Source organism: Myxocyprinus asiaticus, chromosome 45 (genome assembly GCF_019703515.2).
Source record: "Myxocyprinus asiaticus isolate MX2 ecotype Aquarium Trade chromosome 45, UBuf_Myxa_2, whole genome shotgun sequence".
Lineage (NCBI taxonomy): Eukaryota > Metazoa > Chordata > Actinopteri > Cypriniformes > Catostomidae > Myxocyprinus > Myxocyprinus asiaticus.
The window spans coordinates 22,111,219-22,183,307 of NC_059388.1; the positions used below are offsets into that span (position 1 = coordinate 22,111,219).

A 72,089-nucleotide genomic window follows, 5' to 3' on the forward strand; every position below is an offset into this window, starting at 1 on the left:
AATAACTGTACTGATATTATCAGCAATCTCTCTCTTCCGATATGTATATGTGCACTTTGTTTGTGCATATTTGAGCTCACAGGAGGGAAAAAAAGAAGACCTCTGGAAATTATGGTTGCATGTCATCATCTAATTTAAAGCTATTGTATGCAGCAGTAAACATGCTTGTAATAAGTCATTTGTGTCCTCACCCCATATACATGCTTGGCTCCTGCCTTAGCAGCAAACATTGAGAGGATTCCGGTTCCGCTTCCCACATCTAGAACAATCTTATCCTTAAAGATGTGTTTATTGTGGTACATGGAGTTTCTATAGGTCAGTGTCCTCACCTCATCCTTTAGCATCTCCTATTAATGGGAGCAGAACACAAATATTTAATAAGATAGAAGCTACATTTTTGACAGTCAAATAAGTTTGGATCTTAACTGCAGTGTGGATAGTGTGGGATGTAAACTGGTATTGTGCCATTTCAAATGTGCACAATTACATAACAGCTGTAGGCAAATTATACAGTGTGTATAAATATTATATATAACAAACTGCTATTTATTTAAAAGAAATGGGTCTACAAACTGGATCAGAAAAGTGAAGTTTGTTGTGAGAAAAGCTCTTGAAAAATTTGTTTGCAGATGCCAATCGGTTTGACTTTTGTTATCTGATGCAATGACATCCATGCAGTTTTAAAAGTGGCTTAAGTGTCCAAATATGTTTTTAGGCCACTGTATATCATTATTTGACTGTCAAATAAATCTGCTCTACATGTTTTATTAGTGCGTGTGAAACGTCCTGAGAGTTCTTGGGATACTATGGCTTTCGTCCCTTATTTCCTCTCATCTGGACCTTTTCCTTGGACTGTGCTATGGAGGACATTATATAGGACACAAAGCGCAATGGCTCCAGGATTCTTTTTATAGAGACAGGTCTCCATTTAGCCTGCTGGGATTAACTGATACACATCTTTCCAACTACCCCCTTCACTCTAATTCACTCTCTTCTTTACATTCTTTTTTCCTCCATCTCTCTATTTTACTCTTGTCCTTCTTTTTTATGTTATCGAGAACAGTTCTTTTATCTGCGGACAGATCCAATTTGATCCTCATGCTCAAAATGTGCCAGTATAAAAGGTGTCATATTCTCAGTTCATCTTCTTCAATGAGGTTAGAAGATGTAGGAATGGTGACAGTGACACAGTCTGAAGTGTGTTTTTATGGCTGTCAACACATAGATAAGATTCAATATTTTACATTATCTAAAGGTGAGACAGAGAGATTAAGAATTGTATTACCTACTTATCTTAGACTAGCCTATTTTTAACAATTCCCATGTTAAAACCATCTAATCTTAAATCATTCATTCAGAAGCAGCCTCTGGTGTAACTCGCACAATTATGTTTTAAATTGGACCCTTGATTACCTCATGAATTCCAAAGTGGGCATAGGAGTCAAAGTAGTAGTCCCGTGATGTCATCTCCTCTGGGTTGAGCAACTTGGCCATCTTGCCTCGACCGGGACATGTGGACAGTGCAGAGACATGTGGAGTATGTGGGGGGAGTGGAACATGGTGAACAGAGGTCACTGGCTTTGGTAGTGGAGATGGTTGCAAAGACTGGGACGAGGGCACACTGGAAATGCGTTGCTCCTGTTGCTTCGGCTGGTGGTGCTGGTAAAAGGGATAGTTCACCCAAAAATGAACATTATCTCATAATTTACTCACCCTTGTGCCATCCCAAATGTCTATGACTTTCTTTCTTCTGCAGAACACAAACAAAGATTTTTAAAAGAATATTTCAGCCCTGTAGGTCCATACAATGCAAGTGAATGGTGACCAGACCTTTGAAACTCCAAAAATCACATAAAGGCAGCATAAAAGTAATCTATAAGACTCTAGTGGTTAAATCCATATCTTCTGAAGTGATATAATAGGTGTGGGTGAGAAACAGATCAATATTTATGTCTCTTTTTACTATAAATATCACATTCAGAAAGTTAAACTGAAGGTGGAGATACTGTATATAGTAAAAATGATTGAAATATTGATCTGTTTCTCACCCAAAGTGACTGCATCGCTTCAGAAGATATACACTGATGAGCCAAAACATTATGACCACTCACAGGTGAAGCGAATAATGTTGATCATCTAACAAGGCCACATGTCAAGCTCTGGGTAGATTAGATAGTAAACGGTCAGTTTTCGTAGTCAACATGTTGAATGCAGGAGAAATGGGCAGGAGTAAAGACAAGGGCCAAATTGTTATGGCCAGACGACTGGGTCAGAACATCTCTGAAATGGCAAGGCTTGTGGGGTGCTCCTGGTCAGCAGTGGTGAGTACCTACCGACAGTGGTCCGAGGAGGGACAAACCACAAACCGGCGACAGTGTTGGGCGCCCAAGGCTCATCGATGTACGAGGGCAATGAAGGCTATCCAGTCTGGTCCAAACCGACAGAAGGTCTACTGTGGCACAAGTCACAGAAAATTTTAATGATGGTTACGAGAGGAATGTGTCACAACACACAGTGCATCGCACCCTGCTGCGTCGGAGTGCCCATGATGACCCCTGTCCACTGTCAAAAGCACCTATAATGGGCACGCGAGTGTCATAACTGGACCTTGGAGCAATGGAAGAAGGTCACCTGGTCCGATGAGTCCCGTTTTCTTTTACATCATGTGGGCGGCCGTGCACATGTGTGCCATTTATCTGGGGAAGTGATGGCACCAAGATGCACTGTGGGAAAACAACAAACCATTCATGGCAATAGTATTCCCTGATGGCAGTAGCCTCTTTCAGCAGGACAATGTGCCTTGCCACACTGCACATATTGTTCGGGAATGGTTTGAGGAACATGACAAATAGTTCAAGGTGTTGCCATGGCCTCCAAATTCCCCAGATCTCAAAGCCGATTGAGCATCTGTGGGATGTGCTGGACCAACAAGTCTGATCCATGGTGGCTCCACCTCGCAGTTTACAGGACTTGAAGGATCTGCTGCTAGTGTCTTTGTGCCAGATACCACAGGACACTTTCAGGGGTCTTGTAGAGTCCATGCCTTGGCGGGTCGGCACTGTTTTGGTGGCATGCGGAGGACCAACAGCAAATTAGGCAGCTGGTCATAATGTTTTGGCTCATCAGTGTAATGGATTACTTTTATGCTGCTTTTATGTGATTTTTTGGAGCTTCAAAGTTCTGGCCACCATTTACTTGCATTGTATAGACCTACAGAGCTGAAATATTCTTCTAAAAATCTTTGTGTCCATCAGAAGAAATAAAGTCATACACAACTGAGATGACATGAGGGTGAGTAAATGATGAGAGAATTTTCATTTTTGGGTGAACTATTTCTTTAAGACAGTAATAACATCATCTGCACTGGTACACTCTCAAACACAAATACTGATTGGATTCAATAAGTACTACTATAGTGATAATCATAAGCAGCTTCACCAAGTAAATGTCAGTCTGAATTTGAAGCTATTTTGTACACTTATTAACACAACCTCAATATTAAAATCAGGTATGCAAAGGTGAATATGCTAATTAGTTCCGGAGGGGTTTGAGGGGAGGGGGGCGCAAAAAATACTGCAGCACCAAGGACAGCGCTCAGGCGCTCAACCCAATAGATGTCGGCAACTGGGGTGTTTAACTTTGTGCTCTACAACAGTAACTATATTGCAGCATTTAACACGTTAAAATGATATTCAATGTTTCTAATCGCGATTTTGCGTCGGATGTCTGGATAACCCTGTGCAACACGAAATCCAGCACATATCGTATTTTAATATCATAATATTAGCCACTATGCATTACGGTGTGGTGTGATCTTTATTATTTAAACAAGATGTGCCCTGCTGAGGCCGAACCATCATTTAGCATGCATGGCTATACACATCACCGGGCACGGATTTCTCTGACCTCCAAACCTGTACTTCATTAAAAGCGATCATGGGGAAATGGCACGTTTACGCGGCTAGATTTAATCAGTGCCAGTTTTAATTTGTATATTTGAGTAATTTAATGTAACTGGACGAGCGCTGTTTTTAATAAACATGACTTAAGGAATCTTTGACTTACCTCCGAGCTCTCCGCCTCCGCCATCTTTCTCCGCAGGAGCAGGCACCGCGATGAGTGCCTCAGTCCCATACGAGCCAACGGGATCCGGATTAACTCGATAAAGGCAAAACTGTCTCAGTGTTTTCACTCAATCTCCTACCAAAGTTTTAGGATTTACTGCAATACGCAATACTCGGTGTGGACTTTAAAAAAGACCCATTTGTTTATTTGCTCAGGTCTATTTCATTAACAAGTAGTGGCTAAATAAAAATTATTGGGGGAATTGTCAAAATGACTTTTTAAATAATCCCATAACTTTATGCTTTCGATTCAGAAGGTGACTTCTGTTGAACGATAAAACAGTCCGGTCGCCCATCGTGCAAAAAACGCTACTTGGAGACAAGTTGAGCCACGGCGCGTCAGCATCCACATCACCATCACCTGCCGCTGCTCATCGCTGCATTACCTTGAGTCCGTCAGATGAGACCAGACCACATTTTAATTTACCCACTTATCTTCTATTATCCTACTTAAATCAGTTAAACAATATAATCTATTATTTTTCAGTCCGTTGCATGCAATTGCATGCACGATGTCCACCTGCAACTGGTCAGTCAAGGTGCGTCTGGAACACGCCGAAAGTTGCACTTCTCCTCGAGTTGAGATAGAGGTGGCTGACGGAACACGAGCGCAGCGCGTGCACAACTAGAAGGATATCAGTAGCCTACGTTGAGACCTACAGTAAGCTCTAAATTAGTGCCTCCCACAAGTATTGCACCTCCACTTTCTCACCGATCTCAGAAGGACAAGACTGTTTCAAGGCTAAGCTTTTCAGACTTGGTTGAGACTCATTTTGCAATTCATTTGCCTGAAGCAAGTTAATGCTGTTTTAGCAACAAGCTTTTCACAAGCCCCTAATATGGTATTTATTTTACATTAATTCTACAGTTTTATATTCTAAAATTGTAACACTTTACAATAAACTAGTATTCATTTCATCAGTTAACTACATTAACATGAACTGACAATGAACAGCTTAATTTTTCAGCACTTATTAATATTGGTTAAAGTTGTTTCCATCATATCCTAATACATTTTTAATATTCATAGTTGTATACAGTAGTTTATGCATTAACAATGACAGATTTTTAAATGAGCATTAACCATGATTAATTAATGCTGTAAAAATGTATTGTTCATTTTTAGTGCATATACGTAATGCAATAAGTAATGTTAACAAATAGATCCTTATTTTAAAGTGTTACCTCTAAAATCTATACAACTACTCTTGGAACTTGGTTGTGCGATACAGATATTGTTGGATTTTCTATGTTAAATTGCTTGCTATTTTCCTCACTTAAGTTGTTTTAGATAAAAGTGCCTGCTAAATGACTAAATATTCTAAAAAGGGAAAACAAATAGTTATTTTTAAATGACTATTTGAATTTTAAAATAATTTATTCTTTACATGTACTGTATTTACGGGACTTAAAGGGATAGTTCAACCAAACATAAAAATTCTCATCATTTGCTCACCCTCTTGCTATCCAATATGTGTATGGCTTTCTTCTGCTGAACACAAACAACATGTTTTAGAAGAATATCTCAGCTCTGTAAGTCCATACAATGCAAGTGAATGGTGGCTAGTCTTTTGAAACTCCAAAAATCACATAAAGTCAGCATAAAATTAATCCATACAAGTCAAGTGGTTTAATCTATATATTAAGAAGCGATGTGATAGGTTTGGGTGAGAAACAGATCAATATTTAAGTCCTTTTTTACTATAAATTCTCCTCCTTGCCCAATACAAATAATACAAATAGCAAAAAACAAAAGAATGTGAAAGTGGAGATTTAAAGTAAAAAGGACTTATATCCACACATATCATATTGTCACGGTTTGTCGGTGAAGGACCCAAATGTAGAAGGCAAGTGTAGGGCTTTATTAAAAGAACAAAGCACACAAATCCTTCATGAGGGAGAAAACCACAAACTAAAACAAAATCAATACAGGACTGACAGGATAACTGGAACAAAACAAGGAAACTCACCAGCAGTACATACTCAATAGTACAAAATCTGACAGAGACATAAGGGAAGAAGGAACATATATTAGCAGCAAGACACATGAGGAGCAGGTGAAACTAATTAACAATAACAAGGACTAAACGAGGGAGAGTGATGAGTAGCAGGATCATGTCACATATCGCTTCTGAACACATGGATTTAACCACTGGAGTGGTATGGATTACTTTTATGCTGCCTTTATATGCGTTTTGGATCTTCAAAGTTCTGGACACCATTCACTTGCATTTTATGGACCTACAGAGCTGAGATAATCTTCTAAAAAATTGTGTTTGTGTTCTGCAGAAGAAAGAAAGTCTTACACATCTGGGATGCCATGAGGGTGAGTAAATGATGAGAATTTTCATTTTTGGTAAACTAGCATTTTAAAGGCATTGTTCACACCAAAAATGTTAAATTCTATCATCATTTTACTTATCCTTATGTTGTTCCAGACTTGTATGACTTTCTTCTATGGAACAGTAAAAGTGATATTGAGTAGAATGTTAGCCTCTGTCAAAGAATGAATACTGAAGCTGTCATTCTACCTAACATCTCCTCCTGTGTGCCACAAAAGTAAGAAAGTCATATGGGTTTGGAACAACATATGGTGAGTAAATGATGAAAGAATTTTTACTTTTGCACAAACTATACCTAACTTTTGGATATGCAAATCTGAGCCCACTGTCTCAAGTGAGTTTACATGTGTCTATATACAGAGCGAGGTGTGGGATTCTAAATTGGAGTCGAATAGCGGCCCCCTCATTGTTTTTACGTGCCACCCACTCATCTGCTTGTGTAATCCCTGAAGCAAATGTGGGAGGCAGTCCTGGCCGGAGGATACTCTGTCTCTCTTTCTCTCTTTCTCTCTCTCTCTCTCTCTCTCTCTCTCTCTCTCCCTCCTTCACACACACACACTGGAAAACACACACACTTTCACATACTTAATGAGTTTAAGATCAATATGCTCTCCATCCTTCTAGATATTCTAAGATTGTTTTTGGATTGGAGAAGTCGGTGTTTGAGTGTAAAAATAGCAATGTAATAAACGGATTGATATGGTTAAAATTCAATCAATGTTTATTTTAGCACACCCACAGAAATGGGGATTATGGTGTGATCTACTAGACCAAAATAAAGCTAGGCTCTATTAGTTATCCTGCTGAAAGGACTACCAGCACATGTACTGCCCATGTAAAACACTGAAGGACAACCCACACATGCTGAGTAATACCACACACTTGCACACAGCTCCACAACACACTGTCAATCACACAAAAGCACACACACATACCTAAAAACATATTCAGTAGAAATTGTGGGCAGTGGACAGCAAAACCCATTCTTTGCATTCAAGAAACCCAGTGCTCTCTTTCTTGTCATTGATAGACTGTTTCTTTTTTTATCAAGGAAATATCCTTGAATCTCAACAATTTTGTTTTCTCTCTCTGCAAGCATTTTCAAAAATCACCACACAGAAACTCTTTTTATTATTTAACTATATTTCATTTTGTATTATGTCTTTATCTGTATGTCGATACAGTTGTGAAACTTCTCTTCGGTTCCTGTAACTCAACTGGTAGCAATTGGTGAAAGCAACGCCATGATCATGGGTTTGATTCCCATGGAACACACAAACTGATAAAATGTATATCTTGAAGGCTCTGTAAGTTGCTTTTGATAAAAGAGTATGCCAAAAGCATAAATGAAACAGCAGGAATGTCCTTGGGTCAGTGGGTTTCTTTTGTCCTTCTCTTGGTCCATTTGACTCACTGTGGACACACACACTTTCCATCTACCATAAAGGTGCAATTCTAATAGCTTAAAACTGAGGGCACCAAAGAAGAGAAAACAATAAATGAACAAGGGTGTGGCACAGAGAACCAAGCCAGAATCACAATGAGTCAAATCCAAGTTCAATAGGCTGAGTTCCTTTTCAAACGTCATGCATAGTTCATGTTATCCTTTCTTCCTGTTGTTTGTGCGTTTGTTGTCCCTGAAGTCACCCCTTGTGCTTGATTTCTGTCTAATTTGGGTCAGATATAAAGCTACTTTGCAGACCCTTGTCTACGAACACATCTGGGGAAAACAGAAGATGCTGAATTGTAATCTCTGTCAGAGTTTTTGTTTGTGTTCTTCCTGTGTCAATATTGCAAGATCCATTAGAAATCTTAACAGAGCCAGAATACAAATTAGTGATGACATTTCTCCGTTTAATTGGCTTCATTGCTCTCCCTGTAGACTCCCTCCATTAGTTTAGACATGATGGATAGCATTCTCTTTTCTAATGCTGTTTCAGCAGAAATAACTGTCACAAGCAGGTGACTGCAGCTCATATCCTCTGCCAATGGCAGTGTGTGTTCTCCAAATGGGGTTTTGCCTTTATTAGATTACTGGGTTTGAGGTTTTGAAAGAGAGAGGGACACAGAGGAACTTCTGTCATTCTGTGTGTGAAAGGGATTGGTAGATAGCACGTCTGAGGCTTGCGTTTGAATTCAGCTTCAACAGAAAGTTGTGCATAAGATTAGGATTTCCACCAATGCACAAACATCAGGCAATGAGAAACCTAATATTGTCAATAGTGTTACTTACTTTGAGTCCCTTTGTAAATGTGGATTATCGAGGTCCATTGGGTAGTGTATTTGACATTGTCCTTGCTTTCCTCACAATTAGGAAAGAAAGAAATGGACAGGTGTAGGTACTTAAAGTAATTAGATGAACCTTTATGACAAATCCATAGAGTACTCTCCCTCTAAGCAGCTATGTTTACATGCATAGATGTCCATCATTCTGCAATCAATACAATCTGATTGCAGATTTTGAATGTACACTGTAAAAAAAAAAACAAATCAGTTAATTTTACAGCAAATATCGGCAGCTGTGGTTGCCAGAAATTTACCGTAAATATACAGTGACCATGATTCAGGCTTTACAGATGTAATTTTTATGCCTGTATATTTTACGGTTCACTACCATTTATATCAATAAATGATATGAACTTGATTTACTAACCTTCTGGAACTACAAAAGTCTGCTTTTCATTTTAAAATGTATTGTTATTCACCACAGTAACTACAAAAGACCACATACTGACTTAAAGTTAATCAAGAGTGACCCTTCCAGGAACAAAAATTAATACACATATAGAGACAGCACACAGTGTTACTCACACAAAAACAAAACACTATCAGGGTCAGTGGAGCCTGCAGCTGTACGGCAGTACGCACTGTATGTACTATGAGCGCTCCGACTGACCTGAGAAATATTTACTCTCAGAATATTTCACCAATCATGAAATGTGTCCCATATTTCTGTTGGCTGTTTAAAAGAACAAGCAATGCCCAGTTTGTGAATGAATAATTCTTTTGAGTCGGTTCTTTTCAGTGAATTGGCCAAACGGGCTTGCAAAACAGTCTGAATCGATTCGTGATTCAGTACAATTCGTTCGAACCGCTCTCTCACTGAATCATTTGGAGCAGTTTCTCACACAGCAAAACAGTATCGGGATATTTACGAATACAGCGCTGGATACAGTGTAAATTTACATACAGTTACTGAAACAAAAGTCTGCCTTTTTAAGAGGTAACTTTGAGAAACTTCAGCTATAGTGCTGTGTCATGTGAACAAGGGGCTGTTCAAACTGAACTTGTTTTTGCATCTGCTCGCGCTGTTTTTCAATCATTTTCCATGTAAACATTCACTAGATAGATGTCTTTTGACAACTGCATCGTGTTTAACTGTGTTTTTAGCATCTCTCACGGGAGCGCTGCATTTTTAGATGCTGTGTCAAGTTAAAAGAATTACTTCAACAGATAAAAACACGTCTCGAGACACTTGCGTTCTGCTCTATTTGTTGTGGTGCATTTGGCTTTTTTAGCATGAAAACATGTCTGTCTGAACGGTTTGCCTGAAACTGTCTGAAATGCTTTAGCCAGTAGTTACATGAATGCTACTCATACTTGAGAAAATAAAACAAATGCTTATCTTGAAGTCACCAGAATTAAATGCTTTGGTGTTGATTTTTGCCCAAAAAAAAAAAAAAAAAAAAAAAAAAAATCAAAACTCCCGGGGGCCCCAGACCCCCCTAGATATAAAGTTTTTTAGGCAGATTTCTGTGCGTACCCCCAGATTAAATCCTGCAGGCGCCCATGATCAGGTTAACACATGTGACACTAAAATGATGTAATAAACATGAACTAAACTACATAAAATATAACACAGAATAATCCCAATGTACATAACTGATATGAAAAATAAGAAGAAACATAACTATTCCCATAAAATATAATGGCATGTGATGAGTCATGCAGGAACTACTGGGAACCCCGATTATTGTTTTTTTACCGTAATTTTAACAATAGTTAACTGTTAAAAGTTCATGTATTCTCTTGTTAAACATAATATATATTTTTACCATTATTTATATGATAAAATATTACTTTTACATCTAAAAAATTACATGTTTTTTGTTAAAAATATATTATAATTTTTTTTACTGTAAATGTTACGGTAAATACCTGTACACCAATTAACATTTTTATTTATTTATTTATTTATTTTTTACTGTAACATTTTTATATTCTTCTACCTTTAAAATGACAGACATTGTTTACAGTATAATGTTTATATGTACTCTAAAGTCTGCAATACGATTAAACTATTCAGTTACTTACAATATGTATTTGTTTTGTGATTGTTCCCCTCTGACTGGTGTCTTCTCTATTGAAAGTTTTAAGATCATCTCAAACATGCTACTAGCCATTTTACACATATAATATTGCATTAGTCCTTCCAGAATTCATTCCAACTGCTGAAAAGACAGCCATGGCCTATCTATTCAACAGTCTTGTTTTTACAGACAATAAAGTCAATTAAAGAAAATAAAGGATTTTATTTATTTTTTTATTTATTCTTACTCATAATAGGACAAGGCAACTTACTTAGATATACGCATAATAGTAATATAGCCATGAGCAGCTTTAACAGATTAATAGCTCGCTGTATTTAATCTCATGAAGCGAAGGGGCGGGCTGTTTTTGCATTTCCTCCCCACATCCTGCGTTGACCCTCCGCTACTACCCCCGCGAACTGGACACACGCTTGCGGAGCAACAAGCCTCACTGTGGGGAAAATACCTTTATTTGCGTTTCGGATCTTGCGGAGGCGCTGCCTTTTTAAGGTAAGTTTAAGTATGTTTTTTATAAACGATATACGGATTGTGACTTTCATGGCTGTCCCATACACGGTATAAGATCAGGTGAATTTAGGAAGAAAAAAAAGTGTGACATCATACGATTCTGTTTCGATTTTACGCTCATTAATTCGGAAAGTGTGGAAAGATTGCAGCAACTGTGAGTGCGAGACGCTGATTACGTTTTGCGTAACGCAAACAGCAAGGCCAATGTCTGTGGGAGGAAAGAGAATCAGCTACATTGAATTCACGATGTTTATTTATTTATTTATTTTTTCTTGATGAAGCCACCATGGCTCTCTTTACATGTTGGGGGATTGGAGGGAAGAGAAAGAGAAAAACATCGCGGATTTTAATGATTTAAGTACTTAGAAGAGTTATTGCTCATGGTGTTTAGTAACATCACTTAGAGGTGACAAGCATCCGTGGCTTTTGAATCAATTGACCTCTCTCGGTCGTTGGCGAGGAAACCGCAACAAACTCCCCCGCGAATACAGCGGTAGGCGATAGACCGAAAGTGAAACGCAGGATAAATAGACCACAGAAAGGTCTTTTAAACGAACTTCTCTTAAGTTCACATACCTGATACTATCTGATCTGTATTGTTCTGGCAATTTTTATGTCGTTACAGGAATAGTTTATGACTTTCTTACATCTGCTGAATACAAACGAAGATTTTCAGAAGAATATCTCAGCTCTGTAGGTCCATATAATGCAAGTAAATGGTGACCAAAACTTTGAAACTCCAGAAAGCACATAAAGGCCACGTAAAAGTGATCCATAAGACTCCATGGTTAAATCCATATCTTGGGAAGTGATCCAATTAAATTTGGGCGAGAACAGACCAAAAAACTAAACAAAAAACAAACAAACTCATTTTTCCCTGTGTATCTTGCCATTGCAGTCTCTAGGCATGGTCATGATTTCAAGCTCGATTATTCCTAGAGCTTGACGCATTCGAAGATCGCCTTGGAGACTGCTGATTTCAAGATTTATAGCGATACATTTGTTACATTTTGGTCTTTTCTCACCCAAAAATGATTGGATTGTTTCACAAGACATGGATTAAACAACTGGGGTAGTATGGATTACTTTTATGCTGCCTTTAAGTGCTTTTTAGACCTTCAAGATTTTGGTCACCATTCACTTGCATTGTATGGACCTTCAGAGCTGAGATATTCTTCTAAAAATCTTTGTTTGTGTTCTGCAGAAGAAAGAAAGTCTTACACATCTGGAATGGCATGAGAGTGAGTAAATGATGAGAGAATTTACATTTTTGGGTGAACTATCCCTTCAGTGTAAATTACGTCTTTTTGGTCTAAAAGAGCTCAAACCTTTTAAACGAATATAGTGTTGAGTAGTTGAGAAGAACAGACTTCCCTAAAATTCTTGAAACTCTTTGAATACTTTCTTTGAATGCTTGAGGTAACCCATAACAACAGCCAAAGCCACTGGTCTGTCACGGAGTAGACAGCCGGATGAATGGTTTCTCTTTATCGGGCAGACTTTCCCAAAGAGATGAATGAATGCAAATGTATTTAATTCAGAATTTAGGTATAAAAAATATTTTGCTTCACATAGATACACATGGAAAGTTAAATTGATCAAAATCATAATATCAAACTAGTACCTACGTCTGCGTTCGGAATCCATCGTCATTATGAATGAACTATATTTACAGTTCAGTGAGGGTAGATAATCCTTTAGACAAAAAGCACTCTAAGTGATTACTTCTAACACACAGGAAGGACTTTCTCCATACATTTACAACACTTGATCAGAAAATCAATAAGTCCCCCAGTCATTCTATCCAATTTCTTTGTGTGCCTTAGCATGGCTTGGTCTAAGTGGGGGATAGTCACCCCCCGCCCCCCCATCTAATGGCGAAGGGGAACCTCCTCACCCACCCCACCAAAGATCTTATCCTAGTACCGGCCCTGTGCCTTAGCATCCAAAAGGTCTTGCATAGGTCTTTGCCACTTTTATAAACAAGACAGTAGGCTTTAGAGGGAGGGCGGAATCAGCAAGTGACTCAAGCTGGACTCAAACTTGGGTCGCCCACACAAGTGTCACTGTACAATATATCAGAGCATGTGCATATCCATTAGGCCATGTCTCTGGCAGATATATTTATAAACCAATGAATAAAGTCTAATTCTGTTTTTTGGAACAGAATGTGTCAGTCACCTTTCTAATCTGGTGCTGCTTTCGAGATACCTGAGATTTTTTAAACTAGCTGTGTGGGTTTGGTTGTGCTTTCAACCATTTCAAGCCAAACACCCTCATTTTAACAGCCGTACATGGCTGCTTTGACACGAGACGCCTCCACACTAGGCCCTGAGACGTAGCATGTCGGTTGTCTGCTGCAGAAACCCAGGAACCACATCTGTTAATTAACATGTCACAGAAAAGAACAGTGTTTGACTGCCATCTTTCTGAGAGCCTGTTTATGCCCTTGCCCACCTCTTCTTCCTCTTCATTTTTTTTTAGCTACATTAATACTCAAAAGAGTATTCTTTTTCTCATCCTCTCTCTTCTCACCTAACAGGAAAGATGAGCAGCATGTATAAGGACGAGCAGGATGATTGGATAACAGTCTGTCTCAAGTACCTCCTTTTCATTTTCAACTTCCTGTTTTGGGTGAGTCTGAAATTCACAAACTGTTGAGTTTAAAGACCCCATGAAATCAGAAATAGAATTATGTGGTTTTTAGTCAATGGGTGTTTGTTTTGAGGTTATCTGTATGCCAGTGTTCTCCTAAACATTGATAAAAATACTTTTGCAGATTTGCACATATAAAATTCACAGACTTTCTCTTCCATGCAAACTGATTAAAAGTATTGATAACTCATGTTGCACTATACAGATTTTTGTCCAATCAGTTTCTCTCTAGAATGAGAACGAACCTCCAACTGTGACTAACCAGCAAGTAGCAAGTAAAAATTAATAGATTCGTATGGTAGTATTTGTTGTGCTGACTTAATGCTGATTTTATTTTATTTTTAATCTGTGCATGTAAAAAAGAAAGTGCATTATGGTAATGTCAATAACGTGCTTAATCGTCATGAAAATAATGTCACAATGCAGAATATTGTAATGATGAGGAGGCGGAAGCCGAGGAAGAATCCATATGCGGATGTTTATTCAAACAGTCCATCAAAATCCAAACACAGTGTCAGAAAAACAGGCAGTGAGGCCAAAAACACAGTAAAGCAGTCCAACCAGGCAAACAGGCAAAAGGGGAGATCCAAAAGAGAAGTCAAAACAAACAGGTCAAAACACTAGGCAATAAGGCAATGATATAAACGCTTGGTAAGGCAGATGATCTGGCAGTACTTCGCAATATGGGAATGAGCATGCATGGCTTATATACTAGGCAAACAGGAAATGACATTACAGGAACAGATGTGGCAGGAAACAGGAAGTGACAGTTCAGAATTCAGGTGAGGACTCCCTCTGGTGGGCAGGAGGCCGCTCAGATGTTACAGACCCCCCCCCCCCAGGAGCGACTCCTGGCACTCGGCGTGGACGTCCCCGTGGTCGTGGCGCTGGGCGGTCTGGCCTGGGTCGATGAAATTCCTCTGAGTGAGGGGTCCAGAATATCAGAAGCAGGTATCCATGATCTATCCACAGGCCTGTATCCCTCCCAGTCCACCAGGTATTGGAACCGACCCCCTCTACGCCTCGAGTCCAGCAGCATGTTCACCCTATAAGCTGGCGATCCGTCAATGTCTAGCGGAGGCGGTGGTTCTTGAGACTCAGCGTTGGGATCAGCATTCAGGTGGACCGGTTTGAGGAGCAAGACATGAAATGATGGAGAGATGCGGTAGTTAGCAGGAAGCTCAAGCTGATATGTAACCTCATTTACCTGTTTTACGATTTTGAATGGGCCAGCATACCTTGGGCTGAGCTTCCTGCTCGGCAGACGTAACTTGATGTCCCTCGTAGAGAGCCAGACCCTCTGTCCCGGTTGGTAGCGAGGATGTGGGCGCCGTCTTCAGTTAGCCTGGAGTTCTTGCCTTCGTACGGCTCTTTGAAGATGGACATGAGCACTATCCCATACCCTCTCGCTACGACGTATCCAGTCGTTGACCGCAGGAACGAAGGAAGGTTTGCCAGACCACGGAAACAAAGGAGGTTGATATCCTAGCACGCATTGGAATTGGGTTAGTCCTGTAGAGGCATGGGTTAATGAATTCTGTGCATATTCTGCCCATGGCAAGAACTCTACCCACCGATTCTGTTCCTCGGCTACAGTATGTTCTCAGATATCTAACGATTTCTTGATTCAGTCTCTCGACTTGACCATTTGACTGGGGGTGATATCCTGATGTCAGACTCACATTGATGTCTAATTGTCGGCAGAAGGCTTTCCACACCTGAGATGTGAATTGAGTCCCCCGATCAGAGACGATGTCTTCAGGTAAACCATAGATGCGGAAAACCTGGTGAAACAGGGCTTGAGCTGTTTCCATGGCGGTTGGCAGACCCTTGAGGGGAATAAGACGGCAAGACTTGGAGAATCTATCAATGATGACAAGAATTGTTGTGAAATTTTTGGATGGAGGGAGATCAGTAACAAAGTCTACTGACAGGTGAGACCATGGATGTTGCGGGATGGGTAGTGGTTGCAGAAGACCAGATGGCAGTTCCTTGGGGGTCTTTGATTGTGCACAAACTTGGCAGGCTTTCACGTAATCAGTTACATCTCTGTTCATCGTTGACCACCAGAAAGCGTTGTGGATTAATTTGATTGTGCGTGAGATACCTGGATGACCTGAGGTGATGGAGGTATGAACCCATTGCATGACCCGTTGTCGTAGTTCCTGGGGAACATATTGTTTGTTCGGGGGGCACATAGCAGGCGGAGGATTTGCCTGCGTGGCTCTTTGGATCTCCTCCATGATGTCCCAGTTCACAGGAGCGATAATTACAGAAGAAGGGAGAATGGGTTCAGGAGAATGAACTTGGAGAGGAGGGTCATGGCGTCTGGAAAGGGCGTCTACCTTGCTATTCTTACTTCCTGGGCGATATGTCACAGTAAATTGGAATCTTGAAAAGAACAGTGACCATCTGGCCTGACGTGAGTTGAGTCTCTTGGCACTCTTTACATACTCAAGATTTTTGTGATCGGTGATAACCTGGAACGGGTGAATGGCTCCCTCCAACCAGTGTCTCCACTCCTCTATCGCAGCTTTCATGGACAGTAACTTATTTCCAACATCATAGTTTCTTTCGGCAGAAGTGAGTTTTCTTGAAAAAAATGCACACGGGTACAACTTAGCTGGTTGACCCTGACGCTGTGACAGTACTGCTCCAATTCCGCAGTCAGATGCATCCATCTCCACTACAAATGGGAGGTTAGGGCCAGGGTGTTTCAGGATAGGTGCCGAAGTAAAACTTGACTTGAGTTTTGTGAAGGTGATGGTGGCTTCGTTTGTCCACTTTAACTTGGATGGTTTCCCTCTCATAAGAGACGTCAAAGGAGAGGCGATCATGCTGTAATTCCTGATGAAATGCCGTTAGAAGTTGGCAGAACCTAGAAATCTTTGAAGTTCCTTGATTGTGGATGGTTGGGGCCATTCTGTGACTGCCTGGATCTTGGTAGTGTCCATCTCCACTCCCTGATGACTTATGTGATATCCCAAGAACATTGTTTTCTGAACATGGAACTCACATTTCTCAACTTTTACATAGAGTTGATGCTTAAGAAGATGAGAGAGGATGTTTTGGACATGTTCAATGTGTTCAGCTTCCGACTTTGAGTAAATCAGGATATCGTCAATGTAGGCAATAACATACTGGTTCAAGATGTCTCTGAAGATATCGTTAATGAATGACTGAAACACAGCTGGCGCATTGGCTAGCCCAAACGGCATCACCAAGTACTCATAGTGACCTCTGGTGGTGAGAAATGCAGTCTTCCACTCATCACCTTCCTTAATCCGGATGAGATTATAAGCGCTTCTTAAGTCTAACTTGGTGTATATCTTTGCTTCACGAAGTTGTTCCAGGGCAGCAGGAACAAGAGGGAGCAGATAGCGGAATTTTACCATCACGTTGTTAAGTCCACGATAATCAATGCATGGTCGTAGACCTTCGTCCTTCTTCTCAATGAAGAAGAAACCTGCTGCTGCTGGTGAGGTTGAAGGTCGAATGAATCCAGAGTTAATAGCCTCTTCGATGTAATCTTCCATGGCTTGAGATTCTTGATGCGATAGTGAGTAGACTTTACTCTTAGGTGGCATGGCATTGGGCAGAAGGTCGATGGTGCAATCCCAGGGGCGGTGTGGTGGTAGCTGTGTAGCTTTGGATTTGCTGAATACCTCTAAGTAGTCATGATAGCAGGCAGGAATTTTGGGACTGGGGGCAGTGAACGGACTCTCAGCACTCGTGGCGAGACATGGTCTTGCCATATTGATGTTCATGCAATGGGTGAGGCAGAATTTGGACCAGTGAGACAGTTCTCCATGATACCATGATAGTACAGGATCGTGAACAGATAACCATGGATGTCCAAGGATGATTTCATACCTGGGTGAGTCAATGATGTAGAGTGATATGTTTTCACTATGGAACAGACCAATCTGTAGCTGTGCAGGTGCAGTTTGTCGGGTGATACCTCCCTCAATGGCTTTATTGTTGACATTAGTGATGCAAATTGTGGGAACACAAGGTAACGTATGTAGACTGTATTTCTTGACAATATCTTTGTTGATCAAATTCAGAGCAGCACCAGAGTCAATCAACACAGTCATGGTAATGGGACCATTTTTTGTAGTCAGCTGAACAGGAATCAACAACGATTTTGAAATCTGAAGAGAGCATTGATTAACACTCCCCCGTCTGGTAGTAGTGGTGGCTCTCCCGACTTTGTGTGGGCACTCGACGTTACGGTGGCCTGCTTCACCGCAGTAAAAAACACAGATCATGGTGGCGGCGTCGAGTTCTCTCTTCATCAGATAGATGTGCATAGCCTGTTTGCATGGGTTCTTGGTTCACGGTTGGTGTAGTGAGGAAGTGTGTGTGAGGCAGATGAGCAGATTTCCTCTTAGGATTGTTTCTCAACAGGTTATCTATCTTGATGGCCATAGTAACAAACTCAGAGAACGTTAAATCCTCACCCTTGCAGGCCAGTTCCGTCTGAAGCTCAAGGTTTAAACTCTGTTTGAAAACAGCCCTTAGAGACACATCATTCCATCCACTTTGAGCGGCAAGGGTTCTAAATTCAATAGCGAAATCTGCAGCGGTACGGTTGCCTTGAGACATGTGTAACAGTTGTGTGGAAATATCCTTTCCCCCCTCGGGATATCAAACACATCTCTGAGTAGTTGTAAGAAGTATGCAAAGGAGGACGAAACTGTGAATCCGTCTACCAAACCGCTGCAGCCCAATCAATCGCCTTACCAGATAACAATGACATCAGAAAAGTGCATTTACTTGCTTCACTTTGAAACTGATCTCTCTGGCTTTCAACATAAATGCGTGCTTGTCTGATAAAACCACGACATTGTCCTGCAGAGCCATCAAACTTGTCTGGCAACGCCAGTCTTACCGTTGGTGGTGTAGCCGAAGGAAGCGATCGAATATAGTGGGTCAAATAATCGTTTGGCGACTGCAGTTTGTTGAGCTGCTCTTGGTAGTTCTTCAGCATTTTGCTCTGATAAGCGAACGCCGCTTGAAGCTGAGAAACTTCCGCTGGATTCATAGTAGGCGAAGTATTCTGTAATGATAAGGAGGCGGAAGCCAAGGAAGAATCCATATGCGGATGTTTATTCAAACAGTCCATCAAAATCCAAACACAGTGTCAGAAAAACAGGCAGTGAGGTCAAAAACACAGTAAAGCAGTCCAACCAGGCAAACAGGCAAAAGGGGAGATCCAAAAGAGAAGTCAAAACAAACAGGTCAAAACACTAGGCAATAAGGCAATGATATAAACACTTGGTAAGGCAGATGATCTGGCAATATGGGAATGAGCATGCATGGCTTATATACTAGGCAAACAGGAAATGACATTACAGGAACTGATATGGCAGGAAACAGGAAGTGACAGTTCAGAATTCAGGTGAGGGCTCCCTCTGGTGGGCAGGAGACCGCTCAGACGTTACAAATATCTTCATTTTGTTTAATGCAAAATATTAATATTTGTTTTGTTTTGATTTTGGGGTGAAATATGACCTACACTTCTTTGTGAGTAAGAGAGTGCAAGGACAAAAGATGGAGACATTCATCCATAACTTTGATCTTAGTCTTAATAATAATTATAATAATAAACTTTATTTTTATATAGGGCCTTTAAAGGTAGCTTCTCAAAGCGTCTTACATTAAAAAGAACAAAATATAAGAATAAAAAGGATAAAGAAAAGACAAATAAAATGAACACAATATAAACATGCATATCAACACTCACTGAGCACTTTATTAGGAACACTATGGTCCTAATAAAGTGCCTGAGATGGTCTTCTGCTGTTGTAGACCATCCGCCTCAAGGTTCAATGTGTTGTGCATTCTGAGATGCTATTCTGCTCACTACAATTGTACAGAGTGGTCATCTGAGTTACCGTAGCCTTTCTGTCAGCTCGAACCAGTCTGGCCATTCTCTTTTTACCTATCTCATCAACAAGGCGTTTCCATCTGCAGAACTGCCTCACACTGGATGCTTTTTGTTTTTGACACCATTCTGAGTAAATTCTAGAGACTGTTGTGTGTGAAAATCCCAGGAGATCAGCAGTTACAGAAGACCAGCCCGTCTGGCTCCAACAATCATGCCACGGTCGAAATCACTGAGATCACATTTATCCCCATTCTGATGGTTGGTGTGATCATTAACTGAAGCTCCTGACCTGTATCTGATGATTTTATGCATTGCACTGCTGTCACATGATTGGCTGTTTAGATAATCACATGAAAATGTAGGTGTACAGGTGTTCCTAATAAAGGGCTTATTGAGTGTACAGTATATAAAGAATACAAAATAAAACGGAAACAAAAATAGATTCATCATTAAAGCTTTCCTGAAATAATATGTTTTAAGATCAGATTTAAATATGCTAAGAGTCTGTCTTGTTCTTCTTCTCTCTCTCTCGCCTCCACATCTCACTTCCTCTCTCTATCTTTTTTCTCTTCCCACCCACCTGTGCCTCAGCTTAGCAAGTACAGCACACTCTAGGGTTGAATTTGCTTTTCAAAAACATTAGTCGTGCTCAATGAGAAGAGAAAAACCTGCTATTTGACTGAAAGCATCTCTCAGTATAACGTATTTGATTGAATTTATCTTTGTGTACTGAATGCTCCTTTTTGATTCTGACTGTCATCTTGTAAATGTTGTGCTACATGTGCTGTAGCATCAGACAGAAATCCTGGGCCTGAGCCCAAAAAAGACCATTCCAGGAGATGATTTAAGAGCCACACCTTCAACCAGAATGCAGAATGCTTTTCAATTGTCCACTCTTTTAAAGCATAAAATCTAAAATATAGTGGGGTCCTAAAGTCTGAGGCACATTAAAAATCTGGGATCTTTTTTTTTAAAATTATTATTATTCATTTTTTACTTGTTTAGGTAAAGTTTTAGGATAAAAAAAAAGATTCTGCATGATTTCTAGTTCACTAACCAAAGATAAACAATTTGACACATGGGCTTTGTAGTCTCCCTTGTACAAATGGTTTAGATTTCCTTGTTTCAATTGAAGCACATTAGATGCTCTTTGGAACATTCTCAAATCATGTTGGATAACATGGATCATCAGGTTTTGCACAAACAAGTGAATCCATGTCAGCTCAAGTGTATGCTGTTATTGAAGAAAAAGGGGAACCAAATACTAGAAATTCTTTTAATGTTCCCTCAAATTGTTATACACATAATATTATTTGTAGTGAAAATGTTGTATTAAATTAGAAAAGAATGCAAAGTAGAAGCATTGTCACTATCAAACTCAGACTTTTCGAGTTTACATTCAGAAACCCTAAGGGTGTGTTCACACTTGGCAGGTTTGGTTAGATTAAAACGAACTCTGGTGCGATTGCTCTGTTAGTGAGGTTCATTTGAACAAGTGTGAACGCTGCCATCCGAACCTTGGTGCGCACCAAACAAGCGGACCGAGACCACCTGAATAGTGGGTCTCGATCCGCTTCCAAATTAACTCTGGTGCGGTTCGATTGATATATGAATGCAACATGGACCAAAGACGTCTAAACGGTCCAAAAACAGGAAGTAATTTGCCTAATACTGACCTCAAGCATACCTGGTTCTTCTCATCATAGGAGCTATGTTGCCCATTACAGTTCGGTACAGGCGTCGGAACCGCCGTCAGCCGTCCTTGCAGCATATCTTCGTTTGTGTGTGCAACTGAGGAATTCCTGGCGCTGTTTTGACTCCTTTACACATTTTATTGACTCTTCATTTGTTCTCAGCTGGTAAAAATACCACCATATATACATATATAAATATAATGAGCGCATTTAGCCCAGCAGTCAGCATTGTTTTTGATGTTCGGAAAGTTCTGTCACAAAAATATGTCATAAAAGCTGTCTAGTCAGGTTGTGAATTTTTCCTGATGCCTTTTGTTTTGTATCGTTAGGTTCGGTGTTAAAAATTCCAGTGTGAATGGTAAGCGAACCAGGACTAAATGTATTATTTTCTTTTTTGGTCCGGACCAAGAGGACCAAGAGAACCGAACTACAAGTGTGAACACACCCTAAAACTCAAAGGGGGGTGCTATATAGCAAACTAATAATAAGGAATATGGGGAATCATTTGAAAGCTTAGATTCTGAATTTTTCATAGAACACCGTCACTTTTGTATTTATGTTACATAAAATAACAAAATAATTGCTTAAAACATCCACGTCCCAAATAGTGCAACCTAGAGGTAATGTGGTAGAAATATTAATATCAATATAAAAATCTTTCACATAGCACTTAAATGGACAAGTCATTAATCAAATGAAAGTTATCATTCTCTGGAATGCGACTTTACAGTTTATTTTGTTGCCCTAATACCACAGTTCAAAAGATTATCAAAAGAATCACAAAGTGAAATATGATTTCAGTAAAACATCAAATACAAACAAATCTTTTATGCGCCAATCACTGCCGCTATAAGGACAAAGTAATCACAAACTTCATATCTGCTGCTCTTACCTCTGGTAATTTTCTAAAAAATTAGCAATTTTTTACTTGTCTGTGAGCTTGCTGGGGTGAATAATCCAATGTTATATCTTAGATGTCCTGAAAAAAATATGCAGTCCAGCAGGATAAGCATGCTAAACAAAGCATCGGAAAAATATGTTATTGTTATATGTGATAAAATGTTTTATATCATCGCAAAGGGGAGGATCTCTGCTTTCTGATGACACAGATTGAGCTTCTAGTCCACTCAGAGGCTGAGATATTCTATGAAACAGTGGGGGTAGTGCATGAACTGAAAAGTAGTCTGAATGTCTATGGACAAGCACATCTGTGAGGGCTGAAATGCGTTAGAGCGCCACCTACATTTCAGATATGCATTTTTTGATGAAAAAAGAATCCTTTTCTAGTACTTGTTACCATTTAGTGGAATGAAATAATACTCTTTGCTGGGAGATAAAGCAAACAAAACCAGAATTACATGCATTCAAGGTTAGAAAAACAACAACAAAAAGTTTTTTTTTTTTTACTTTTAAACTTTCTGTAAGATAGTAATCATTTACAATATTATTTAGGAATAATTGGTTTCTTTTTTTTTTTATTTGTGGGGTTTTCTGAAAATGTTTATTTTTTTTTTGTTTATATTATTCCACAGTATTTGTGAATAGTGAGCTTTTAAATTTCAGTGTGAATAATTGAAGACTTTAGCCCAAAAATGCACCAGAGTTTAAGGGGTTAACTCCTAGTAATTCATTTAATTCTGTACTTTTAGTGAGGACACAATTTCTGCCTTTTAAAATGACCATGAGATCAAACTCAGAGTCCTCTTCATGGGCGACTGGACAGTGTGTGTGGTGTGCAAGCAGCAATGGGAACTGGAGAGGGTCAAAAGGACTCCAGGAAGGCTTTTGTTTGAGTTTGGCAGTGGAAAGTGTCAAAGAAAAGATGGGAGATCTGAAGGGAAGAGCCCATATTGGAATTTCCTCTGATTCAGAATAGGATATATTAGAAAAACAAATATATGTCTGAGTGTGTGTTTGTGTGAATTTAATATTTACTTTGTACAATACTTCTGTGGTGGATGATTAACAGTTCAAGGACGGGCAAGGAGGAGGCGGGAATCGGCTGAACAGTCAACGTATATTTAATCAGAAACTTAACTTAAAACAAACATAAACACAGACACACGTGCAACGTGGCCACGTGTGTCTCTCTCTCTCTCTCTCTCTCTCTCTCTCTCTCTCTCTCTCCTCAAACCGGCTGTGCTCCATCATTGGCCCGGCCACGCCCTCCTCCTCGTCACACTCCTCCCCCACCCGATTCAGGCCGGGGCGCCTGTGAACCTGGGGAAGAGACTAGGGGAGGCATGGGGAGAGGGAAAGGGCGAGCATAGACACACACAGAGAGAGAGAGGAGAGAGAGAAGAAATTGCTCACCGGCTCTCGGATGCACTATTGCCCGGCCCTCAACTGCTCCGCCCTCTGGCGGACACCAGCTCGCTCCTCCCCTGGCAGACGGCAGCGAGTCCTCTGGCCCCTGGCAGATGGAACTGCTCCTATCCTTCTCGGCAGACTGCCACGGTTACTCTGACTCTCTGTGGCTGGCAGCAACCGCTCTGTCCCCCGGCAGATGGCCGCGGCTGCTCTCCTGGCAGATGGCAGCGGCGAGGACTCCTCCCTCCCGGGTTTCGGCACCACTGTAACAGTTCAGGAACCGGCTGAACAGTCAATGTAAAGTTTAATCAGAAATTTAACTTAAAACAAACATAAACAGACACACATGCAACGTGGCCACCTGCGTCTCTCTCTCTCTCGAACCGGCGCCTCCGGCTGCCCCTTATCTCGCTCTCCCACTGATCAGCTGACTCAGTGCTGGCCATGCTCCATCACGGCCTGGCCACGCCCTCCTCCTCATCACAGCCTGATTACTGAGTCATGGTGGAATAACGATAAGCCTGCCAAATCATGAAATAACTGTTTATCATTTGAAATGAAAGCGTTTGATAAAAACTCATGATTTTCTCACTAGCTTCCTCATTACTTCTCTTTCTTTATCCTCAGCCGTCTGTCTTTTTTATCCTTGATTTCAAGACAATATGTGAAATATTTTGTTGCCATGATTGTTGCAAATTAAAGGGTTGTTCCAGGTACAAAACAAGTTAAGCTCTATCAACATCATGTCACATACTGTTGATTACCACAGAAAATTATTTAGTCTCATCTCTCAGTTGGTACAAAACTTAATAAAAACGTGTTTATAGCAATGCACTTACAAAGGAAGGCTATTGGCAAAGGCATTGTGAAGATATGATATTAATTTTGCAGAGAAGTTATTAAGCATTTCTGTCACACTAGTCTCATCTTAAGGAAGAGATAATGTACAGTCAGCCGGTTGTTATTGCAAAATAAAGCCTAACAGGCTGATCAGGAGATCTTGTATCACCCTGAAGGGGATTATTTTGTGATAACAACCAGCTGACTGTACATTATACTGCTTATTACATGGTTACTATCCAAATAAATAAATGAATGGACATAAAATAATTATTTGCATTGAAATAATGTAATTATGTGAGAAGAAATATATCGGTGAACAGCTGAAATCCACCTCCGTTTTGCGTCAGAGTTCCGTTGGTGTTTATTTTGCGAAAATGACTGCTGCTCATTATCCATCTTATTACAAGACTACTTGCCAAATAAATAAATACATGGAAATGAAACATTGATATGAGTTGAAATTATTTCATTAGCTTACTTGTAGAGATTGCAGAGTGATCCAAGATGACTTGCAATACCAGATAAGCGGTCTGATACGTCTTAATCCCCAGATGTGCGGTTGTTACTCAAACATATCAGACCGGTAAACATATCAGACCGCTAGATGGCACCATTACCCCTTTAATGGCTGTGTAATAACATGTTATAATTGTGGCAATACATTTGAAAACAGTGTGTTTTTAACATGTATCCCAGTGCAATGCCAGGCCCTAAAGACTTCCATCGTAAGTGCATTGCTGTCAATTCAACTGTTTAATGCCAGATACCTGTATGCTGTCAATAGAGTTTACATGGTATTTAACCACAGAGTATAATATGTCTTTTAAAAGTAGTGTTTCTTATGTCTTTTAGTCTCTCTCTCTCTCTCAGATGGGCGGTGGGGTGGTGATGGGTGTCGGGATTTGGACGCTGGTCGACAAAGGAGACTACCTGAGTCTTCTGGCCTCCAGTACATTCGCTGTGTCAGCCTACATTCTGATCCTGGCAGGGGGACTGGTCATGGTCACAGGCTTCCTGGGCTGCTGTGCTGTCATACGAGAGCAAAGGAGCTGTCTGTCCACGGTAAAGAGGAAGTGATGGATGAGAAAGACCAGAGGTCCTCTCTGCGAGGGTTTGATTTAATAACGTCTGCATATTAAACTTTCATTAACAATATTTTTAAGATTTTATCCATTATGATTTTACTCATTACTAGATATAATTACTTTACATGCCCTGTCTATTTTTGGTCACCTCTGTCTGATTAGGATATCTGTCTGATGGCCAAGTACTAATTCAAGGTGGGCAGCACTGAGTGCCCATAGACAAAGCAGAACAGACTCCAGGGCAGCCCTGACAAATGAGCTGACAGGCATCTGCTTTCTCTCCATTTTTTAAAAGTTAGGACAGTGTGTGTGTGTGTGTGTGTGTGTGAGTGAGAGAGAGAGAGAGAGAAGAAAGGTTGTGACTGCTACTGCAGCAGTGCTATTTATAGCCCGCTTTTACTCAGATGTATGATTTTATGAAAGAGCGCCACCTCTGTAGGTATTTGTAATGAGGGTACACTCTGGACTGTGCTTTTTACTGAAGGTGATTTGAATTCATTGCCTGAGTTAGCTGACATTTGCTTTGAAAATATATACATTGTATGCATAAACAACAGCATCACACACATAGCTGCCAAAAGGTTAACAGCTGTTTGGTGCACTGTATTGTTTGAATAACCTTGAATTGGTTCACTTCATTTGCTTTAGATGTGTCAGCACTTGTGTTGGTGTTTATATAAATAACATAGTACTTCCTGTTCTTTGTTTGGAGCACTAGAAGATACAGTATGTGCGGTGTGTATGGATGTTTGTGTGTGTTTGTTTGCTCTAATGGCCACAATTTACAATTAAATCTGCAAGCAGCTGTAACGTTGTTGGCTGCTGACAATGATGGCAATGAAGATGATGATGAAGATGAGAACCCAAGTGCAATTTATTTACAAAAGTGAATCCAAAACCCTAACTATAAATGTGATTTAACAAAAACATGAACTTGACATAAATCAGACTTGACTATGGCTTGGCTTGACTTGACTTGACAACAAAACAACCTTCACATCCAATACTTGACAACCACACAATGGAAAACATGAGGCTTAAATACATGGACATGGGGGAACATAAACCAATGAACAAACAGAACTGATAACAAGCTAATTAAACAATAAACCAATGAAAACATGACACATGAACATGGAGGGAAAACAGGAATCACATGACAAGGGAAACAGGAACTAAACATTTCAAAATAAAAGACATGAATCAACAGAATACACATGACAGCAGCGGTGAACGGGCCCTCGCACCCTGGTGCACGTTGGGGCTGCTGTGCCAACTCCCTGTGGTGACCATGATTTTTATGGCGTATATTTGTTCATAACTCAACATTTAAAACACTTGCACCTAATCGATGATTTCTCAATGTATTACTGAAGCTAGAGAAAATAAATGACATCAAATGAAATATCAATCATTTTATAACTATACATCGAAACATGTCACTTCCTGTTGCCAGTAGGTGGCGCTATGACTATAACTTAATATTGGCATGTAGGTGTATTCAGGCCAGGACTGTTATCAAACATGTGAAGTTTGGGGCAGATTGGACATTGTATGTTTGAGTTACAACAACTTCCTGTTTCATGGCAAAACATCGGAATATGCCAGGCCGCCATGGACACGCCGTTTAAAGAAAACTCAAAAGCTTCGCAATTTAGCATCGCAAAGGCCTTTAGATTAGACTGACCGAATATAATGTTGATCTGATTTAATGTCTAGGCTCGAGGAGGAGTTTGTTAAAGTACGAGGCCTGGAAATGGCAAAAACTGAACAAAAATTGAAGAGAAAAATAAAAATGGCTGACTTCCTGTTGGGTTTAGGATATGGCTCTAAGAAACTTTTTTTGTACGTGTTGACATGTTACATATGCCTAACAATTTTCTTATGTGTAGGTGAAATGTGGCGCGAGGGCTGCTTCGTTGGAATTTTGTAGGTGGTGCTATCGAGCCATTTTGCAACACTTAATCCTAAAACCTGTATCAGATGTAAATTTTCACCACTTTTGCGGTGTGTGCAAAGTTTCATGATCTTTTGAGCATGTTTAGGCCTCAAAAATATGATTTGTTTCACATCGAACTTTGTCAGGCCGCCATGGACACACCCTTTAACAAAAACTCAAAAGCTTTGCAATTTAACTTCACCAAGGTCATTGGATTAGACTGACCGAATATGATGTTGATCTGATTAAATCTCTGAGAGGAGTTTGTAAAAGTACAAGACCTGGAATTAGCTGTTGTCAGTAGGTGGCGCTATGAGTATAACTGAATATTGGCACGTAGATGTGTTCAGGCCGGGACTATTATCAAACATGCGACGTTTCATGCAGACTGGACATCGTATGTATGAGTTATAACAACTTCCTTTTTCATGGCAAAACATCTAACATCGTCAGACCGCCACGCAATTTAGCATCGCCAAGACCTTTAGATTAGAATAATCAAATATGAAGTAGATCTGATGAAATCTCTAGGAGGAGTTCATTAAAGTACGAGGCCTGGAAATGGCAAAAACTGAGCAAAAATTGAAGAGAAAAATCACAATGGCTGACTTCCTGTTGAGTTTAGGGCATGGGTCAAAGAGACTTTTTTGTAGGTATTGGCATGTTACACATGTGTACCGATTTGTTACGTGTAGGTCAAACGTAGTGTAAAGCGCACATCATTGAAAGATGGTAGGTGGCACTATCGAGCCATGTTGCCACACCTAATTCTGAAACCCATATCAGATGTAAATTTTCGCCACTTCTGATGCGTGTGCAAAGTTTCATGAGTTTTCGAGTATGTTTAGGCCCTCCAAAATGCGATTCATTTGGGAAAAAAATAATAAACGCCTAGAAGAACAATAGGGTCCTCGCACCATTAAGCTGTATTTGGTAAAATTAGTAAATGCATTACAGAAAGTATAATAAATTAACAATGAACAATATATTTTACAGAATTTATTAATCTTAGTTAATGTTCATTTATAAAAATATATTTTTTAATTGTTGGTTTATGTTGGTTCATAATGCATTAAAGGTGTCATGACATAAAGGAATCAAATTTTCCTTGATCTTTTAACATATAGGAGGTCACTGTCCTAAAAAACACACTGTAAGTTTCAGAACCAACCCGATCTCATGAAAATTCGTACATAATTTACAAGTTGGCTATTTCGTATGGTCTCGCACGATGTGGTTCGCATAAACTTGTACGACTTCATCACGTGCAAATTCCCGGATGTCTAATGCGGAAATAAGCGTGAGTTCCTTGCATGAGGCATTAAGGACATACTTATTAATATTATGCCCTAACCCAAACCCCTTATCTAAACCTAACCATTCAGTAGAGTGTGTAAACATGATAGGAAGCTGTTGTGCAAGACAGAAGCAAGTAATTGTTGCGTATTAGATGGAAACGATGTCCAGCGACATCACTGGCTGTAGTGAAAGTCGTAGGAATTCAAACGAGTGCAGTCGCATGATATCATACAAATTAGCCAAATTTTAAAAAGTCGTACGAATCCTGACAATTTTGCCATGAGAGTGTGTTGTCCAGAACTCAAAACTTCCTCCTCACTGCAAAAAGAGCATTTGTTAAAACCAAGCTGACAAAATGACTAGTTCTCTACTTCTTCCACATTGTGATGTCACACTGTGGTAGACATTTGCATGACAACACATCAATGCCTACTTTAACTTTATAATAATTAATAATTTTATTTATCACACATTTGCAGTGAAATTCTTTTTTTTCACATATCCCAGCTAAGCTGGGGTCAGAGTGCAGGGTCAGCCATGATATGGCACCCCTGGAGCAGATAGGGTCAAGGGACTTGCTCAAGGGCCCAACAGTGGCATCTTGGTGGTGTTGGGGCTTGAACCCCTGACCTTCTGATCAGTAACCCAGAGCCTTAACCGCTGAGCCACCACTACTCCGTTTAATCACTTCTGTAGCCCACCCAGCAACTGTGAGCTGTGAGATGGCAAGTAGAGAGAGCAGGTCAGTCGAGAGCAGAAAGCCAATCATAACAGTGGCGTGTACTGTCAAGTCTTAAAGGAGAAGCAACACCAAAACTAAGCGTTTCTGACAAAGGGTCAGATTAAAGGTGGAAAATGGCATCTCTTTGGTGTATGGTAAAGTCTACAGTCTCTGTGTATAATTTGATGTGAGTGTGTGTGCATTTCTGTTTTCAGTTACCTACATTTTTAAGCTGATAATTAGTGATAAAGGAACTAAAAACAGAAAGGGAAGATGTTTTTCTCAGGGTATATATATATTTTTTGTTGTTGTTCAGCTTCAATTATTTTAATATGCAATTAATAAACAAATGAGGGATGTTGAAGTGAATTTGTAAACAGAAGATAGGTACGTGACTGTCAGAAAATCATTGTTCTGTTTGTTGGTTGGTTGGTTTGTTTTCCAACAAACCATGGTAATTTTTTAAGAAATGAAAATATTTCAACCATCCCTCATGATGATTTCCAGAATCAGATTTAAGATCGTTATCATCTCTTTTGCTCCCTCTCGTTCTTTCTCCCCAGTAAATTGTGACATATTATTCAGTTTTGTAATTTTTTTGTTTTATTTTCCTCTGAGGAAGAAATGTCACTGTGTGTTTTATTTTAATCTGTCAGGAATCTCCACCTCTGTCAGCTCTGTGCAAGACTTTTCAGAGAAACACATTTTATTTATTTTAATCCCATGACAGTGCAAACATGGTTAGGATTTGAACCATTTTTAACCATGTGTGTCTGAACCATTTTTAACCATGTGTCTTCTTTTATTAAAAATAAATCCTTTATGTTGCAACATAAAAAAACTTCTCATTGATAACTATGATATCAGCATTTTAATATCAGCATATATACATAAATGTGTATGGTGTTTATATATAAGTATAATATGTGTTGGAGCATTTATTTTATTTGTTGTAAGTGTTTGCTTATTGGCTTCTTTTTCAACAGTACTTCTCGTGTCTGCTTCTGATCTTTCTTATTGAGCTGGTGGCTGGTATACTGGCCTATGTGTATTACCAGACGGTAAGTGAATTTACCGTACACACACACATTTATGTCAAGTCCCATTAACACCTGGTATTAACATCATGTGATCTGATCCAACGCTTTATGCATCTGTAAACAATGAAGGCCCGTCTACTTACCTAACACTGTATCATTATGCCAAAACAAGGGTTTTATTTTTATTTTTTTACATTTAGATGGATGTTAATACAGGGCCATAGTGCTGAAGCTGTTCAATTGATTCCCTATTTGTGCGAGCTCCGCGTCTGAAATAAAATGACGTTTTAAATGTAAATTCGGGAGGAGCTTGTTCTTCTAGACCTGCCAACCATATACTGTGTGTGTATATATATATATATATATATATACAGGTGCATCTCAATAAATTAGAATGTCGTGGAAAAGTTCATTTATTTCAGTAATATAACTCAAATTGTGAAACTCGTGTATTAAATAAATTCAGTGCACACAGACTGAAGTAGTTTAAGTCTTTGGTTCTTTTAATTGTGATGATTTTGGCTCACATTTAACAAAAACCCACCAATTCACTATCTCAAAAAATTAGAATATGGTGACATGCCAATCAGCTAATCAACTCAAAACACCTGCAAAGGTTTCCTGAGCCTTCAAAATGGTCTCTCAGTTTGGTTCACTAGGCTACACAATCATGGGGAAGACTGCTGATCTGACAGTTGTCCAGAAGACAATCATTGACACCCTTCACAAGGAGGGTAAGCCACAAACATTCATTGCCAAAGAAGCTGGCTGTTCACAGAGTGCTGTATCCAAGCATGTTAACAGAAAGTTGAGTGGAAGGAAAAAGTGTGGAAGAAAAAGATGCACAACCAACCGAGAGAACCGCAGCCTTATGAGAATTGTCAAGCAAAATCGATTCAAGAATTTGGGTGAACTTCACAAGGAATGGACTGAGGCTGGGGTCAAGGCATCAAGAGCCACCACACACAGACGTGTCAAGGAATTTGGCTACAGTTGTTGTATTCCTCTTGTTAAGCTACTCCTGAACCACAGACAACGTCAGAGGCTTCTTACCTGGGCTAAGGAGAAGAAGAACTGGACTGTTGCCCAGTGGTCCAAAGTCCTCTTTTCAGATGAGAGCAAGTTTTGTATTTCATTTGGAAACCAAGGTCCTAGAGTCTGGAGGAAGGGTGGAGAAGCTCATAGCCCAAGTTGCTTGAAGTCCAGTGTTAAGTTTCCACAGTCTGTGATGATTTGGGGTGCAATGTCATCTGCTGGTGTTGGTCCATTGTGTTTTTTGAAAACTAAAGTCACTGCACTCGTTTACCAAGAAATTTTGGAGCACTTCATGCTTCCTTCTGCTGAAAGATGCTGATTTCATTTTCCAGCAGGATTTGGCACCTGCCCACACTGCCAAAAGCACCAAAAGTTGGTTAAATGACCATGGTGTTGGTGTGCTTGACAGGCCAGCAAACTCACCAGACCTGAATCCCATAGAGAATCTATGGGGTATTGTCAAGAGGAAAATGAGAAACAAGAGACCAAAAAATGCAGATGAGCTGAAGGCCACTGTCAAAGAAACCTGGGCTTCCATACCACCTCAGCAGTGCTACAAACTGATCACCTCCATGCCACGCCGAATTGAGGCAGTAATTAAAGCAAAAGGAGCCCCTACCAAGTATTGAGTACATATACAGTAAATGAACACTTTCCAGAAGGCCAACAATTCACTAAAAATGTTTTTTTTTATTGGTCTTATGATGTATTCTAATTTTTTGAGATAGTGAATTGGTGGGTTTTTGTTAAATGTGAGCCAAAATCGTCACAATTAAAAGAACCAAAGACTTAAACTACTTCAGTCTGTGTGCATTGAATTAATTTAATACACAAGTTTCACAATTTGAGTTGAATTACTGAAATAAATGAACTTTTCCACGACATTCTAATTTATTGAGATGCACCTGTATATATATATATACGTATATATACACACACAGTATAAAAGCAGCTGCTTCTCTCACACCGGTGACAGTTCTTCTTCATGTCAATTATTTACGAACAAAGATGTACAGAAGAACAAACTACAAATTGCTTTTATGATGGATCAAGTATTAGCACCATACCAGGCTTGCACATATGACACAGCTGAGAAATGAGACACTGCTTTCGGTCTGCTCTCCCACTCTAAATCTATATATCTCTTTTTTTTTAAATCTCTTTTTTCTTTCTCTCGCCTTTTACAGTTGAGTGAAGAGCTAAAACAGCACCTTAGTAAGACGATGACAGATAACTACGCCCAGCCTGGGAAAGAGAGCATCACTCAGTCTGTGGACAGGCTACAGCAGGATGTGAGAAACTCAAAATCCCAGCATGTCTAAGCCACTGGATGAAAAAAATGTATTGATGTAGTAATCACAATTTTCAGAGTGAGCATAGAACATGTTGTTTAATTAGAACAAAGAAAAAATACTGTGGCGGTATCATGGTAGTACACTGTAAATACCAATCATTTAGTACCATGGTACTTTGATACATACCATGGTACTAAATGATTGGTATTTACATTGTACTCCAATGAACTTCAAAGAATATCATAGTACATGCCCAGTAAATAATGGTATCGATCAAACAAACAAATCGTATCGAAACAAATATGAAACGAACATCATTGTACCATGATAGCATGTCAAAAACATGATTTTACAATTGTACTTTCTTATTATTGAAGATAGAAGAGTATGTGGATAGTGCAAAAGTGTTGTTCTCATTTTATTGCATTTTTACAAGATGGTAACACAACATGAATGATCCCAATTGCGAAAAATGTTCTTTTTCCTTTGTTTGATATATGAAATCATTGTATTGTCATCAACTTACCTAAATTTGACTCTTTAGTTCAAATGCTGTGGGAGCAACAACTCTTATGATTGGAAAAACAGTGTATACATCAAATCCCCAAAGGCAGAGACAAGGTTGGTCCCGGATAGCTGCTGTAAGACCATGACCCTTCAGTGTGGGAAGAGGGACCACCCATCCAATATTTACAAAGTGGAGGTTGGTCTGGCGCTGTCAGATTGTAACATACACTTTATGGAAAATGCACGTTTTACCCAATATTCTTGTCCATTTTAATAGTGTTCATTTGTCTTCATTTGATTTGCTTGACAAACACAGAACCTTAAATATTCCAATGGGGCTATGTAAATGTGCTGTGGTGCTACAGAGTCACTTTTTAAGATGTGAGACAAAGCTGTCCCATGATTTGATGCTTCCTCATTGTCTGTGGGAACTACATTATGCATTTGAACATGATGAAGTGTTTAATATGCCCCTTGGGAATAATTTAGTATTAGAGACCACAGCTGTGAACGAGGCAGGTGCAACTGAGAACAAATGTGAGCTTGTAAAGTGTGGGGTAACACTACAGTTAATCGCTGCCAAGCTCTCAGTATATTTTTTGGGAACTGGCCTCCTGTATTTAAACATTATACATTATGAAACTGGTTTTACTGGCCTCTTGTGAGACATTAGTTTAAGCCAGTACGTGATATGTTGTGGCTGTATCCATTCAAGATCCACTGAGGAACAAAAAAACAAAACAAAAAAACAAAAAACACCCATAAACTCTAACTGAAACTCTGAGTCTCATATGACAAATACAATATGAAGCGATAGCATGGTAAAGTGGTTGATAATGCTGTGGTCTCTCACAGGGTGGCTGTATAACTAAGCTGGAGCAGTTCCTGGCTGATCACTTGCTCATCATTGGGGCTGTGGGAATAGGTGTGGCCTGTTTGCAGGTAAGCCCCTCCTCCTCAGGTGGACTGTGCTGTTAACCCATTAAGCTCGGATGGCCAGCCGGCGGGCCCGTGATAAAAAAAGACCAAATGTTAATAACTACAGTCTTGACCAACACAAAAAAGTTATCGTAAAATAAACAACATAAAATGCCCACACACAAAGTAATCGGCTGCATATATCAAAAGATAACACACGAAACCAAATATGCACACAGCATCTGGCTATCTGGCATCATTCTATCTGGCTGCATCATGTTTGCTTTACTGGATCAGATGACATCATAGGAAATGTATCGGTAGTGTCATGGAATGCTAAACCAATCGGACTGGGTTCAGATTGCTCCAACACGTGATGAAAGTCCTTCATGTTTGGGCAGAGAGTCATGTGATCAATCACTCTAATTATATATGGCCATCAGGAGATGGTGCGAAGTACATGACACAGACAGAATGATGACTCAAATGGCACAGAATTAAACTAAAATCATGTCTGCATGCTATGCAAACCTTTAGTCATTGTTGTGTTTGTATGTGTAATTAGTTTTTATGAACAATAATATTTGTTTGGAGAGGCTTTTGGACACTTGGAGACACTAGGATAAATAATTTTTGTAATGCTAGAACTTTTGATTACTTTGTTGTATAAACACAAAAAAATTAACTCAGTTACAGGTGACATGGTTGGGAACAAAACAAAAGCAGTTTATCGGAGCTACCTTATTTACACCCTGAAATATATAATGTCAAATCAGAAAAATAAGAAAAAAAGTACAAGTTTCTTTGTGATTTTTCTGCAGTTTCTTAGGCTGAGAGTCACAGAATTTATCATAATCTACATTTAAACATTTGAAACGTTTGCTTTAAAATGATACCAAACACTTGACTCTCCTTGTTTTTGTTTGTTTTTGTTTTTTGTCAAGTTATACAAGTTACCTTTATTTTTGGGTGTGCCACTGAAACAGGAAATCTTTAAAAACACCCTCAGAGCTTAAATGGTTAAAGGAATAGTTCATCCAGAAATGAACATTCTGTAATTTTTTTTTTCTCAACCACATATGCTCTTTCTTCCCCTTTGATCATAAAAGGAGAATTTTTGAATAATTTCCAATCTTTTCCATACAATGACAGCTCTTAGTGATAAAAGGACAAAAATACCATTAAAGAACCATAAAATCAATCCAAATGATCCCAAGTCCTCTGAAGCATTACGATAGCTTTATATGAGAAACAAACCAAAATTTAAATATTAATTCATAAAAATTCTTCCCCTCTGCTACAGCACTTAAATCTCATTTTCAGGATTATTACATATCTCTCCTTGTGTTTAAAAGAAACTGAATACAGTTTTGAAATGACATGAGCATAAGTACGTAATGACAGTTTTTTTTTGTTTTTTGGGGGGAACTATTCCTTTAGCAACTTGAAACGTTTGTCTAGTACAGTACATGGCCATTGATGCATCACTGTTCATCATTCATTAATACTTTTTTGTTTGTAATTTTTGTAATTAAATCATTAGTATTTAATTTGCAGCCCAACTCAATTCAAAGTACATCCTGCATTGTATAATAAATGTTTTGATGTTTATATTATGAAACAAACCTAATAGAAATGGTCAGAACAACGGATCATTGAGGTCTTCTGATTTAGTTCAGTAACATAAAAGCCTTACCTAAATAGCTGATGCAATGGCCTGTGGGGCAATCGTTTAATGGACTTTGTGTTTACATTCAACCGGTAATGCACACAGCCATCTCTGTTGAGCTCTGCCTATTTGGTAAAAATAGGTGGAGACAGCATGCAGGTCTGATACAAAAAAAGAGATAAAGCTTAAAGTGCAAATCTCACCTGCATTCACTATAGGGTGCAAATGACCATTGATCTGTTTCCTTTGAATAAACTCTGTATATAAACACAAGTGAAATGGGACTCCAGCTCAGACCTCATATTGATTACCTCTCTGAGCTGGGAGTGATATATTACAACATAGATGAGTTCTGTCATTAGGATTAAGCTTAAAGGAGTTTTTTAAGGATTTTTTTTACCTTCTTACTCTTTTCTTAGTGGGTAGGATATGGATAAAATGTTTTTTGCATTGTTTATATTTGAGCGTGAAAATATACATCAGCAGTGCAAATCAATTACAAAGGCTTACTGTGTTTTTATAAGTAGTTTTATCTGTGAGCAAATCTTTATGTTTGTTGTCAGGCATAGATTGATTTTGATTAAGTTGTGTTTCTGTATCAGTAGGAGTTGAAGAATTTGGATTTGAATTTTAGAAGTTGGGATAATGTGTGTTCTAAAAAGTTTTCAAGTAGGGAAGTAGTATGTAGTGTCCAATGCATAGTACACTGTGTGGAATAAGCAGTATATGGTCTAAACCACTTAATAATTAGCCATAAAATACCTGTCAATTGAGTTAAAGGGATAGTTCACCCAAAATGAAAATTCTCTCATAGTTTACTCACCCTCATGCCATCCCAGATGTGAATAGCTTTCTTTCTTCTACAGAACACAAATAAAAATTTTAGAAGTATATTTCAGCTCTGTTTGTCTATACAATGCAAGTGAATGGTGACCAGACCTTTCAAGAATCACATAAAGGCAGCATAAAAGTAATCCATACGACTCCAGTGGTGAAATCCATGTCTTCAGAAGTGATATGATAGGTGTGGGTGAAAAACAAATCAATATTTAAGTCCTTTTTTAATATAAATCTCCACTTTCACATTTGGTGAAGAGATTTATGGTAAAAAAATGGACTTAAATATTGTTTTGTTTCTCACCTTAAGTGATTGCATTGCTTCAGAAGAAATAAATTAAACCACTGGAGTCATATGGATTACTTTTATGCTGCCTGTGTGATTTTTGGAGCTTGAAATGTCTGGTCGCCATTCACTTGCATTGAAAGGACCAACAGAGCTGAGATATTTGTTCAAGTAGTTTAAAACGACTGTCCATATTGGAAAATTGATGATCACTTCTAAAATAATTGTGATCCCAGTAACAAGACTTTAGCTGCTGGTCATGTGATCATTTTACCCTGGAAACATGAAGCTCTGGAGTGATTAGGTGGCTAAAAATAAGTCCTGTGTTGAATTAATGTAATGATTTTACAGTAAAAAGCCTCAAAGTGGCCTTAAGCAGCTCTCTAGAGGGAGCACTAATTAAATGTATCCTCTTCAATGATCCTCCATTTTAACTGTCATTATGCCAGTAAATACAGCACTGCTACAATATGCAGGGGTCTAGAACATTCGCAAATATAAAATTGTTTGGGGTTATCTTTTCTGTGTAATCCCAGCAATTGTTATACGTTATATGGCAACCATATTTGTAATGCCTCCAACCAGCTATTCTCAGTCATGCAAGAACAGCTCCTATCTACTTGAATGGGGAAACTCCAAAACTGTTGGTCAAGATTAGTCTGACAACGATGCTATCATAAATGTAGCTTCTTTACTGCAAATCTTGCAAAAAAACAGATATTTTTGTGCCTGGTACAGCTAATGAGGATGCACGTTTTAGAGTAAACTGACAGGTGATGTTTCTTATAAAAAAGGTGATTGGCTCTTTCAACTATAAGTCGGTTATTCTATTGCTACAACCGCCTGTATATGTACGAGTGACCCATCTCACCCTTATGTCTCTAGTTGTGTCCAGCTTGTGTCTATGTGTATCTGTTTCTCTCGTGAATATCTTTGGCTAAAGAAAACACTTTAAATAATTACAATGTATTTCAGGAACATGTTTGTCCTCAATTACAGTATGTGTCTTTGTTTTGTCATGGTTTATGTCTGTTCCCTGTCTGTCACTCACTCGAAGTTGTGTCGATATAGTGACACTAGGGGTCACTCTTGGGAGCCCGAGACACCTCTGGTCTTTGATAAAAGGCCAATGAAAATTGGCGAATGGTATTTGCATGCCACTCCCCCGGACATACGGGTATAAAATGAGCTGGCGTGCAACCACTCATTCAGATTTTCTCTTCGGAGCCGAACGGTCGATGTTTACTGAGCTGTTTACGAACGCCCCTGGGCGCTTCGGCAGAAAAAAGAGAGTATATTTTCCTAAAAGAGTATATTTCTCTAAAAGAGCGGCACACACAGAACGTCATTTTAAAGACACATCTTTTTAAAGATGCCTTTCCGTTTGTGTTTTATTTCTGGTTGCGGTCGTTACTTCTCAACTTCAGACGGTCACGATCGCTGTCTTTTCGTGTCTGGGCGCGACCCACGCAGAGACAGCGTTCGTGGATGGTTCATGTACTCACTGCGAGAACATGACCATGGCAACCACCCCAGCGGCTCTCCGCCTCGGTCCTTCTACCTACGGGTAAGAGGCCAGCGCGGCTAGCACTGGGGCTGATTTGGGGACCCCAACAGTGGACCTCCCATTCCCCAGCATGCTCGTCTGCCCCAATCGGGCTTCTGGATGAGTCTGCCGGCTCGTCTCACGGCGAGTTCGACCTCTTGTTCGGAGCCCGCGAAGCTGATGAGCTCTCAAGTGCAGCATCGGAGAGCGGGCTTGTCCAGTCGGATGCAGAAGCCTCAGCTGGGCTCCCCCCTTCAGGGACGATTGCCCAGTCACAGGCTGATGCGGAAGTGATGGACAGGCTTTCCCGGGCGGCCACGAGCATCGGGCTAGAGTGGAACCCTCCGCTCGATGATTGGTTCCTGGGCTTACGGCGCCGCTCAAAGCAGCCATGCTCCGCTCCAGTGCCTTTCTTCCCGGAAGTGCACGAGGAGCTGACAAAATCGTGGAAGGCACCTTTTACTGCACGGTCCTGATTTCTCAGCTCCCCCGCTCTCACTACCCTCGATGGCGATAAGAAGGATTACAGCGCGCCTCACGAACGAGCGCGCACAGTGATGGCCTGTTTGAAGGTGTTCAAACAGAAAACAGCGGTTCCATTTAAACTCTTTCAGAGGCTCCTGGGGCATATGGCATCCTCAGCGGTGGCCACCCCGCTCGGGTTGATGCATATGAGACCGCTTCAGCACTGGCTTCAGACTCGAGTCCCGAGATGGGCATGGCACCACGGGACACATCACGTGGTCATCACGCCGGTCTGTCACCACCTCTTCAGCCCTTGGACCGACCTCATGTTTCTATGGGCAGGCGTTCCCCTAGAGCAGGTCTTCAGGCGCATCATGGTCACGACAGACACCTCCAAGACGGGCTGGGGCGCCGTTTGCAATGGGCCTGCGGCTGCGTTGGCACATGAACTGCCTCGAGTTGCTGGCAATTCTGCTTGCCCTGTGGAGGTTCCGGCCATTGATCCAGGGCAAGCACGTGTTAGTTCGGACAGACAACATGGCAACGGTAGCATATGTCAACCGCCAAGGTGGTCTGCGCTCTCGTTGTATGTCACAACTCACCCACCTCAAGTTGCTGCGAGCCACTCACATCCCGGGCGACCTCAACACTGCAGCGGACGCGCTGTCACGGCAGGTTACCCTCAGGGGAGAGTGGAGACTCCACCCTCATGTGGTACAGCTGATCTGGAGTTGATTCGGACAGGCACAGGTAGACCTGTTCGCCTCCCAAGAATCCTCCCACTGCCTGCTCTGGTATGTCCTGACTGAGGCACCTCTGTATAGACGCGCTGGCACACAGCTGGCCCCCTGGCCTGCGCAAATATGCGTTTCCCCCAGAGCAGGTCGTCTTGTTAGCACCCTACTGGCCCACCCAGATGTGGTTCTCGGACCTCACGCTCCTCGCGACAGCCCCCCCGGCGAATTCCCCTGAGGAAGGACCTTCTTTCTCAGGGACGGGGCACCATCTGGCACCCGCGACCAGACCTCTGGAATCTCCATGTCTGGCCCCTGGACGGGACGCGGAATACCTAAGCGGTCTACCACCCACGGTGGTAGACACGATCACTCAGGCTAGGGCCGACCAGGCTATGTGCCCAAGGTTCCCACGACCCCTTTTAGGGACCAGGTGGTGAACCTGCGAGCGCTGCCCCAGAAGGAGGCAGACCCAGCCCTGTCGTTGCTGTGTCCGGTGCGCACTTTACGCATCTATTCGGGTCGCACGCAGAGCTTTAGGATCTCTGAGCAGCTCTTTGTCTGCTTTGGTGGAAAGGAAGCACTGTCTCCAATGCTATGGCATATCACGTCCAGGACATGCTGCCCCCGGTAGGGCTACAAGCCCATTCTACCAGGGGTGTAGGGCCCTGGCCAGGGGTGTCTCTCTAACAGACATTTGCAGAGCAGCGGGCTGGGCAACACCCAACACCTTAGCGAGGTTCTACAACCTCCGGGTGGAACCGGTTTCGTGCCGGGTAGTGGCACGCAATACAAGCGGATAAGCCCGGGATAGCTGGCCGGGTGTATCACTTGCACATAGCGCCTTTCACCTCCTCTGAGCTGAAGACATGCGCCATTAACTCCCAGTAGTGTTCACAAACTATGTTCCCTGGTTGACTTCCTCCGAGCCCTATGGCAGTCGAGTTTTTGGAGAGACCCACTGCCGGCCCAGTACACATGCTAACTAAAAGCCCTGTTCTGGGGTAGGTGCTCCGCATGTGGTGGTTCCCTGTAGGTAACCCCATGCGACGTATATCTTCCGCTAATTCGTTTCCCTGTTGGCAAACTGCATCTTCCTTGGGCAGAGGCCCCTCTGCCACAGTCTCCATGTTTGTAGTAACTCCTCCCCCATTGGGTAGGACCTACCATGAGACTTCTCCACATGACATACTTCCCACATAGTTCAGCAAGACCAATGGACGTATTTTCCACTTAAATATCCCCCCTCTTTCTGAGTGAGGTGTGGTCTCCGCGGTGTCCTTCCCTTGGGAGGGACACCCCCCGACTAGACCTGGTCGGCCCAGTCGGATATTCCCCCTTTGTTTTTAGGGAGTGGAAAAAAAGAAGGGGAGAAGAGGCCACAACTGGGCTAGCCTGTCTCTATCTTTTGGGTAGTCAACTTGTGCCCAAAGGGCCGTTTGACACTCATAACTATGTTGGGGGAGGTTACGTGTTGGCCTGGTGCGCTGGCTACGAGGCACACAGTTGTCTGCCCTTCACACGCTGCCAGTTCACGTAACACAGTTCAGCCAGTTGCGGCGTTTTGTATATGTACCCTTAATGTCACAACATCGACACAACGTCGAGTGAGTGACGGATAGGGAACGTCCTGGTTACTTGCGTAACCTCCGTTCCCTGATGGAGGGAACGAGACATTGTGTCCCTCCTGCCACAACGCTGAACTACCCACTGAAATGACCGGACCTTGTCTCGGCTCCTCAAAATAAAACCTGAATGAGTGGTTGCACGCCAGCTCCTTTTATACCCGTATGTCCGGGGGAGTGGCATGCAAATACCACTTGCCAATTTTCATTGGCCTTTTATCAAAGATCAGATGTGTCTCGGGCTCCCAAGAGTGACCCCTAGTGTCACTACATCGACACAACTTCTCGTTCCCTCCATCAGGGAATGGAGGTTACACAAGTAACCATGACGTTTTCTTTATTGTTTCTGTGTGCTGTTTGTGTATGTGTGTGTGTGTGTGTGTGTGTGTGTGTGTGTGTGTGTGTGTGTGTGTGTGTCTCCTGTACCTGTAGCTAGGGGGAGCAGTGCTGACTGCCTGCTTTATGTATCTGCTTTATAAAGAAGAAGAAGAGGACTTATCTGATGCTTGATTGGATAGTACCACTTTTTTGACTCCTGAACTGCTATGTGAGGGCAAGGTTGCTTGTATTTGTGCTTTGTGCATGCTGTTGTGCCATGGTCAGCTCATGCCCATGCCCATGCTTTCTTTGAGACTTATGTGTAAAGTTTGAAACTCTGGCTTGGCCGTTTGGCATGGTACCAGTAGAGTATAAATCCACACATGCTGAATAGTGCATGGCAAATGAGAAAAATCCACTGCTCACAATTATTAATTCCACTGCAACCAAAGCATTTCATCATGTTTAAAGGGGTATATTACACATATGTGTATGGTAGACACTGCTATCCAAAGAAGTGCATTTAAAGTATACATTACATCAGTATCCTATGCGTGTTTTCTGGGAATCAAACACATGACTTTAGGGTTTCAGCGCCATTCTCTACCAGTTGGGCTACAGGAACAGGTCATGTAATGAGCAATTACATTTTCCTAGATCTTTTGAAATACTATAGGAACATACTGTACGTTTCAGAAAGCAAAACTTCTTCCCCATTTCAAAAATAACATTGAAACTAAGCTACAAAAATGACTCTGAACGTTCGCAACATTTTTCTTATACTTTATAGACCTTTTACCTGATATAACCTTTTACCTGCAACTTGCTGTGGGACTCCCAGTTGGCCCAATCTATTTCAGGCATCTACCTTCCTGTCTATTGTATCTCTCCTCCCTGTGGACACAGACTTTTGGAAAGGAGAAGTGTCAAAGGTGTCAACAATTCTGCTTAGAGCTGCCTAGAAAAGACAGCACTTTTCTTTGTATAGGCCTGCTGATTGCATACAAGTCTTGTCTTTCGATTTATTGTCTGCAGTGCCTCTTTCCTGTGCAGTTAATGCAGTTAATCTCCATTTTCCTTCAGCTTTATTTTCCTCTAGAGAAGCGTTAGAAGGACTGAAAGACAGCAGTAACACTGCTTCTCACTTAGTGCTTTATGACATAGAAGAGAGTTGCATGATAAGACCAGGCTTCTTAAAGGGATAGTTCATGCAAAAAATAATATTCTGTCATCATTTGCATTCCAAACCCATATGATTCTCATTTTTCTTTGGAGCACAAAGATATTTAGCCAAATATTCAAGCTATTATTTTTAATACAGTGAAAATGAATGAGGACAAGGGCAGTGAGCTCCAACAATGACAAAGAAGCACCAGAAAAGTACTATAAAAGTGGTACATACGACTTATGCACTACATTCTAAGCCTTAAGAAGCTATACATTAGCTTTGTGTATGGGAAAGACCAAAATGTAATTCTTCCCCTCCACCGTAGCTCTCAAAACTCGCTTGTACACACTTAGCACTATAGCTAGCAGTTTTGAGTTTGGAAGAATACGCCACTTAAACGAATATTCCATTTTAAGTTAAGCTCAATCAACAGAATTTGTGGCATGATATTGATTACCACAAAAATGTATTTTGACTTGCCCCTCCTTTTCTTTGAAGAAAAAAAAAAAAAAAAAGCAAAAATTTGGGTTCCAGTGAGGCACTTACAATGGAAGTGAATGGGATCAATCCTTAAACGTTAAAATACACACTGTTTAAAAAGTATATACACAAGATATATACAATATGTGTGTTAGCATGATTTTAATGTGATAAAATAACTTACTAACCTTTTCTGTGTAAAGTTATAGCCAATTTTACAACTTTGTTGCCATGATGATATAATGTCAACAAACCCTAGAATTACTGTAAAAATTACAATTTAAACAACTTTACAGCTCAAATAACACATGAGTTTTACAGAATAATTAATATAAGTGCTTTTGTAAAATTTTAAGCTTCACATTTTTGCCTGTAAGCCTTTCAAAAATTGGCCCCATTCACTTCCATTGTAAGTGCCTCACTGTATCGTCGATTTTTGCTTTTTTTTAAAGAAACGGACGAGTCGAAATTATTTTCGTGGTAATCAACATTATGCCACAAATGCTGCTGATTGAGCTTAACTTGTATTGAACCTGGAATGTTCCTTTAAACCGCACTGTTGCACTGTCCCATTTAGGGAAGTTTTTGAGAACAAATGTAATGCCTATTTATAAATGCACTCTAAGAGGCAACCTAACAGTGGCTTAAAAATGACAGTCCTTATGTATTTGAAACCAAGTCCGTAACCATGTCTTGAACATTGGGGGGGACCAAACCATTTTGGGGGATGGGGGTCACGGGTGTTGAGGTCACAAAAATAATGGTCCTCTTTGGTCCTTTAATACAGTAAAGGCGCTGAATGAAATAATTTTCTGAATAAAGGCTTGAAATATGATAACGGCCCAAAATTTTATAATTTTTGGTTTTAAAACATGTATTTTTAGAGTTCACACAGTACAAGACAAACACTGTCTGCATTGCTAGCAATTTGCCTGTTTCAGTCATCTTTTCTTTCTTTTTTGTGCTGTCTCAAAGAAAAGATGATTATAATTTGAATTTATTTTCATCATTGATGTATCTGTAAATACATTACACGACTGTGTCAGCTGACTAGCAAAAAGAAAATACACAAAATTATTTACTTGCCTCAAGTTGTCCCTCATTGTTTTTTCCCCCCAGTAGAATCTTAACACAATATTTTCTTCAAGAATCCTAACGCTGCTCTTTTCCATACAAAAACAGTTCAAATTGACCACTGCTGTCAAGGTCCAAAGAGAAAAAAAAAACATTATATAAATACCGTAAAATAGTCCATACAACACTGTTGTGTGGCCCCAGAAAGCTTGGAATATAGTGCACAAGTAATATGGACTAATGTTTTGATGTCTTTATACTGAACCTTTGATAGTGCTTTATAGTATTTGTCCTTTATGAAGCTTGACAGCTCTTGCTCACTAAAAACTGCTATTCTATGGAATAGAGCTGCTTAAAATATCTATTTGTATGCTCCAAGAAAATGTAACAGCATATGGTTTTTGAACAACGTAAGGGTGAGTGAAGGAGTGAGTAAAAGTAAATTTTCCATTTTTAGGTGAACTACTTTAACTGGTGGCTCATTTTTTTTTTAGCACAAACCTGTTAAGACATACACAATTAAAACTCTTAAAAGAAGACTCATAGAAGATGCTGTACAAAATTCAAAAGACATAAAGAAATGATTTAGAAAATCTTAAATTGATTTTAAATTATTACCTAATGATATTTGCATTAAAAATATATGACACTGTCCTTGCCAAAAGCTAAAAGCACAATAGAAATCACAAGTCACAGGTCTTACCATGTTCTAGTTTTAATCTGAGGGTGAAAACTCTATTTTATGTTATAGATCATTTTCTAAGACAATATCAAGTGAATTTTCTAAAAAGCTACTTCAAAAACCTGCCAGATAACCACATTTATTCAGTTCCTTTACAATATACACACATTCGCGTTTTGTCTTAAGCCTGATTTGCTGAAAACTGCTCCGTTAATGTTTTCACATTCACAGTTATGAATGACATACAAATCACGTACTGTACATGACATATTTTAAATTCAAAACGGCAAATTTCACCAAATGGTGAATAGTTTGCACACTTGGAAATTAATGTCAGTCGGTTCAACATTTCAATCATAAAACAGTGGTCAAATATTGCATGTTTAGTTAGATACTGACATCTCACATGACACAAACACTCTTAACCTGAACTGTTAACCACTCTTGCTGATATGGAGTAATCCACGACTTTCCTGCTTAGCGTCTTAAATTTGAGTCCCGCTTTCATCTATTTGATCTCATATGACATTGACGAGCGGTGTTAGACTAGCGTGGTAAAAAGTTTACTTTTTTAAACCATTATGTTATTCCTGAAACAACTTCATGACAGTTAGACAGCGGTGCATAATGGACTGCAGCAGAACAGCAACAAGGATATCAATTTTTGAGGGGGGGACAATCTGGCCATATTTGATTATTGGGGGGGACTTGTCACCCTCAAAGTATATTGTGGTTACGGCCCTGTTTGAAACCTCTAAAAACAATCATAAACCAGACATCCTTTCTGACTGCTCTTTTGCAGATTAACCAATTTAAGGTGTATGTTCCCCCCCCCCCCATTAAAGTAAATGCATTATTAAGGCAAGGAAATTCTGCCGTTAAATTGAACTGCCAGCTTTGGTTTATTTCTGTGTTTGTGGGTTGAATGAGGCATGCTTTTAGTGGAAATGATCGCCCACTAAATGTTCTATTTAGGACCTGGCTTCCGATTTGTCTTCAGATGTAATTTTTCCAACTAAGAGTGATATCGATTCACACATTTTTAGATGTTGAACCTGACTGTGTTTTTAAAAGAAAGTTTACCTTTTGAATTTTTAGGTGTTCGGTAGATTAGTGAGATTTTAGGCATATACAGTGACCCCAAAAATTATTTGGGCACTTTTGCCACACTTAATGTACACTGAGCTCTTCATTAGGAACACTTGTACACCTACTTATTCATGCAATTATCTAACCAGCCAATCATGTGCATACAATAATGCAGATACGGGTCAGGAGCTTCAGTTAATGTTCACATCAATCATCAGAATGGGGAAAAATTAGATCTCTGATTTCAACTGTTGGCATGATTGTTGTTGCCAGATGGGCTGGTTTGACTATTTCTGTAACTGCTGATCTCCTGGGATTTTCAAACACAACAGTCTCTAGAGTTTACTTAGAATGTTGCCAAAAACTAAAAACAACCAGTGAGCGGCAGTTCTGCAGATGGAAATGCCTTATTGATGAGAGAGGTCAACGGAGAATGACCAGACTGGTTCGAGCTGACAGTACAATTGTAGTGAGCAGAATAGCATCTCAGAATGCACAACACGTTAAACCTTGAGGCGGATGTGCTACAACAGCAGAAGACCACGTCGGGCACTTTATTAGGACCATAGTGTTCCTAATAAAGTGCTCAATGAGTGTATGTTTTAGCATTATATAATACAATAACAAAACAAGTGGCCACTGTTTTTGTATATCCTTTTTTAAAACTGGAATTACAGCTTTTTTACTTATTTTTCCCTTGTTTACAACAGCTACATGAAATATCCCATTGAATTTTCATTCTTTGTCACAAACTTTACCCTAAGAAGTGCGCCACAGTCTCCCAGAAACTTGCCTGTGTGAATCTTAAGATTGTTGCTGTGAATTAGCTTATAGCTCATCTACTGGCACCTGGAAACACTTAAAAGCTAAAAGCTGTTTTGAAATATGGAAATCTGTAAATGAATTTTTATGTTTAGATTAACTCTCTCTTCATTATGAGAGTTAGCATTGGTCTGACTCTGCCTACACACTGTAGACTACATAAACACAGGCGTGCACATTCAAACACACACACACACACACACACACACACACACTCCCACACATGCTAATTGACCCAATTACAACACTGCTACCATAACGGCTTCTTTACACCTCGGTCTCCATAGTAACTGTACACTGCGTGCCTTCTTCAAGCCTTCTGTAAAGAGAGTTTCAACAACTGCCACAAGGCCATATATCAGACTATGTCTGTGCTATCAAAGTATGTGCTTTAGGACTAAAGGATTAATATATATAGGACTGATATATATATATATATATATATATATATATATATATATATATATATATATATATATATATTATAATTTGACATTTGTTGGAGCTCTGTTTATGGAATGTAATGCTTGTCATACCCTGCCTGATCCCCCGTATTGAATTTTCTCATTCATTAAAAATTATATTATCAGTGCATGTAGTTACAAGATTGTATTTAACCAGAGAGATATTCCAGTGACTTGATGTTTCCCACCAAGCTGGTTTCCACTGGTCAAGCTGGTCTGGGTTTATGGTTTTATAGGTTTTTGGGCCCTTTTCGGATGATCATGCTGGGAGACCAGCTGGCTCACCAGCTAAACCAGCTGAACACCAGCTTGGCCAGTCAAGCAAACCACTTAGCTGGCTTCAGATGTTGTGAATGTTATGTAGCCCATGCTTCATTATTTTAATGTGTAGGTTACTTCTATCACATATTTATATGAATTATCAATTGTCTGTGTGTCCTTGTGTTTCAGATATGTGGAATGGTGTTCACATGTTGCCTCCACAGGCAAATTAAACTGGACCCATACTGACCGCTCAGCCACTTTACATACCCTCCTGACACTCCAACACACACCGACATGGCCTTACTACTGTGCCCACCTTCAACTGCATGAGCAAACATTAGGCTTTATTAAACATTAATGTAAAGGCTTTCTTTTAACATTTGCCACTTTTCATTTTCAAAGGGGTATTTGGACATCCAAATATCTAGTCAAGTGCTATTGTATCAGGTCTTTATTGAGACTATTGTTGGTATTGCCTCCTTATGATACTAATGATACTAACTCTTTATAACTGTATACTCTTTATAAAGTTGTGGCATATTGCCCTAGTAATTTACGGTAGATATAAAGGAAGCATTCAGAAAATGCCTTGGAAGATACCTGCAGTCATTTAAATGTATAAGAGGCATTCAGTAAAGGCCTTAGAAGACATGTATTTTTTTTACCTTTGTGTAAATTATAATATACTGTATATCCACTGAATAATTTTTTTGTTTGTTTTTTTACTAAACTTGTATTTGCTATGATTTGGTTATGTTAAATGTATATAATGTGCTGCTGTGGAAACCTGCTTATAGTGACAAATACGTAAACTGGATCATTCAAAATGCTTAACAATAGCATTCATGAATATATTTTCCTAAAAAAAGAAAAAAGAATATATTATAAATGCCAGTTTTAGCCAGGTCTTGCTATAGTGCAGAAGGTGATCATATTCTACAAAATTGTGGAAAAAGCTATTAAAAGGCTACACACAATCACAACTCGTACATGTCCTAAAAAGGCCACTTAATATCCCTTAATATTGGCCTTGAAGCAAACAGGTGACAAAGAAAATTCAGTTGATTTATATTTTCACGTTAGACACACAGAATGATGAAGATTTAATAAAGATTGAATATGATAAAAATGTTGTCATAAATCTGTGGATCAACACTGTAGTTTTTCCTGTTCTTGGTTTAATCTTTCAGATTCTTATTCATGTAGTGCAAATTCTGCCATCACTTTGTGTCTGATAATCTGATATTAAACTTAGATGTCCTCCATCTTGAAGGGATAGTTCACCCAAAAATGAAAATGATCTTATCATTTACTCACCTTCATGCCAGATGTGGATGACTTTCTTTCTTCTGTTGAACACAAAAGAAGATTTTTAGAAGAATATATCAGATGCAAGTGAATGGTGGCCAGAACTTTGCAGGTCCAAAAAGCATATACAGTTAAGGCAGCATGAAAGTAATCCATACGACTTCAGTGATAATAAATAAATCAATATCTTCAGAAGCGATATGACAGGTGTGGGTAAGAAAAAGGTCAATATTAAAAAAAATGTTTTACTATACATTCTCCTCCCTGCCCAGTAGGTGGTGATATGCACAAATAATGTGAATCACCAAAAACAAAATAAGAAGAAAGTGAAAGTGGAGATTTATAGTAAAAAAGGACTTAAATATTGATCTGTTTCTCACCAGCACTTATCATATCACTTCTGAAGACATGGATTTAACAATCACCATTTTGGTCACCATTCACTTGCATTGTATGGACCTACAGAGCTCAGATATTTTTCTAAAAATCTTCGTTTATGTTCAGCAGAAGAAAGAAAGTCATACACATCTGGGATGGCACGAGGGTGAGTAAATGTTGTTAAGAGTTTTTATTTTTGGGTGAACTATCCCTTTAATACTTTTTAGATGCAGCGCAAAATTTCCTTTCTATTCCTGTTAGTCTGGAAGGCCAAAACGCTGCCTTTGAGAACTAATGGAAATATACTGATTGACTACAGGCTCATGTTTCTCAACTGGGATGACTGAATATTATACTTACAGATTGGAGCTTTTAGTGAACTCCTTTTAGGGTCACGTCATAAAATATTTGGTTGATTGAGGGAAAAGATTGAGCACTATTGCATTGCCTAACAAATCACAGCTGCAAAATCCTAATGTAGTTGCCACAGCAACGTCAGCCTTGTTGAAATTCAGTGTTATTTGGGGGAAAATGGCTTTTCACTTGAAACAGATGATTTAATTTAACAATCTTTATCTGCTGTACTGATTACCATCTGTAATCCTCTTGCTTTATGCTAGTGACAGATTATTCATATTTTTAAATGTCAGTAAAAGCATTATGCGCAAATAAACAAGTTATCATCTGAGCTGCAAGAAATTGGTTGAGACATGAAATATGCATTTTCCCATCCCATTAGTTGTGATATAATTGCTGTTGTATGAAGTCTTTCGTTAGAGCACTGTTACGTATTTATAGATTGAATGTTTTTTTTTTTTTTCATTATGTTAAATCACCAGTTGCTCTGATAAAAATGCAAGTTCATTTAATAAATTCTTTGCCTTAAGACTATTGCATCCTTTTGAGGGCACTAGGAGAATTAGCTCCAAAATGTCATTATGTTTGATGCATGTTTGTAGAAATTGTATGTCTTATTAAACTTTAATTTTCCGGTTTGTTGCATGTATTGGCACACTTAGGTCAGTAGATGGAGACAAACACACATGGATAAACTTGCTTCTACTGTGGGTCTCTAGTACATGAGCTTGTCTCCAACAAAAATGTCAAATCTATCCGGTCCTTATGTGCTTTCTTTTAAAGGAAGTAAAAAACACTTTTACATACAGCTGCTCACATCTGTTTAATAACTCTCATATCCTGATAATATCCAGATACAGCATGTCTTTACAATTGGCCACATACATTTGTCTCTGTTTTCCATCTCTGTCAGATATATCTGAACTGTAAAGCTTTTCCCATGTTACAGACAAATCTGGGAAAGCTAATTTCCTTGGGTGTCTTTGCAATGGTGGCAGGTGCTGCAGAAATTTCATAGTTATACAGATGTATATGCATTAGAACTGGGATTTGAGTATTGGTGTTGTTGTCTTAGGCTTTTAAGGCAGTTTAAAGGAATAGTTCTCCCAAAATGAAAATTCTTTAATCAGTTACTCACCCTCATGCCATCCCAGATGTGTATGACTTTCTTTCTTCTGCTGAACATAAATGAAGATTTTTAGAAGAATATTTAACCTCTGTAAGTCCATACGCAAGTGAATGGTGGCCAGAACTTTGAAGCTCCAAAAAGCACATAAAGGCAGCATAAAAGAAATCCATAAGACTCCAGCGGTTAAATTTATATTATCTTCAGCAGCGCTATGATAGATGAGGGTGAGAAACAGATAAATATTTAAATCATTTTTATTTATTTTTTTTACTATAAATTCTCCTCCTGGCCAATTAGGGGCTATATGCACGAAGAATGCAAATCACCAAAAACAAAAGAAGAAGAATGTGAAAGTGAAAGTGTAGATTGATAGTAAAAAAGGACCTCAATGTTTTTAAAGATATTTTTCTAAAGTTCTTCCAGGACACACGAATTGGCTAATCATAAATATGGCCTAAATACCCCCTCCCCATCATTTTATTGCTTCAGTACACCACGCACACCCAAGCCAAGCATCTGAATGAGTCTAGCACACTTCCACCCCACCCCTGCTGACTATCACCAACAAGTGAGAGTGAATGGAAGACAGCTGGTGATATATAGTGCTCTTCACATACACCCTGTTATTGCATCTCTGAGTAATGCAATACCTATCAGAGCTTGTTAATTTGAGCTGGCTATATCAATAAGTATGGAAAAAAGAAGCAATGACAGGTATCTTATCTTTCTATCTATCACTCTATCTATCTATCTATCTGTCTGTCTGTCTGTCTGTCTGTCTATCTGAATGGCATATGGCTCTAAAACCAACCTGACATGATTATATAAGATACATTGTCCTCTGCAGTAAATATGCTGGAATGTTTCAGTGCCATGATCAAAGCTGGGGTAACAAGGTCGTTTAGAAAACAAGCTGCAATAGTGTCAGCGGGACCAGGACTGAAGGGCACTCACACAAGCAAAAGTCGTATAGTGGGTTCCTGTCAGCATGCGGACATGTGTCAGAACCAAAGCAATCGCAGCAAGAGATGAATAGTACCAGATGTTGCTTCTTGGATCGGAGCCTGGAAAGATGGTCTCCAGACGTCCAGGGCGAAGAGCTTTCAATCAAACTCAAGCCAGACAGATGAGTCTTACATCTGTCAGTTCTTCAATTTACAAAATGAATTAAATGGAATTTAGTTTGTCAATGACATTGACAAGCAATAAACAACATTTCAATGTTTTGAGTAGATTTTGTTGCACTTGGTGAAATGGATTTCCCTGTTCTTTTCGGTTTTGTACATGTGTATATTATTCATGAGAGACTGCTGATTCAATCCTACAACGTACAATATGACATTTGGCCCCTCTTACATAAAGATACTTTTGTGGGCTTTAGTAACAAACATTTCTTTGACACTCACTTTATACACTCCATTAGCAAATGCTCTGTTTGTTTGGATATTTTTGTCTTGCCAACATTGGAATAACATAAGAGAGAAAGATACAGAAATGTGACATGCTGCCTTACCATCTGCTACAGAATATATTCATCTCTCTTCTGAAGTTTTTCCATTGCTTTTTTTTATTATTATTTAGAACAAACTCTAAACAAAAGCAAAAGTATTACGTGAAAAAAAAAAAAAAAAAAAAAAACCCTGACAAGATGGACCCAATTTCCTATAAATTACTATAATTTATCATACAAAGCCAAGAAATGTGTGTCCTAAAACACACACACACACACACACACACACACACACACACACACACACACACACACACACACACACACATGTTGGTGCAGCTATCATTAGGACTCTCCATAGACATAATGATTTTTATACTGTACAAACTATAGATTCTGTCCCCTAAACCTAACCATACCCCTAAACCTAACCCTCACAACAATCTTTCTGCATTTTTACAATTTCAATAAAACATCGTTTAGTATATTTTTTAAGCAATTTGAATTATGGGGACACTAGAAATGTCCTCATAAACCACATTTATAGCATAAAACCCTTGTAATTACCAGTTTGTAACCTAAAAAAAAGCCCTTGTAAACCACTTGTGTAAACCACTTAAACCTGTTTATTTCAAGGTAACCAAAGAGGATTTATGTGGCGACATTTTCCACAGATGGGCAGTTACTGAAACAGATGCATGCTCCTGTCCAATCAATGTTTTTAGTCTTGCAAAGTTGCAACTAAGATTTCACTACAGTGTGATATCTCGAAATATGTCTAACCAGAATTAATTACTAAACCTCAGCATGAAACATGGAACAATATAACACATTTAGGGTTAATGTGAATGGCCCATTAGATACGTTTTAAAAGTCTGCACAAAGCAACTGGTTTATATTGAGATGAGATACAATAATAGTTTCAGGTTGAAAAGATTTTTCATCTGCTTATTGCACACATGATTAGGTAAGTTAGCTGACTGGCTTTTGCTTAGGTGTTTTTTTTTTCTTCCTTTTTTCAGTTTGTTGTTTTGTTGTGTATGTATGTGTGTGTGTGTGTGTGTGTGTGTGTGTGTGTGTGTGTGCGCGCACGCACGTGTATATCATTTTGTATGTTTGCCCTGCTGGGTTTTTTTTTTTTGTTTTTTTTTTTACTGATGGGTGTTGCTTAAGCTTTATTATATTATATGTGCAAGTCATTTTTCAGCATTTATTCTGACTCTGTTCATACAGTATATCACCGCTCATTTGTCCTTGACACACTCTCCAATTTGTAGGGATTACATGTTTTCTGCAAAAACAGGAAAACTGCAGTACTGTCTTTCTAAGGCTTTTATTTTAAAAGCAAAGTCAAGGAACTTTTAAAATAATCAAAGAAGCAATTGTTCAAAATGAATTATTTCAACCTGAAAAGCTCTTTCGTTTCGATTGCACCCCCCTCCCCCCAAACAACCCCCCAACTCTCTTTCAATTCTCATTTCCTCTTCTTTTTAGCTTCTGCATCTTTGAAAAACTGAATTCAGTGTAAGACTAATGTATGTTTGTTTTCTTACACTGTTTATTTTTTTATTGCATTTTTTTTAGGAGCGTGAGGATACTTGATTTTGAGAGATTGAAGAACAAGACATTACATAGCCTACACAAAGAAACACAATAATGATTTACCTCATGCAGTAAGTATTCTCTAGATTGTGCCACAGCAATAATTGTTTTTGCATTTTTACATTGTATAATATATACAATATGATCAACAATGACATTTCTTTATCACCTGGTTTGTATCCTTAATGAAAAATAAGCTGAAAATCAAGTTACCGGGCAAGCCATCGGTTGGCGTGATATACAGACAAAGACACAAGGCTGAATATATTAAGGGCCACATAACAAAACCCATCTTAACTGTTATGTAAGACAAGCCAACATTTTAATTTGATTATTCAAACATCTCAAAGCTGTGTAATCACTTACTGTATATCAAACTCCATACAACAAAACTGCACAATAACTATTTTGACATGAACACCTTGAATGCATTTTCTGTAAAAGAGTTCAGAGCTCAGAGGAAATTTGGGCCTATTTGTGTGAGTAATGCATCTGGTGCTGGGACAACGATTTCATTGATTATTTTCATGGTTAATGTGTCATTTCTGCACCACTAGCATCACCAAATCGAATTGCAAAAATAATTCCTGTTAAATGTTGCTATGTCAGGCTGGTCAGGATGCTAAAAAAAAAAAAAAAAATCAGCCATGTTTTGATAGTGCCACAGAGCAACACTGTTTAAATATTTTTGGGAATCAACCTATATGAATGTGTTACAGTGTAGTTGTATTAAGATGGGATAGGAGAAAGTATTTAAGCATTAAAAAAAATTACATGTATCACTTATTATTGGAATAGGGGGTTTAGGAGGTACGGATTTAATTTACCTGAGGATATATGACATTTCATATCTGGATTATTTACAGCACCATAGAGCATTACATAAAATTGTTCTCTCTGTTTAGAAGAGATTATCCCTAATTCAATCCAAATTATGTAAATAGAAAAATGGTGGAATGGTTATATTTCCGCTGGAGACATGTCAGGTTGAAACAGAGTTCAGCATGTATTGTCAGATTTTTTATTTTATTTTTTTAACTGCATTATGTCTTTGTTAGGCTTTATTGTTGTTAAACACAGGTGGTGAATGTGTGCAGTCAGACTGATTTCACAGTGAAATCGGAAACAGTTGACTTTTCTTTTGCTAAAATCGGTCTGTGCTTACCAAAATTTGAAACACTGCCCCCAGTGGCCAAAGGGGTAAGTGTTGTTGGGTGTATGGGCACGTGTGAGCTCCATTTTCCGGGTAAAATGTCCATGGAGAGGTCGCTGAAAGTGAGTTGTGAAGTGAGTTGTTTTCAGTTGTACAACATTGAAGAGGAATGCATATTTTATAAACTAAACTGATCCCTCCAAGCCAAACCCCAAATCTAAACCTAACCATCAGTCGAGTAAAAATGTAATGTTAGAGGGAAAAATGCAACCTTTGAATCGCGCTCGTCACTCATTATGCGAACGTAATTACATCCTGGGGATCTGAACCCGGGTCTCCAACGCTGCTGACACAACGCGCTTCTGGTCGCGCCATAAGGTAAGGTAAACATGCTTGAGCCGATGCAAAAATGTCTGATAGGATATGGCACTTGTTAGTGAGACGGCATGATATGTGTCTGGTCCTAGGGTACTGGAACTTTCGGAAACAACATGCCGACTTCCCGTGTGATAATGTTAGTGCAATATTGATGTGGACTGCATGTCTTGGGTTGGTTATACTTGTCAGGTTTGGGTTGAGGTAATGGGAGGACTTGAATGCAGAGTAGCAATAAGGGCTTTAATTTAACAAAAATGCAACAAAAACAAACAAAAACTACCCCGAAGAGGAAAAACAAACACAGTCCATGGCGATAACACAGTGACGGGCTGGGCTGGAATGGGGAACCAACAGAAATCCAGGGGACATAAACACAAGCAACATCCCACAGCGAACTGGCACAAAACAAAACAAACAAAAAAAAAAAAAACACAATGGGGTTAAATAGGGAAGAAAACAAGGAGATAACAAGGAGGGCAAGTGAAAACAATCAACTAATAATCAGACAGATAACAAGGCAAATGAGAGGGCGGGGTTATCACTGAAGACAGACACAAATGCACAAGGGAATGAGAAAACACAAACCCAAGTGCATTCACTCAGCACAAGACAAAACACAAGTGCCTGGATTCAGCCATAGAGTAAATAAATCAAACCAACCGAAGTAGCTGAATCCAGACACAAGACATAAAACAGACATACAACAAGTACTTGTCAGGGTTCCACCACAAAGGGAAAAAATCCAAAACTAAGGGCAGAACCCTGACAATACTCCGTTTTAGGTTACAGTTGGCAAAATGGATTGATAAATAGTTTCAGGTTTCATATTTTTTTCAATACTTTCTCCTTTCCCTGCTTAATATTCACAGTCAACTATACTCAAAGGATTAGTCCACCCAAAAATGATAATTATTTCATGATTTACTCACCTTTAAGCCATCCCAGATGTGTATGTCTTTCCTTTTTCAGAGAACCAAAATTAAAATTTTTATAAGCACATTTCAACTCCATACAGTGAAAACGAATGGGTGCCATGATGCTGCTGGCTGTTTGATGGTCCAAAAGGCATATTTATGCTGCATAAAAGTAATTACTTTACATTACATTACTACATTACAAAAACGCTTCCTGCTACTAGTCGATGCAAGCGTGATGGCACGTTTACGTGCAAAGTCGGAAGCGCGTGTTTTGTATACAACAGAGGAAAGAATGTCACGGGAGAGTTAGGTAATTTCAAGCAGCAATACAGCGGTGGGTGGAAGCAACGATTTAAAGTTAAAAACTTTTTAATAATCGATTTGTTTCTTACACAAACCTATCGATTTGCTTCAGAAGACACTGATGGACTGGAGTCATGTGAATTACTTTTATGCTGCCTAAATATGCCTTTTGGCCATTAAACAGTCAGCAGCCTCACGGCACCCATTCACTTTCATTGTATGGACAAACAGAGCTGAAATGTGATTATAAAAATCTTCATTTCGGAAGAAGGAAAGACATACACATCTGGGATGGCTTAAAGGTGAGTAAATCATGAGAGAATTATCATTTTTGGGTGAACTAATCCTTTAAGCTATTCATAAGTTGATTCCACCCAAAAAGGTAAACACTGTGGTGCTATTAAAATAGATCTGTTTGTTAGAGCATCCTGACCAGCCAACACCTGCACTGAGTCAACCAGTGGCATACGTTTGGGGTGGGACTATCTGTTTTGATCAATGGGAGATGAGCTGAACATTAGGGGAACTTGTTAAAAACAGTCATTATTTTTGCAATTTCATTTGGCATTGCTAGTGGCCCAGAAATTACACATTTCATCTTTAAGAAGTCTCGCACCAGCAGTTGTGGCAAGTTATGGTGACAAAAAGGCTTGCAGATGGAGTTGAACCTTTCCATATCGTCTCATTTTCCTTCACTCACTCGATCCATCTTTTCACCCCTGACTGGGAACTGTGGTGGAGTTTTGTTGGCATCTCTCTTTCTCAAGGGAATAGCAGAAGAGTGTGTGTGTATTGGTTTGTTTTCATGTGTGTGTGTGTCTGTATGGAACTCTGGCTGACTCACAGCTCAGCATACCGTAACACACACAGATCATCTTCCCACTGCACCGCAGTTGTGCCGAGCATAGCAAGACTCTCAGGCCATCTCACACAGACATGCCTCACATTACGACTGGCGTCTTCATCCTTCACTGTATATGTGTGTGTGTGTGTGAGTGTGTGTAAATGGGATATAGTGGTGGTTGTATAGGGGTTGGAATAATTCACTTCTTGGAAAGTCTGCTTAACATCAGTGTGAGTTTTAGTGGTTGTGGCCACATGTTAAACTACAAAATGGCTGATCTCTTGAGTGGTGGTCTAATTGTAACGCTCTCAAGTTCCAGCAGAGGGCACTGTTCGTCCAAAATCATTAGGAGTGTATTCAAGAGCAAAGTCATACACCACTGGTATTTCTAATATTATTTTGGAAGTTGCCTAATCTTTTCCAATTATGAGGGCAGAGTAAAGGTACTAATGATCTATTTGTCTATTTAACCTTAACAAATATGGTCTTTCTAGAAACTAGAATTAGTATTCTAGAAACATTTTAGTATCTACGTTGTAGTTTTATACGCATTTGACTTGCACTCTGCAGATACTTTATTCTGAAGCGATTTATAGTGCATACCACCTCCGCACTTTATCAGCACACGCATTCCCTTTAAATCAAACCCATGACCTTGGTGTTACCAGCACCATGCTCTACCAGTTGAGCTAAAGGAACATGACATAAGTATCAGAGAAGTCTGTTGTCAGAATTCACTATACAAATGCACAAATGAGTGCAAAATTCCCCAAGTTGCTTAAAAGTGTTGCTAAATACCTCCAAACAAGCCAGATATGAATTATAAATAATTAACGGTAAATAATTAGACTGATTATGAGTGAGGGAAGAGAAAGGAAAACAGATGCAGGGGTCTAGGTCACATGGGCATTAAGACAAATCACCATGACGACAAGCCTTTAAGTGCGTGGATCCAAAAGGTGCTTGCCAAGTTCTGCTCCGAAACATCTAAGCCATGAGCTTGCCTTCGTTTTGGACAATATCATGTATCTTGAGGGATCTGGGGCTGGAGGCAGACCGAAACCGCAAGGACATTATTGTAATTATTCATATCGCTAAACTCCCTTGTGTCACTAAATAGATTTAGAGAAGTTGTTGATCGTTTCAAACTCCAGATCAGCTCTTTTTGCTTGCCTTGAATAAGTTATGTATGGCCATATGTACAGCGTGTTAGGGGTGCTGGTGCACTGGCCCTCAGTGGACATTCATAATTGGATCATGTTCAGCATTAACCGACTGGTTCTTTCGCAGTCCAAGACTACTCATTTACACCTTATGCCAAAAAAATCTCATATGGCCAAATTGTGGATCATTCCATCCTGCTTCCATGGCATTGCTGATCGAGTTTTAAGAATGTTTTGTGACTGGAATATGCTTGGCACCAACCATGTGACATGACCATATTTTCCGCCCCAGAGGAAATGCAACAGCACTGCTGTAAATCTTACAATTACACAATAGAAAATACAGAATATGTAAACAGAACAGTTTTAATTGGAAACACATTTGTCGCTCCACAGCCGAGGAAGGCAGCTTTCAGTAATGTCTATACAGACTGTAAATGAGTAATTGCCTCAGCCCCTCTCAGCCTGTCTCCATTTTTTAAATTCTTGACAGCTCACAAAGGAGAGAGAGGATGAATGTTTTACACACGGGGTCCGCTTTGACCCCTCTAGCAAGCACAGCCCACAGGGATGCCGAAGGAAGCCTTATTATTTTCAGTGAGGTTACAGAGAGATAGGGAGAAGGACAGGAAAAGAAAAGCGAGAGAAAATGAGATGGGGGTCCCAGGTGAAAAGGGACCCGAAGAGGCTGACATCACGGCATGCTCGCTTCATCCAGACTGAGAGGGATGTTTGGCCTGGTGCCCAGACAGGGTCTAGCAAGCCCTGATGCCCCATATATGCGATTGCTGATGCACCCATTTATTTCAGCAAATGTGTTTTTGATAAGTCAGCACAGAGATTACATCCACTTTTATTTCAAACCTCCGCCTACATCTCCCCAGCAGTCTTGGATGAATCTCACGAAAATATGTCCAGGCCAAAAGGCATATTTAATCAAACAGAATAAATAAATAACTAAATAAATAAGCACATTTTGCAAAAAGAACATGAAGCCCATTAAGAACCATTTTAGGACAATTAAGAATTTTTGAACTGTGACATTATTTTCATGTTAATAAAGCACATATTCCACAAAATTCTCATTATTGTAATGTGTTCAGACATTTTACTTTTGAGTTTTTAATTCTAATTCTCGTTATTCTCAATGACCATTTTCGTTGGGTCATCATATAGTAAAGTATTTGTTTGTTGTATTGCAGTAAAATTGCTGTATTACAATAAATATTTTCTCCACAATTTGGAATGCCCAATTCCTCGTGGTGGCGTAGTGACTCGCCTCAATCCGGGCGGCGGAGGACGAATCTCAGTTGCCTCCGCGTCTGTGACCGTCAATCCGCGCATCTTATCACGTGGCTTGTTGAGTGCGTTACCGCAGAGACAAAGCGCGTGTGGATGCTTCACGCTATTCTCCACAGCATCCACGCACAACTCACCATGCGCCCCACCGAGAGCGAGAACCACATTATAGCGACCACGAGGAGGTTACCCCATGTGACTCTACCCTCCCTAGCAACTGGGCCAATTTGGTTGCTTAGGACAGTGTTTCCCAACATTTTTCTGCCACGGCACACTTTTTACAATGAAAAAATTCTACGGCACACCACTATCCCATATAGGCTAACCATCGCATTATTTTTTCAAAAAGCAAAAAAAAAAAAACATCACATAGGTAGGCTACGCTGTGTGAGGTCACAGGTGGCAAGAGCGCTAAATGGGTAATGAAAAAAACAACAAATTTGCTTCTTTTCTAATTTGTAGATTTGTTCCTGCAATGCCACAACAAATTACAGGGATGCAAACTCATGAGGGGCGAAAAAGGTAAGACAATCACTGGTCCACGAACATTTTTTCTGGGGATATTTTTTTTAAAGAATAAGCTAAAAGCACCAATTCCAGCTATTTTAGTGATTCAAGTTTACAATTGTGCAGAATTAGCTGCAAAATAAAGAGTATTTTGGTGAGGCTTGCTTCTGTTTCTCAAATTTGTTCAATTTTATTAACTGATTAGTTAAGTGACCCCTTCTGGAAATGTCACTAGGTGGCGACAAATGAGCATCTCATGTGCTATGAGTGAGTTAGTGAATCATTTTGAGTCGTTCATGACCGAAATCTACCAAGAGACTTTATAGTGTTTAAGCATTAAAAGACCAAAGCAGATCTATATTCTTCCTTCAGTCTGAGCATTATTTTTCATCCAAAAAGACAACAATAATAGTCTAATAATAGTGAGTTCCGATAACGTCCTTACCTTCTCCTTTATTAAAACTTGCATGGCTACAAATCTACTGACTTCAGTATAAGAATTATAAACACAAAGCAGATCTACGGTATCATTTTCCTACAGTAGCCTATTTAAACTGCTGAGCAGGGCTTTTATCAGAAAAGACCACAATAATAGACAAATAATAATAATTTTGAGTTTCAGTAATGTTCTTTTGTCATTGTAAAGCGCATTTCACATGAGTTGAGTCGAGGCGTCAAGCGCTGCATTGCCTTCCACATGACAAGAGTTGCAGAAAGCATCACAGAGGGGCGATTTTATAAGTTTGCCACATAAAAGATGTGCACAGTAAACATTGAAAACATGTATTTGGAAGAGAGAAAAAACGCTTGCAGTTGCTTTGATAGCAGAAAGTAATAAAAGGACTCGTTTATGTTTAGGTCTAAGCGTTTTATTGGTGAATTTAAATTAGTTCAATAACACTGATATTGGTAAACGATAAGGTAATATTTAATTAAAAGAAATTATGAGACATTCAATGTCTTTTCACAAATTTGGACAGTTTTTAAATATTTCTTGTTGCTTAGTACTCTCAAAGACATTATTGGTGAAGCAAAAACGTGTGTGAAAAACACTTTGGTGTAAAGTGGCGTCACTTCATAGATTTCAGTGTATTCTGCAGCGCTGACGCGAGTCATGTGAAAGACCTTCATGCGTAAATATCAGTCACTTTTGCACATTAATCATAGCTCTTTACAATCACAAAAGTGACCGGTTATGGTTTCAGAACAACGAATTTCTCCGAAAGGTGAGGAGTTTGGATCCCTGAAATGTTTTCTTTTTTTTCATGCATTTATTTATTTTGTGGAATTTGATAATTTTCCACGGCACACCTAACAATCATTCACGGCACACTAGTGTGCCGTGGCACAGTGGTTGGGAAACACTGGCTTAGCGCCCAGGGCATTCTAGCGAGCGTCCGGCATCAAGATTGGTTTGCGGCGGTAGACCTGGAGGACACGTACTTTCACGTCTCAGTCTTACCTCAACACAGACCCTTCCTGCGGTTTGCCTTCGAAGGCCAGGCGTACCAGTACAAGGTCCTCCCCTTCGGCCTGTCACTGTCCCCTCACGTCTTCACGATGGTTGCAGAGGCTGCCCTTGCCTTGCACAGGGTCTGTGCAAGTAGGATCACTGGGGGAAACGCGTATTTGCGTAGTCCAGGGGGCCAGCTGTGTGCCAGCGCATCTATACCGAGGGGTGCCTCGGTCAGGGTGTAGCAAAGAGGGCAGTGGGAGGATTCCAGGGAAGCAAACAGGTCTACCTGTGCTTGACCGAATTGACACCAAATCAGCTGAACCACCTGAGGGTGGAGTCTCCACTCTGCCCTGAGGGTAACCTGACGTGACAGCACGTCCGCTGCAGTGTTGAGGTCGCCCGGGATGTGAGTGGCTCGTAGCGACTTGAGGCGCTGCTGACTCAAGAGGAGGAGACGGTGGGCGAGTTGTGACATGCAATGGGAGCATAGACTGCCTTGGCGGTTGATGTATGCTACTGATGCTGTGTTGTCTGTCCAGACCAACACATGCTTGTCCTGGATTAACGGCCGAAACCTCCACAGGGTGAGCAGTACTGCCAACAACTCTAGGCAGTTGATGTTCCAACGCAGCTGTGGGCCAGTCCAGGAGCCGGCAGCTGTGTGCCCATTGCATACGGCACCCCAGCCCATCTTGGAGGTGTCTCTTGTAACCACGACACACCTGGAGACCTGCTCTAGGGCTCCTGGGCCCTGACCAGTGGTGCCTCTTTGGCAGACATCTGCAGAGCAGTGGGTTGGGCAACACCCAACACCTTTGCTAGGTTCTACAATCTCCGGGTTGAGCCGGTCTCGTTCCGTGTATTGGCAGGCATGAGCAGGTAAGTTCCGGGACAACTGGCTGGGTGTACCGCTTGCGCATAGCGCCTTTCCCCTCCCTTGAGGTGAAGGTGTGTGCTCTTGACTCACATTCATGTTCACAGACTGTGATCTCTGGATGACTTTCCTCCTTAGCCCTCTGGCAGCTGAGTTTGTGGAGAAACTTGCTGACCGGCCCAGTATGTGCGCTAATGAGCCCCTGTACTGAGGTAGGTGCTCCACATATGCTGGTTCCCCAAAGGCGACCCCATGTGATATCTTCCACAAAATTGTTTTCCTGATGGCAAACTGTGTCTTTCTTGGGGAGAGGCCCCTCTGCCCCCGGTCGCCATGCTCTGTAGAAACTCCTCCCCCTTCGGGTAGGACCTACCATGGGACCTCTCCACATGACATACTTCCGACAAGACTCGGTAAGACCATGTGACGTATTCCACTCAAAACCCCCCCCACCCCCCGCTTTTTGGGCAGGGTGTGGTCTCCGCGGTGTCTTCCCCTTGGGAGGGACACCCCCCCACGCAGACACTTATGGCTCCTAGTCAGTTAACAAATTCCACTCTTTTTGGGGAGAAAAGAGAGGGAAAAGAGGCCTCGGCTGGTCTAGCCTGTCCCTATAGTTGGGCAGTCGACTTGTTCCTGATGGACCGTTCAACGCTCATAAGAGCGTTGGGGGAGGTTACGTGACGGCCTGATGCACTGGCTACGAGGCACACAGCAGTCTGCCCGTCACACACTGCCAGTTCACGCAACACAGTTCAGCTAGGTGTGGCGTTTTGTATAGGGACCCCTAGTGTCACTACATCGACACAACGTCGAGTGAGTGACAGATAGGGAACGTCCTGGTTACTTTCGTAGCCTCCGTTCCCTGATGGAGGGAATGAGACGTTATGTCCCTCTTGCCACAACGCTGAACTACCCGCTGAAATGGCCGGGACCTGGTCTCGGCTCCTCAGCACAAAACCTGAATGAGTGGTTGCATACCAGCTCCTATTATGCCCTTATGTCCGGGGGAGTGGCATGCAAATTCCACTCGCCAATTCTCATTGCCATTTTTTCAAAAAAGCAGAGGTGTTTGGGGCTCCCAAGAGTGACCCCTAGTGTCAATACATCGACACAACGTCGAGTGAGCGGAGCAATCTGCAACATGGACACGTGAAGTATACTTTGGCCTTAACAGTGAGGCACTTACAATGAAAGTGAATGGAGACAATTTTTGGAGGGTTTAAAGGCAGAAATGTGAAGCTGATATTCTTCTGTTGAAACTCATGTATTATTTGAGCTGCTGAATTTAAGTTGTTTAAATCGTCGTTTTTAGTCATTTTAGGGTTTGTTGAAATTACATCCACATTGCAATGAAGTGGTAAAATTGGCAATAACTTTACACAGAAAAGGTTATTAAACAATTTTATTACACTAAAATCATATTAACACACATATTGTTTACGTCTTGTTGCTTTATTTTTGAAACAGTGAGTATTTTAACGTTTACAGATTGGCCCCATTCAATTCGATTATAAGTGTCTCACTGTAACATTATAATTTTTTGGTAATCAACATTATGCCACAACTGCTGTCGATTGAGTTTAACTTGAAATTTAACCTGAATGTTCCTTTAATTTAAATCATCATAAATTAATGGCAGTACAACAAATACTATGCTGTATAAATACAATACAATTTAAATATCTTTATTTTTTTTTTATTACAGTAATTATCATTTTTACTGTAGTAATGAGATTGTTTTGCATTATGCTGTAATGAGAATCAAGAATTGATGTGCCTTATTGTTTTTAAAAATAAATCCATATGCTTATACTTTCAGCAAATTATAATTTCTTATTTCTCTCTAGTGATTTTGGGGTGAAATGTGACCCAGACATGTTCTTCGTATATTTTTTTTTTTGTGTGTGTGTGTGAGATGCACTCTCATACCGTATTTTCCAGCAATTGTTGCCTCTGGTGACAGAAATTAAAATACAGGGTCAACATTTTACTTAGAAGGCTAGATGGTTCCTCTGTTGCTATGGACACAGTGCTGCTGAATGATTTGGCCATTATATTCGCCTTCTATAAAAGTGATGGCGTAAAGAGATTTTAAGAGGTTTATTGATGTACAGATTCATCTTGCAGTCAATTGAATTATCATTTATGAATAGGTCTGTGTATTTGAAATGAATAGTAATTTAGAGTGTTTGTAGAGGTGGGGGGAAGTGTTTCATATTTAGAGAACACTTTTTAAGGTTATACTCTTTTGAATCCAAGCAAATATTTTAAGCTTGGCATAGCGCTTTAATTTTATTTTCACAGCGTCACAAACCAGGTTATGTTGGCCAGCACTGTTGCCTTTGTTACTTCAGCTGTGTGCTCAAAATACAGACCTGCAAACCAGTGAAATTTGGCAGCATGGGAAATTACTTTGGCATTTGATAGTTTCTCGGCCAAGGGTCACACTCTTCCCCTTACTGTTTTTTGGCCAATAGGATTGACGCAAGCAACATTATTGGTCATCAGCCTTGTCACTTAAACCACTCAGTCTCAAACTCTGGGAAGGAACTATGTAATGGTAAATCTTGCCTAGTCTGCCAACTTCAAGATATGGAAAATCCAACAAGAGCCCAACTGGACATAACTGATATACTTTCCCTCGCAGATCAACCTTTTCACACAGTTCCTAGCGCGCTTCTGTGATGCAATCAAGCCCAGTTGTCAATGGGGCGTTTGTGTGATGATGTCAGATTTCTTTCCCTGAGTGTGAAGGACAGTCTCATTTGTTCTTGTTTATTAGATATCAAATGTAGGAGCACAAATGGCTCGGTTGGTTGCCATTTATATCACACCGGTGTGCTACCATGCGCAAGTACACTCTCTCTGAGACTGGATTTGCTTGTTTGGGCTTTCTCAGCTAGCAGTATGTTTCTGCTCTTTGTGTCCATGTGCCCATGTTTCCTCTATCTGTGTGTCTTTGACTGCAGTGGAAGCTATTGCTCTGATCATAAAACCCTATCCTGTTTTCCCACTCGTACCCCTGCTGCTGTAGTTTGGTTAACTGAAAACGGGTGTACACACACAAACAGCCCTTTCCTCAAACCCTGCCAACCCAGGTCAAGTGGAGTGTAAGCCAGCAGACCCCACAAAATCTGATCATCAAGTCACTGAGAAAACCTCCCTCCTGAAAAGACCAGCTGAGACCAGCATGGTTTTTCTGGTGATCCTGGTTAGATCCAAGGATGTCTTGCTGGTTAAGCTAGTCAAAAACTTTGGAACACAAGCATACCAGCAACCAATATATGCATAACAGATATGCTGTTTTTTGTTCAGCAGGGATTACAAAGATTAATGTCTAAAAAGGGTAAGATGACATTTATTAGAAACAACACAGTCCATCATTTTGATTAGGAAGACGAGAACCCTCATTGTTGCATTGGAATTTACTTAACTTTTATTTCTTGCATGGACCTGATCAATACCATCGATGTGGAACTTGAGGAACGACCAGCTGTTAACACAACTTAATTGAGTAATTTATCTTTCAAGTCTGAACACTGAACCACTATCTCCTGTTTTGTTGGACAGAAGCAATAATTTTCTCTTCTATAAACTGCATAATTGTTCTTCCACTTAAAGGGATAGTTCACCCAAAGATGAATATTTTGTCATTATTTACTCACCCTAATGTTGTTGCAAACCCAGCTGACTTTCTTTTCCGTGAAACAAAAGGCAGAATGTTAGGGACTGACAGCCTCAATCCCCATCACTCAAAAAAGTATTTCATTCTGTTTTTAAGGAGACTTTTACCAATATTGGGTTTTTAATGGTTGATACCAATATCCAGAGAGCCAGGTGGCCAATAAGCAAATATAATGCTGATTTATCACACAATTTAATATAATAGTAAATGACATATATATATATATATATATATATATATATATATATATATATATATATATAAACACAAAAATTAATGAACTTTTATTTAGCATAATATTTACTTAAATTTTCACACAAAACTTTAACTTTGTAAAAATAATAGCCTAATATATTTATATATTTTTTTTATATATAAGATTTTGTGTGTTTCAGATGGTAGATCACAGTTTCTCCTGGTTTCTGTTTAGTCTTCCGATTTTGGTAGTTGTTTGCACATAATGAAATTGTAATACATTACGAAGAAGGAAATAACAACAGTATACACAGTAGTCCAGCAACCACAGATGGTACAGGATGTGTGTGCATTAACAATCGCATTTTCTCACAAAAACACTGAATCAAACTAATTCACATACAGGACATACAGTGCACAGTGAATATGACACTACTTATAGCGCACGTGAAGAGCAAAGTTGCTCTATCTACTGACCTCTTCCAGCTTAATCGGCAAGGATCGCCTGCTTGGAGTGTCAGAGTCAGAGGGACACAGTTTTGATCTTAAAAGAAATATATATGAGCACTCCACAGGAAGAAAATGTAATTGCGCAAGTTTTTGAATTAAGTCTGTTTAAATGAGATACATACAGTGTTCAGGTATGCAGGTGATATTGGCTGTGTCTTGTTTGGAAGGCTGCGTCCTCCGGAGGTTGCATTTCTCGGCCGCATACGTCATCGAGGCTGTCTCATTTCAGAAAAGTGAGTAGGACACTTCGAATGCAGCCTTCGAATTCAACCTTCTTTCATGGGAATTCAGAGGATGCACGAGGTGTATCCTTCGTGGGCACTCACAACCCACAATTCTTTGCTTCAATGGAAATGTCTAAACAAAATTATGCCAATTTGCCCGTAAATATGATGTTCAAATGCAAGGAATGTTAATTCCCAAATTGAAGTACCTCAGTAGATGGGTGCAGAGTATATGATATGTATAATTATATTAATATATAATTAAAATAAATATTAGACTAAAAGCACACCTGTAAAATCTATTTTCTTTTCTCTTGACATCATTATAACTCTCCTAAAATGCACGTCATACATTCCCTTCCAAGAGGGACTTTGTTCCCTTCTCTCAAAAGTGGCATGCTGTCATAGCAATCATGTTACGTTCCGTTTCCAGTTTGTCCTACGAAGGCCGTCTCGTTTAAATGAGATTTGCTTAGAGGACACTCGGTATATTGCAGCCTTCAAAGGACGCATCCTACCTAGCATGCAGCCTTCCAAACGAGACACAGCCATACACTCAATAAGCCCTTTATTAGGAACACCTGTACACCTACTTATTCATATGATTATCTAATCAGCCAATCGTGTGGCAGCAGTGAAATGCATAAAGTCATGTATATATGGGTCAGGAGCTACTGTTAATGTTCACATCATCCATCAGAATGGGGGAAAAAATTTGATCTCAGTGATTTTGATCATGGCATGATTGTTGGTGCCAGATGGGCTGGTTTGAGTGTTTCTGTAACTACTGATCTCCTGAGGCAGTTTTTGGAAATTTGTCATAAAAGTGATATGCTCAAATCTTAAAAATAGACTGAAATGAGTTTTAGTGGAGGGAAAAAAACTGTCAGTTCTTTAGAATTCTCCTGTTGTTTTCCACAAAAGAAAGTCATACAGGTTTGGAACAACATAGGGTGAGTAATTGATGACTGAATTTTCATTTGGGGTGAAATAACTCTTTAATAAAGATGATGTCCGATTATAGGATTTAAAAAAAAAAAAAAACAAACAAAAAAAAGAATGTTGGCTTACTGAGTTAAAGGCCACTTGTTTTTACAAAGCGCCCAGTATTGTCAGTATTGTTATCAGAGAAGCCAAATTAGAATGGATTAGTCACAGATTAAAACATGTGAACCGCTCCGCTCTTAATGTCCGTGATCTATGCCACAAAGACATCACTGAGAGATGCTATTAATTCTCATTACTGATGCAGCTGTTTGTCTGAATACGTGTTTGTATCTAAATGGAAACACAAGGAGTCTAAATGAACAAGTTGTTGTTGCACAGTTTTATCACATTCCTGGTTTGCAGTGCCACTACACCAAACAATTTCTTTTAGTGGTATCCAGCAGTTTGCTTTACTGGACCCAAAACATTGAAAGGTGAAGTATCTGATTTTTGCACCATTAGTGTCACCAAATTGAGTCCCCCAAATAATGACTCCCAAACACTCCCCCCATCTGCTCTTTGTGTCCCCCATCAAACTCACTTTGTGTCAGGCTGGTTGTGATACTGTCTGCATATAAAGCTGGGAGAGGAGAAAATAGTTTTACATTGAAAATAATTACACATCTTTAAGTATTTATTACTTTTGTCTGGTTGTTCTGTTTGAGGTAGAGCTGGCCACATGAGGTGATGTTTGGGTGAACTAAGTTCAAATGTTTTGTATGAGGTTTTTGTCTCTGTCATCTGTCTTTGGCACTATCAAGAGATACATTTTTACATGCTATAATTCAATTGGAGAGTATGACAAACTCTTTTCCATAGAAACAGTGGAGTGTAAATAGAAGACTGAATCCCTATTAACCACCCTTGGTAACAAATGCAGGATAATTATAATGGTTGAAGTCTTTGCAGTCTTTGTGGATCTATGTTTAATGAGCTGGGTCTTGGGTTGTAGTACTGTCCTAAATATCCTCACAAATGGACAATCCATACGTCATTGTGTTACATTTTGCTTTGGGCCATCTTTTGAACACTATTCTGATTTAAAGGCATTTTTTACCACGATACTGTCATGAGCATAGCCATGTAGAAACCTTACTCTTGAATGAAATTCTTCGCTTTGACATGTCCGTTTCCCAGGATCATTTTGTGTTAAATAAATCCTTGATTTTTACTTCAAGTTCATGGACAAAAGATTAGCTATAAGGCACCTTGATATTTTTTTAGGAGGTAGAGTTTACAAGAGAAACATCTCATCGTCTTTACATCTGTTAGAAACTCCACTTCCTCTCTATGGGACCTCTGTGCGTATCACATACAGATGCATGGTGTAAATATTATGAAAAACTTTCCCCAAAAAGGATTTATAGAGCTCGTATTGACATTATGTCTTAAAGCCAAAGGCGGCGGAGGAACCGAAAGCTGATACTGATTTAAGGAAATGCCAAGTGTTCTGCTAAGCAGGAGCAATTTTCAGAGGGGTTGTGGAACCACACCAGAGCAGATCAGCTCTCGAGTTTCATTTGTGTTCACTGAGGACAGGGGATCATTTAATTCCGTCCTGCCATTGTCAGAAAGGAAGCGTTATGTGCTCTTTCAAAGCACAAGCTGTGGTAGGAACATTGACAGAGATTCTTAATGGACCCGTTGTGAGATGGGTAAAGTTATCAGTCAGAAATGCACAGAGAGCCAATACAGTTTAATGAGTAACACACACACATATGCCTACAAACAAAGGAGCACACTCACTTTCAAAGATGCAACTGTATACATTTCTATGTACCCTTACACAAATATTCTGCTCTTGTTGATACGTTTGATGTTTGTAGAATGCACACAGCAAATATGTTGCATAGATTAATTCTGTGAGCCACTGTTTTTATGACAGATGTAATCTGTCTGAGTGCTGCTGCTATTTATCTTTCAGTTAAATTGCAGTTAGTATGGAGAAATTGGAGAAAAAAAATAAAGGAATCAATTATAAATCTATTAAATTAAAAATAAAAAAAGTTAAAAATAAATCACTTTACAAATGGACAAATAAATAGACATTTAATTAAATAGACAATTAATTATACAAAACGTTTTTAAATTTCATTTAGAACAACAACAACATTTGCCAAATTAGGTAAATTGTTGATTAATTTATTTATCTTTAAATAAATACATTGTAAAAAATGTCCGTAATTTTAACGGTAAAAGACTGTAAAAATGCTACAGTGAAAAAACATAAATTGGTTAATGAGTGGTTACCGTAAAATATATTTAAACATTTTTAATATATTTAAAAAGACAATACATATAGTTTTATAGTAAAATGTTGTAAAAATAAAAAAATTTAGATGTAAAAAGTATGATTTTCCCATATAATTAACAGTTAAAATGTATATTAAGTTTTACAAGAGAGTACATTTACATTTTACGGTAAATTATTATGATTTTTTTTATTTTATCCCCTTTTCTCCCCAATTTGGACTGCCCAATTCCCAATGTGCTCTACGTCCTCGTGGTGGCGTAGTGACTCGCCTCAATCCGGGTGGCGGAGGACGAATCTCAGTTGCCTCCGCGTCTGAGACGTCAATCCGCGCATCTTATCACGTGGCTTGTTGAGCGCGTTACCACGGAGACGTAGCATGTGTGGAGGCCCACGCCATTCTCTGTGGCATCCACGCACAACTCACCACGCGCCCCACCGAGAGCGATAACCACACATTATAGCGATCACGAGGAGGTTACCTCATGTGACACTACCATCCCTAACAACCGGGCAAATTTGGTTGTTTAGGAGACCTGGCTGGAGTCACTCAGCACACCCTGGATTTGAACTCGTGACTCCAGGCCCCCTACGGTAAATTATTGTTAAAATTACGGTAAAAAACAGTAATCAGACATTCCCAGAATTCCCTGCGTGATTCATTAAATGTCATTATATTTAATGAGAATAGTTATGTTTCTTCTTATTTTTAATATCAGTTATGTACTTTGGGGTGTTCTGTGTTATATTTGATGTAGTTTAGTTAATGTTTATTGCAGAACTTTAATTTCATGTGTTACCCTGATGATGTTTAATGTTTGTGTGAGTGACACTGAGCACTGTCTCTACATGTTTATTGGTGATTGCTCCTGGAAGGACCACTATTGATGAACTTCATGTCATCATGAGCCCTTCTGTAGTTACTACAGTAATTAACAATACATTATAAAGTGAAAAGCAGATTTCTTACAGTTTCAGAAGGTTAATATATTAAATCGTTTAATCATATAAACGACGGTACTGTACTGTAAATTATACCGTAAAACAACTGGATT

General features: G+C 39.7%; 2 protein-coding genes across 6 annotated transcripts in view; one reads left to right on the top strand and one right to left on the bottom strand.

Annotated features, from left to right (window-relative positions):
• Positions 1-4,729, bottom strand: part of LOC127435497 (protein arginine N-methyltransferase 8-B) — a 12,892-nt gene extending 8,163 nt beyond the window's left edge. Inside the window, exons 1-3 of one of the 2 annotated variants that reach the window (XM_051689050.1) lie at positions 4,066-4,729; positions 1,414-1,659; positions 192-347 (exon numbers count right to left, since the gene is read on the bottom strand). In XM_051689050.1, the coding sequence (XP_051545010.1) occupies positions 192-347; positions 1,414-1,659; positions 4,066-4,134 (471 nt within the window). In that variant the 5' untranslated portion in view covers positions 4,135-4,729. Of the gene's footprint in view, positions 1-191; positions 348-1,413; positions 1,751-4,065 lie in introns of both variants that reach the window. The other variant, XM_051689051.1, reaches the window with a different exon arrangement.
• Positions 4,730-11,154: 6,425 nt separating this feature from the next.
• On the top strand, positions 11,155-50,633 carry LOC127435500 (tetraspanin-11-like). Of its 4 annotated transcripts, none has more exons than XM_051689056.1 (9): positions 11,155-11,286; positions 13,847-13,938; positions 25,552-25,761; positions 30,730-30,804; positions 33,006-33,110; positions 33,658-33,816; positions 34,476-34,562; positions 42,133-42,247; positions 48,248-50,633. In XM_051689056.1, the coding sequence occupies exons 2-8, from the start codon at positions 13,852-13,854 to the stop codon at positions 42,208-42,210; spliced, it is 801 nt and encodes a 266-aa protein (XP_051545016.1). In that variant the 5' UTR covers positions 11,155-11,286; positions 13,847-13,851; the 3' UTR covers positions 42,211-42,247; positions 48,248-50,633. The 4 variants fall into 4 exon arrangements, with proteins under 4 accessions (XP_051545016.1, XP_051545017.1, XP_051545019.1 ...); XM_051689057.1 differs by having other exon boundaries at positions 25,570-25,761; XM_051689059.1 differs by lacking the exon at positions 42,133-42,247.
• The last annotated feature ends 21,456 nt before the right edge of the window (positions 50,634-72,089 follow it).

Bases quoted from the DNA above. Each gene is read 5' to 3' on its own strand.
- LOC127435500 (XM_051689056.1), top strand. From the start codon at position 13,852: ATGAGCAGCATGTATAAGGACGAGCAGGATGATTGGATAACAGTCTGT. The intron at 13,939-25,551 runs GTGAGTCTGAAA...TATGTCTTTTAG, and splicing joins TTTTCAACTTCCTGTTTTGG to TCTCTCTCTCTCTCTCAGAT. The intron at 30,805-33,005 runs GTAAGTGAATTT...CGCCTTTTACAG, and splicing joins CCTATGTGTATTACCAGACG to TTGAGTGAAGAGCTAAAACA.